This window comes from Haliotis asinina, chromosome 10, assembly GCF_037392515.1.
Source record: "Haliotis asinina isolate JCU_RB_2024 chromosome 10, JCU_Hal_asi_v2, whole genome shotgun sequence".
Lineage (NCBI taxonomy): Eukaryota > Metazoa > Mollusca > Gastropoda > Lepetellida > Haliotidae > Haliotis > Haliotis asinina.
The window spans coordinates 8,222,739-8,294,827 of record NC_090289.1 but is presented as its reverse complement, the minus strand read 5'-3'; the positions used below and the strand labels follow the sequence as shown (position 1 = coordinate 8,294,827).

Below are 72,089 nucleotides of genomic sequence, written 5' to 3'. Positions count from 1 at the left end.
AATCACTCACTTAGGTCCTTCCAAATTCGATACAAATGTGTTTGTATTCAGCACTACAGCGATGTACTTGTAAAGGATAACCTAATTTACTGACCAACACAAAGGCTACAGGACAAATCAGTGTCAGCACGAGTCACCCCAACAAAGCAGTCGGTATTAACGTGGTTAGTATTGAGTCCAGCTAAAGATTCACCATGATGCCATCTCATGAATCGACAAGAAAACAAATTGAGGCCTGGGAACAGGAAAGGAAATCTGTGTTTATGGTGTCTTTGTAGGACACGCTTTTCCCGCATACGCCAGAGAACAAACAAGGGTCAGTTCATTTCCGTCATTCACTCCATGGCCGTTATCGTCACCACTGAGAACTGAGTCAAGGATCTATTGGACACGAATCTGGTGTCTCTACACATTGCTGAAGTTTGGTTGGACACCGTTCCACAACGACATGTGAGGCATTCAACCAAGTAAGTGAGTTCTCTAGCGTCTAGGTACCCGTATCACTACTCTAACTGCAAGGATTTGTTCGTTGCGTTGTTGTTTGGGACACAAAATCAGCGAGTTTGAACACCGGATCCTGATCTTGCGACAACCGTGTGATGGTGAAGTTCAATTCTAATCTTGATCTTCACTAAATTAAACACTCGAGGAGAAAGGCCTTGGACGTACATGTAAACGTTTCATGGTTACTTACTACCAATATCTCCATGTAGATAAATGTGTAATGGGTTATGCGCCAAATTGTACTACAAAGAAACTGTGTCAGCAGTCAGTGTTGCGTATATGCCCAGTTTATCGTTCATCCAACTATACTACCACTGCATGTGCTACCAAATTCGCTGCTCTGTAGTTGTTAGTTTTGTTCCATTTGTCAAAACATTATAAGAGCAGGACATGCAGCAACGCATACGTTTTCTTGTCTTTGCAGTGTGATTCACTTGACATCGATGAATTTCGGATGAAAATTATTCAAAGTCAAAACATCTATGAAGCAACATATAGTCCAATATGGGCCACAGTTAAAATCGCTGAGCCACAAAGTGGAATATGCTAACACAATCACTCAAGATACGGTCAGACCCTTTCCTGCTCGGAGAAACAGCGGGTTTTCCCAGTACGTTGTAAATGTTTATGAAGGGTATTCCAATATTGACGTTAATACGACTACAAAGTAATCACCATTATCCCTGTCATTATGTGACAATCTACTTACTGTAGCATTAACCCTGTTGTCGGTTTTCAACTCCGGCCAAATATGAAAAAAACTTGGCAGAAGCCGGCTCCAAATACGTAACAGCATTTCAGCGAGTGACGGCGTCATGCGTTTACAACAAGGATTTATCTGTGGAGGATTTGAGTTTTGGTCTGTCAGCCCCGTGAGAGCGCTCAACACGCCTGCGCACAACACGGTAATAACGCTCGACTAGGTGCAATATCGCTACGTTTATCTGCTGGACAATCGAAATGGGTTCCAAGCCGTGTGTTCATCAACTTTCTCAATTTGAACATTTTGTGGATATAAAATGCCACGAAATCGTTCAAAACGCTTCTACCATTCACATATTACAAATACGCATCCCAGTGCCCTGGTACATATTGTGTATTAGTGTCACTTTAACTAAAACTAAAACCGTGCTGATATGGTTCACAATGCTTAATGTCAGCTGAATTGCACCACTTGATCTGGTTTAGGTAGAATGGATCCCATTGCAATCCTTACACGTCCATATAATATTACCGTGCTGGAATAGGCTGGAAAGGTGAAACTTCGAACTGTTTTTTACTGGTTATACCTTGTATTGACCATTCAAATGTAGAACTGAAACTCTGCTAAAGTAACATGCTCACTGGCTATTTAGACATTGGGCTTTAAAGCCCTATATGTTAAAGTGACATGATATTCACGCTTGGAATTATTGAGTTTAATTGATCGTGTGCTTAAGCTGGTTGCGTTTTCTTTTGAAATATTGAAACATATGGCCGGGGTGTGTTCTCTTCATAGGTGTTCTCACTTCAACGGTGTTCTAGTTTCAAAGGTGGTTATAGAATGCTATGTTTTATCTTTCATGTTTATCCTCTTTAACTTGAATCTACATAACATGGAAAGTTAGTCACATAATACGGTGATTTTTGTCCCATTTCTTGATTTGGTGAAAGTGCTCTTTTTCCACCTCAACAGTTTACTTTTTGACTATATCAGAAAATAGAACAACAGATAATTTATTTTTGCTTATAAAACGTGCAATGTGTTTGTGGTAAATTTCAGTGTTCATAATGAAGTTTTGCTTTCCCAACAAATAGTTATGCAAAACATCATGTGTTCTTCAGTAGAGAGACTTTGTACATTCATTGAAGCCCAATCAACTATTTCTAATGGTCCAGCCAAATGAAGAGAGACTAATGATGTGTTTTGAATTGCGGCAACAGTCTTGCACACCATGGGGCTAAGAAAAAGGTGGAATACCTCATTTGTGGCGAAGGTATTGAATCATGTCAAAGAACAGTTTCCTTTGCATACGTCTTTTTACACTGGACCTTAAGCAAGTTCATGAATGCTGAACTATAAAGTTTCCTTTTTAGCAAACGTCATTTTTACAAGAGCATGTATTAGTAAAATGATCTGAATGAATTTGACCTAGGGATAAACAGGCAAAAAGGGAAATGTAGAAATATTTCGCCCAGGTTGTTAATGACGATGGTGACAATATTAGAAATATCACTGTCATTTGTTTGATGTTGAGAATCTCATCTCTTGTCATGGTCAGTCATTATCCCTGTTGCCTTGAGGAACCGTGACTGCAGTCGAATTTATAAAAAGGTAAAGTGCCCAAAGACCCTAATCCGTCCCTTTTCATCGCATCCTCATTAATCGATAACTGTCATCGCTGATGCACATTAAGGTGCTGTACAAAAATCTTGGTGAGTTTACACTGAAAAGAAAAAAATGAAAAGAGAAATAAAATAAAATACAAATATGGCCCGTTTTTTGTCGTCAGTGAAGCTAAATCGGAAACTGTTTGTGATCATTGTTAGGATCACACAGGTATACTGGCATGTCAGTAATGAATATGTAATACAATCACCGACTGGGTTCATTTCTCTGGGATATGTAAGAAAGCAAAACACAGCTTGATGTCTCAAATATTATGTGTCATCATATGACCATTGAATGGTGATAACGACATACACCATGGGTGACAAGCGATTTGGAACCACTTAATGGTCAACACTTCATGTAAACTCTAACATACGTTGGTACATGTGGTTATAGAGCACCAGGAAGTAAAATGTATTATTAAACATCACCATTACATTGGATCTGTTACGGTTCCACAAAGGTTCATACACTTACGTTTTACTAACATCTTATCCATGCCATGACATACATGTACAAACATTGAATCTGAATATAATACACATGACAATAGTTGTAATGTATATGCATAGTCAAGTAGTGATTGTACTAATGTGTGTGAAGAATGTGCACTAAAGCATCCACTTTATGTAAAAGCAGAAAATTGTTAAAGGTGTGTCATGTAGAGACTATGAACATGGTACATATGAATATCTTGGTGATACACATATTCAGATAGTAATTATACTGAGGTATGTCATGAGAGGTTTATCATACATGTTTGGAATGTGCTTGAACAGCTGTGATCTAATGGCATCGTAAAGAACTTCCTGGAAGCTTTTCAGACTATGTAAGTGGACAAGCACATGTGAATTACACATACCAGCAGCTCAGTAATAATGATATCTTCGCACTGGATATACAACTTGGACCTTTCATGGAATCTTGCCTACAATTCCACTGTTATAATCAGTGCTGTCATTGTATTTGCTCTGTCTTAAAATTCTGTCCTTCCACTCTATGGTGCATAGCTGGTTTTTATTTAATTGCAATTTCTAATTGCAGTAAATTGTATTGATTGGTAAATCTACTTTACATTATTTGACATTTTTAGTTTAGTTTTACCTGACTTCTTTCGCGTATATCTTTTATATTCATATTTATTTCTATTAATTAATTGTTTCAATTAGGAAATCGATCAAAAACAATGTCTTGTGATTGGGATAGCATTGCTAGTGCGTAACACGTGTGTAACATAATACAGCGAGTTCATCTGAGCGTTATCATAAAACTGAGGTTGTGGCATTTTCGTTTGGATAACCTTGCTCATGATGAAAGCTTTTAATCCTTGAAGTCATGGTAATAATTATCTGGTCATGATTAAACAATGTTCATACACCATCCCATAAAGAATAAGTCAATCACACCTCCTTGTAATCTGATAATCACATCCGTATTGGACATACTGCCCATTAGTCACAGTGTATTTGAGTGCCTTCCAAGATATCACATTAATGCTGCATTGGGGAACTTTTTTCAATACTCCTTAACTTCATCCATTTAAACCTTAATTTGCTTTTAGTTCAAGATTTGGCTATCTGTGATCCAACAGTCGCCGGCATCGCCGCCCTTTAGGGGCACATACTCTCCATTGACGAGGAAGTAACATCTTTCTAGGCAGGTGCTTCCTACGTATGTGACAGAAAATACACATTGCGAGGCAGTCGCTTGGAAAACATTATCACTTTTCCACATGCTTCATCTATAGAAGACACTATTAGGCACATTTATCAGAAAATATTGGTAACACCAGCCTTTCGAGTTGTTCAAGGAATAATTGATGTGCCCAAAGGCAATACGAGAATCTATTAACAGTCATGATTCTTGAGCCTGTCTAATATTCATACTACTCTGGTATAATCTCTGTGTCTGGATCATCAAATCATAATACCGTCTTCTATCATACTTAAACAGATGTTATGTGTTATGCTATTTATGCACTAATGTGGGGTGTTATACAATGATAGCGAATGCACAACAATAACGTATTTAGTAGTTTATACAACCACTAAGTAATACCAGCTTCATGTGATGTATGTTCCTCAGGATCGTAATTATGTTTAATAGCAACATTTGTCATGATGATCAGTGGGAGATTACCACGCTGAAATGAGTTATTGATTACTTTTGTTATTGTTTTATTTGGTCCCTCTGAGACCTATGATTGTAAATAAGCAATGGGTATTAATCACGTTGCAATAGGATTATGGAGCAGATGAAAGCAGTTGGTTGGGCTTAGAAGTGATTTAACACCTCTTGTGGAACTGTTACCTTTCTATTACGCACCAGCTCGTCCTGTTTATCCACACCAAGTTGTCAAAGGTGACAAGTAACTACACACTATTTCGCAATACATAGTCTTCCCGAAACTGCTCTGACGTCACAGCTGAGGGAACATCAACATAGATGTTGCTCAAATTTAGCATATCAAACACGACTTTAGTAGAGAAGGGCATTCCATGTTTATATTTGAATATGACTTTCACTTTTCATACGAGTAGCAAATATTTACCAAATCTTCAGCGATATTCTTTGTCAACATAAAGATTTTCATTGTTTAGAATTGTTGAGAAATATATTCAATTGCAGATGAATTGCTTATAGGTTTTCACAAGAGCAGTGTGAAAACAATTTCGCCGCCAGTCACCACCCTTTGAAATCTATGAATATACAATACTTAGAGACTAGATGTTAAAAGTATTTCTATTTGCTTCTATATTGATGACATCAACATATTGTATCATACGAAGATCAAATGTACATTATCACCTTGTGTTTTATCAATCGAAAATCGTCGCGACTGACAGACGTCGACTATTGACAACTCAGCTGAGCTCATCCTGTACTGGCTTACAATCAGTGAACCAACACTTTTAAACGTTTGATATATATAATTATCAGTGATATCAGCATGTCAAATATCCTATCGAGCGTCATCATACAGTTGTAAAAGATTGACTGTATTTTATAGCTGTCATGTTGGACTAAGTATTGACTTTTCGCAAAATATATGAAAAAGTGTTTTCTGTATTTCAAGCAGTGGGTGGGCAGGAGTGAGTGAGTGAGTGTATGAGTGGCGCTTCCCACGTTGTACACATGTGGAAATCAAACCCGGGTCTTCGGCGTAACGGATGAACGCTTCAACAACTAGACAAACCCACCGCTCCGCATTTCAAGCAAATACACGAGATATCCAGATTGATCTAGGGTTAATCTGGCAATATATGGTCATGACGATGGGCGTGTAAGGGAAGCCATATCGAAATCGAGCTATGGCCAACACCTCTGCTGAAATAGACAGACAGGCAAAAGAAACTTGGTACAATTTGATAGCTTAAAAAATAACCCTACAAGAACAAAGTGAAATTTGTTAAGCAATGACATGTTCAGTACAAAAAAAATCAGCTTTAACTGAAACTTTCACTTATTTTGGTCGACATGGGGTCTAACTCTTGTCGCCCACTGCACCCTCAGATGACGATGTCTGTCAGTCAACAGCGTTCCTCGGTACGGTCGGTAGACTGACTATGTGACCGCGAGCCGTTGCCGCTGATGACGTCACAGTCAAGAAGCCATTTCTCTTCCTGCGCAGTTGTCACCCTTGGCCTGCCTGTCCTGAGTTCATCTGGGGTCTGGTCAGTCTGTTGATAACTCCGACGAATGTGCCTGACAGTAACGACAGTACAGTGGCACGTTCTTGCAACGTCACTCGTAGTGGCGCCTATCTGCAGCATTCCGATGACTCCTTCTCGCTCTTCTGGAGTTAACCTTGGCATTGTTGGGTGTTTTCCTGTTGAAGTGCCACCTGCTTGGGTGCCTTGTACCCTTACATGCACAAGACGTGCATTTTGTTGTTTTTCGTCCAAAGTAGTAAAGAGTTTCGTTTGGGTGCCGTTGTTCGTGGTAATCAAACTCATGTTTGAGGCAGTATCGATGGAACAATTTGCATTTGATACTGATTTTATATGTTGAAATTACGAGACATTTTGCGACAGAAGTTTCTTTTGCCCGTCAGTATATGTTGTGACGGCGCCAGACAGACAGCGTCGGTTAGGTATTTGGTCACACATGCATATCCCGACATTGTTACGAAAACAAATGTACGAAATGACATAGTTATAACAGTGCTCTCGTAGGTCTGGTATATTGGAGAAAAATTCGTTTGAAAATGAAATATATATGTACGCGTGCACAGGTTTGCATTCTCATATGTGAAATTCATCCATGATATTTGGTCACCTGCCGAAATACAGTTGAGGAAATAGTTTTGACATTTTTTCCCACTATATATGCGCCATTTTTTCTTGACGTTTTAATGATAACATATTCAGATCCCAATTGAAGAATTAGATCTGGGTCAAAAATAGGTCAAGGTTATTTATCTTACCTCACACATAAATGTCGCGGTCTTATTGGCTTAGCACTCTTCTTTCATTTTCAATGCACCACGTGACATGCGATAGCATGCCAATAGCAACTCATTCGGTACTTCGTGGTAGTTACTTTTTTATCTCAAATAGCCTTAAATGACGCATGATGCACGGAAATGACTGATGTTTTGCGAATGCAAATCGATGGAAGGGAGATAACTCGAAATCCATTTTTCTTGTGTCGTCTAGTAATATCTAGTAATACGTACGAAAACACTTGACTCTCTTTCCAATAAATAAAGTTTGACAAAACGTTCAAATGTAGTCCCTGTGAATATTAAGAAGGGGAATTACACCGCGGCGTCTTTACTAAGACTATACATAGAGGATAAAACAGCACGATGCAAGATTCGAAATAGTTTGATTCACACGGGCTGGCTGAAGTGTACGTCAAACAGTTCAAAATTAACATTGAGGTGTTCGATAAGATAATGTTCCCTTCGACCTTCCAGCTGAAGAAACATAAACAAACTTCGAGGGTACCTCAACCCATGGTCCCGAGGGACCAGTGAACAACGTATTTATCTTACCGAACACCTCAATGTTAATAAGTACAAGTAAATATATTTGTCCCCGACGGACCAGTGAACAACTTACAATGTCATCATGTCATACAGACAGTATGTCATCATATTGCTACACCGTTTCTCATGCTAAATGTATACACACAGATACACAAGCATCCGTCATGTAACGGTAATTTGTAAAAAAATTATGGTCCATGCACTTACCGAAGAAGGAGATTAAATCTTTCACTCCTTTATTTAACAATACAAAATAACTAATTACCCCTCCTAAAAACTGTTTGTGACGTCGGCCTACGAGAATAACTTCATCATCTTTTCCAGGAACGGAAAGCTGTCGTCAGTTACTTGAACAAAGATCGTTGGATTTAAGGATTCACAGTAGTCCACCAAGACTACGACAACACGTGACAGTGTGAAATCAACTTTGTCATCCTTAAAAGTTCAGAATATAAAGTGGTTCGGTTACAAGTACTAGTATATGATGAGTAACGTCAGAATACGCCCATAATGATACTGATTTTAAAAAAGTCACACCCTCTGCAGAAGATCGCTACATCGTGGTCATTCATCTGTGTCATCTACATGCTTCTGCCACCGAGGACATGTTGGAGGAGGGTATCGGACCAAACAATCAGGAATCGTCTGAGAGTGGAAGGAAATTAGACCGGATCTGATCTCAATGAACCATCTGTGTGATGAACTCGATAGATGTACATATCAACGTCAGCATTCACACAGACACCAGCACAACTACGCCTTGCAAGAAACCTGAGGAGGTTGTACAAAGGAGAATCCACAGATGCAGTCAGTCTATATCAAAGATGTGTACAAGCAGTGATAACAACAGGGATAACGTCTATTACTTCCCAGACCATGTGTCCGTCACCAAGCTTTGCATCAGTCAAATGTAATGGAATGTGAACATTTAATTGTACATGCATATATAGAAGACTTTTTGAAGGTTATCCCATGAGTGTCTTTTATATTTTGAAGAAAGTATCTACATATTCCGATGGTTATTAGACAAGTTTCTGTGTATCCTGTTTCTACATGGAAAGCAATTGGTTAATTTCTTTTCAAAGACTTTTCACTTGCTTACAGTCAGATGCATGTTTGTGTGAGGGGGCGTATAAAAATGTTCAGCTGTTATCTTACAAACGAAGTACAAGTAATTATATTTGTCTCAGCAATGTCTAAAGCTCACAACCGTAAGAGAAACGAAATCTTGCGTTCTCTACAAACCTATCGTTTTTATCCAGTTTTAGTCAAGAAAGCTATTTAATCCTCACATATGGCTACCCTATTTCATGCTCTGTAATCTCACACCATGTGGAGTGAAAATTATGCCACAGTGTGTCTATTAACTTCAGCCATTTTCCGATGAGACGTCGAAAAATGTGGATATATATCTGCTCGAATCAAACTGGACGCCAGGGTCTGAAAATGAGCACAGGACCGTGGTCTTCGGCCCTAACAAGCATGTCTGCATCTTGGCCCGCATCAATCTGCAGATAATTGGTTAAAGCGTTCAAAATTGAAAACTGTTGAGATTGTGGCTTAACATTGATCGTTGCCTATTGAGTGAAGCTATTCCGGGGTTCGTGTCAAGTGTTTCCCAATTGCGACTCTCTTCACACAAACCCGGTAAAATATCACGCCCTATGCCTCCGAGTTGAGTTAATTAATCTAAACGCAGAGTTTTGTCCCTGAACAGCGAGGCATGGCAACGATAAACGATGACCAAACACTTTAAACCGTCTCAAAATAATGTCACTCAGAATCAAACGTATCGGACAGCAGTGCTGAAAGTAACATGTAATGATTTTGAGTTTCAAGGGGTGAAGAGCGATAACATTCAATGCGGTCAAAATTGATAAACAAGTTGCGACAAAAGCAGAGTTTTATACGATCATGTTTCAAAGCATACCAAGCGCCAAGGATAAACACGGTAGCTTTAATGGCCAAAGGACTTGGTTTGGATGTTGGTGTTAGATTAATGATCAACCAATTTATGTCAAAATTATTACATTTACTATTAGAACATTGATTTGAAAAACATAAATTATTATGCTCTTAACCGCGCAGTACAGGATATATATGATTCTATTACTTTATCCATTTACTTTTTTCGCTTTCGCCAGCAGATAAATAATAGTAATAGAAGAGTACGGATGGTAGCGGTTTGGACCGCTTTTGGGGCATATTTACGTCTCTAAGTTGAGGTATGCGTGGTTAAAAGTCAACATCAGTGACTAATCAGTTTCAGATGTTTGACGAAAGAAATTGCCTTTTACTAACAGGCAAAAGGGCGATGTACTTTTATGAATTTATCACTGAAAATTAAAAACGAAAAACTTCCTGGTACCCACCAGTCAGACAATATGTTCAGTTCTTTGTACCTAAAGTTCGGTGTTCTTTAAGGTGAATGAGTGAGTTGGGATTTTACGCCGTTTTTAGCAATATTCCATCAAATCACAACAGGTGACACCAGATAAGACTTCACGTACTGTACCAATGTGGTGGATCGAACCCGAGTATTCATCATGACGAGCGAGCGCTTCAACCACTAGGCTACCCCACCACCACCAACGTTCTTATTGGCAAAAATATTAATGGGTATTATGAACTCATGAATGAGTTGATAGCATTCATATAATTATGCATGGGAACAATTGATCTTTCAAGGATGAAAGAGTTTTGTCATATCATCTCATCTCGTACTGCATCGACCGTCGTCTGTCCGAGAATCTAACCCTTTGATTGAATAACGTATGTCTTTAAAATAAATTCCATACAGAATTCCAATCCCATTTCAGCAAAAACGTCTCACTCGATATTCCGCAATTATCGTATGTAACCTTTCATAACTTTACCAATAGTATGTGTTCTGTAACCTTTCATAACTTTACCAATAGTATGTGTTCTGTAACCTTTCATAACTTTACCAATAGTATGTGTTCTGTAACCTTTCATAACTTTACCAATAGTATGTGTTCTGTAACCTTTCATAACTTTACCAATAGTATGTGTTCTGTAACCTTTCATAACTTTACCAATAGTATGTGTTCTGTAACCTTTCATAACTTTACCAATAGTATGTGTTCTGTAACCTTTCAATTTCATATACTTGATTCTATTTTAAACATGGCAACAATCATTTCGTCATAAATCAGGAGCCCTACCGATGCTTATGACACTTTTTGAATACATCTTATTGAATATTCAACACATGACAATTAATGGGAGAGAGAGAGAGAGACCCCTTCGTTGTTGACAAACACAGGACAGCTTGATCGTTGGGGAAGTTTCGTGACGGTGTAAGAGTCGATGCTTGAACGATTCGAAACTTACGACGATCTAACTTCCGACATTTTACTATTAAAGTGTGCAGATGATACTGAAACTACCAAAGTCCAACAGCTTCAAAACGGTTCAAGAACGGTGGATAGTTATATCTCAGAGCTAGGACGTATGTCATAGGGCCTGTTACCTACCAGTGTGTCCACAAAATATCTTCGAAATACATGCTTTAATGCAGGCAAAAAATTGTGAGCTTGATATAATTTGTTGAATTTTCAGTGATCTTTGATCTCACAATTTGAGTCTGTTCAGCTTTAACGGTCAAACTTGGAGTTTCAAACCTTGACTAAATTCCGAAATGAAACCCGGATTTAATTATTACCTCCTCCTGCCACGGGATAGATGTGTATGACCCCTAGTGCTCTGCCAGAATTAGTTGTACACCATTGTATTACCACAATCATAGAAATAGACGCGTCAATTAAACGGCCTGTGGCGTCAGATAAATTACAAATTATGGTCATGATAGACTAGACAGATCGGTTTACGAGACTGTATTATAGAACATACTGACCTAAGCGACAAGATAATCTGTAATAATATACTGTCACACCGGTTACAATGGTCATACAAAATCATGTTGAAAGGAGTTAAATTTCCAAGGCAGATTCATACATAGGTGTGCTCACGGATATATGTTGGTTATAACATTAAATATACATAACAACCTAACAACATTCCATCATTCTGTCTTAATACTACTTAACCCAGATTCGATTTGAGGTCATTATAATGTAGTTACGTGTAATCCCTACGAGAATTATTGTTAAGCCCAAAGAACATATCCTGGGCGTAAGAGGAGACAAGATCAGGGTAAACTGATGCCGCGTCATCGTACACCGACAATGTGAATCGTTCTTCACAGAACATATTTTCGGCATAACCTGATACCCGTGAAGATTCGGGTTAGAGTTGATCTGATCTTCAGCAGCTCATTTTTTTTGTCAAAGGCGCTAAACGGCAGTTGCTGAGTCTGTAGACACATGTCATCGTATTCCAACTACGTAGAACGACGCTCATGTTATTGATCACTGAATTGTCTGGACCAGACTCGATGATTTAAAGACCGCCACCATATAGCTGAGAAATTGCTTAGTGCGGCGTAAAACTAAACTCGCTTAATGATCAGATGGTAGAGAACACATACACAACAAACCAATCAACCAAAACAAATTTCAGACGCAAGCTGCCGACTTCACCCCAGTTGTCTTAAGGTCAAATGTCATGTAGAATATTGTATGTATCTGTGGTTACTTGCCGAGTAATTCGCAAACGTGCATTTATCAAGCAGCATTTGTTTATGAGCTCATTTTCACGGGCACTGTTTATCTATGCTAATTTCCAGACGAAGAGGTCACATTGCCAACATTCCGAACGAATGAATTCATGCATGAATGAATGATATCAGTTCATCTTCTCTCAGAGGTTAAAAATACAATATTGGTCGTCACTGAAACCACAGTGAAAACTACCAAGAGAAATGTATTATACACGTTTATGCTATCCGTGGCAAGGCAATGTTTCAAACTTGTATATTTGTTGCATACCGTTCACAAACATCGATTGGTGTCTGACTGCGACGTTCATGACTAACAGCCTCAAACAAGGGCCTCAGTGGAGTTCGTTTAGCAAGGCAAACTGATAGTAAATATATTCGACAGAAAAGATTGGGTAGTTTGTTTGATGCTTTGTTAATAGGAATTATTATCAGAAAATTATAAAAAGAGAACTACGATGAGTAAGACAGTGAACGTTTACAATGTCACCGGAGTGATCTGTTCTTAGACTAATTTTTAACGTTAATATGATGACACAAACAAATGTACTTCACAGGACCGTAACGCTACATGTATGTAAGACCCTTCCTCAGACCCTGACCTGATTCAAACAATGAATAAATGCGGCAGAACAATTTCTGTAATCTTATGAGTCTATGTCACATTAAGACCAAACATTAATATTTACAATATGTTCGAGAAAAGGTGGCTTACAACGTGTCTATTATCTATTCGTCACCTGAAGAGAAGTAAACACGGAAAGCAATAGTGAGTGAGTTTAGTTATATGCCACACACAGCAATATTCAGGCTATTTGGCGGCTACCTGTAAATAATCCAGTCTGGACCAGGCAATCCAGTGATTAGCATCATGAGCATCGATCTGCGCAATTGGGATATGATGAAATGTGCCTACCAAGTCAGCGACCCTGACCACCCGATCCCATTTGTCGCCTCTTACGACAAGCATGGGCTAGTGAAGATCTGTAAACCCGGATCTTCACGGGTATGGAAGCCAAATAGTATGCTACAAGTCAAACAAATGTTCTCACCGATATCATCAATAAAACTACCTGAAAGGTTTCTGAAGCCCATCTTCGCTGAATCCGTGACCAAACAAATTTTGACCAAGAATCGATTTACGTTTTTGGAAAGAGTACAGTGGATCGTAACTCAAAAGCTATGGCATGTAGACATAAAGGGTCGTGACTGTTGGAATACTGCCCTAAGTAAAGAGTTGGTTGACTTTTAAAAGTAATCCATCACGCCATACAGTCTTATGCAGGCTTTTTCTTGTCCATCTTAATCTTTATGCACACGTCTAAATATGAACAGATGAGTGGGTTTCACGGGTTTCCCTATTTCTAGTTCAGGGGAGGGTAAAACAGTGGAAAGGGTACTGGACCGTTAATGAACGATATCAGATCAGCAAGTGAAGCTAAACGTCTAAGTCAAATACTCGAATGTGCCAAACCGGGCTGAAATTTCAATTCATATGCATAAAGAAGGAAAGAATAACTATCTCCAATATGGATATCTTCTTGTCTGACTGTCTTATCTCCCAAATTTCACATAGATCGATGTTGTCAATAAGGAAGTCCAACATTCCACATATTCTACGAACGTCTGGGCCGTGATATTCCTGGAATATTGATGAAGCAGCGCAAAACTAAGTTCACTCACTCATAGTTACCGGTGCCTTGCCAGCCATTAAACGTTTTCACGACAACGGGATGCGGATTTATTATGTGAATATTGAATATATAGCTTGTATCTCGTTCCTACATCACCGGCCCGTGAAGGTTCGGGGTAGAATAGACCTTGAGCAACCCATGCTTGTCGTTAAAGGCGACTATTCTTGTTGTAAGAGGCGACTAACGGGAACGGGTGCTCAGGCTTGCTGACTTGGTTGACACATGTCATCGGTTCCCAATTGCGCAGATCGATGCTTATGTTCTTGGTCACTGGATTGTCTGGCCTAGACTCGATTATTTACAGACCGCCGCCATAAAGCTGGAATATTGCCGAATGCGGCGTAAAACTAAACTCACTCACTCACTCCTACATTACCATTTAACAAATCTCGCCACTCACTGCTTTCTCCATTGACATTACCAGTTAGGAACAATCAAGCAGTTGTTGAATCTTTAGCATTTGCTTGCCAAACCTCTAGCAGTAATTGGATGTTCTTTGACAAAGAAAATGCATTAACTTTTTGTCCTTTCTCCCTGTGCAAACAGAAAATAGTCGATACCCAATTCCATGGCTAAAGTACCTGTTGAACAGTATAATGTTTTCAGTGGGTAACAATGCCAATTTAGGTCTTTTGTTTCGCTCTCCGACATTGATTGTACATCTGATAACCTTCGTTACAGCTTGCATAAGATATTGAGGGAACAGGTAAGTGCAACAAGACTCATTGGATTTTCATGATTTATATATTTCATGATTTTAGGTACTTTTCTTCCCGATTTCCCTAGTTCGCTAAATATTTTCCGTGAGACATTAAATATTTCGGTTTGTCAGAAAACAGTAATTACATGTACTTACGACGTGATGGTTCATTACAAAGAACTCATTGTGGCGGTGATTATATTGATATATTGTGGCCTTCATATTGATTCGGTAAATACGTGTTACAACGCTAAACCCTGCTGGGATAACTAAATTTGATACATAAATGTCATCGATTATATTTGGAAAACGTATAATGTCTTGCTTGATACTACATTCCTTCGATGAATAAATAACCACAGTTTAATACATCGTATATACGTTAGAATGTATTCTTGGTAATAAAGGAATGTTCTTCTGATAAGAAGATTTCATATATCAACGCACTGGTTGATTATACCAGGCAATACCGTTAAGGCGGGAACACCCCGCTTCTTCAGCAAACACCTACTCCTGTCAGTACCCACCCATTTAAAGTAACTATGTAGACGTTGTCTGTATCCCGTGAAAATACATTTTCATTTTCTTGGATCGGTGTTCATGCTGTCGGTTGTTTTAATATTTGAAAGCCATAGTTACATTGGTGGAACATTACTGATTGTTGTTGAAACGAAGATTCACCTATTCAGTCATTCAGTCAATTTTCAATAAACATTTACTGATGACCCATCGTCATGTAAGGTCCTTCGGTACAGGTGATAAATAACACAAACCGACTATTATGAATTATGAATACACAGTGCAATTTAGAGTGGTCAAGTATATCATAAGTTGCATTTGGGATTACACTTTCTTAGTAAAGTACAGATTCTATTTCTTTTGTTGAACCTAACAAAAGTACTCGGATCTGTACTTTACTATGACAGTGTAATCTCAAAATAATATCCTAGAAGTAGGTGTTAATAAAGTCATCCAAAGTTTGTTTGTTTGTATAAATTGAACAAACACGTTAGACGTCATGATTCCATACCATTTACACCTTAAAAAAAGCTAAAATGCAGTTTCCCCAAGTTGATGTTTTCTAAATTGCTCAGCCACTAAGTCTATCAAATGTTGAAATTGTAACACAACAATTTCAATATTCCGCGAACTGACGATCGATCGTGACACGTAAAAAGTAGTCGGAAAAAGATCTAAGATGTCACAGATATGTATAAAGCACCAGCCCCGAAGCCTCGATTATGTGATTTCTTAACAGGCAGCTACCTTGAGCTAAAAGGGTAAAATAGCGACGAAAGTTATACGAACGGATCAGCGATGACACCAGGTGTTCGCAAAAACGCAACTAAAAACAAACTGAAGCAAGCTATAAAACCTTCTATTAATTCCCATTGCAGTTGGGGCAATTTTGACGCCCTTTTTTGATCAATACATCCTTTTTTATATCACATAAGCTTGACAACTGTACGAGGTACGATGTATGGTACATCTTGCCAAATTAGACCTCCGTCTTGAAATTAGCCCAGCTTGCCGGACTCCGAGAATAAATGTAGAGCTTGCCGCAGCTTCCTGACAATTATAGTCACAGCACCCTCCTCTCAGCATCAGCTCATCGTTCTCCTTTCGGCTCAAGGATACAGGCATGCACTCCGAGGCATTTAAAAAACACGTACCTAGTCCTACCATTACTATGCGCTTGTCCCTGAATGATGCATAGACTGGTAATGTTGGCTGCGATGACACTACACTGAATTAAAAAATATAAAGCAAAGGAAATGGTTGGGGGATTAGGGCGAGAGCGAGCACAGTTCGATACACAGTTTATGGCAAAGAGACGTGGTGTTGATGAGCCTCTCATCAGTGATGTTCGGTTAGAGAGAGACGGCGGTTAGGAAAGTAGACAGACCTGACCACAAAGGGTCATCGTGGAAAGATAGAGGAGAGCCAGAGAGGGTATTCGAATGAAAGGGCGACTGGGTTACATTGTAAGAGGCAAGGAAGGAAGTCTCGCTTAGAAAAGGGAACTGGGAAAGAAAGGCTCGGTTAGAACGAGACATTTTGAAAGAAGGACGGAAATCGGGTGACCTGGGAATTCAGTTATATATTGGGTGAGGTGAATTAGGGGCTCAATTTGCGTTCAAGATTATTGGACGTACATATAGACAGCAACATCCACCTGCATGTGTGTGTAAACGTGTTCGCGTGTCGTCATTTCTAGTTCTGTGCTAGTACGCACGAAGGGTTGAAGTGTTGCTGATCAGCGTTTGCCCCCAAACACTTTTTCACACCTGCGAATAGGAAGTTCACAGGCAAAACGTGTTGTTCTTTTCACGAACACATACAGCCATTTGTCCTACAGACCAACTGGACTCTGCTTCAGAAGACAGTCAAGTCTGATGTTTTATATAATGTACTTTTGACCTGTTCAGACAGCAAGCCTAATTTGACTTGAATACCCTACTTATACAGAGTACTCCGATCTGAATATATCCCTTTAACGTCGCCTTGTTGAGTTGAGTTGGGTTTTACGGCTCATCCAGCCATATAGTGACGAGATCAAATGAACGTTGAGCGCCAGACAGGTCAACAACAAGTACCACCGTTTAAAAACTTTCAACATGACGTCTCCTGGAGATCGAACCTACCATCAATTCAATCCACCACCGCGCGGTGAAGGTACACACTACGGGACAGTAATAAAGACGAATTGTGAGAGACGAAGTGAAGGAACATGAAGGAAAGCCCAACCGTGATTCTTCCCTCCTGATATGTCTGTGATATTAACATTGTAACGGGTGATTGTGAAAAAAGACTATTCCCTGAAAATGATGTATGAATAGAAGGGGGATATAAACAAATTGTCACAGTATTCCCCCAACAGCTGAGACACGTAGTTTGCAATGACATTTTGAGTAAGAGACACATCTATGCGGTTTTGGTGATCACTGAAGTGAAAGAGCCGGAAGTAGAGGTTTCGAGAGGGAAAAAGCTTCTAAAGCCTTGCACCATGAATAAAATGAACTTCTTCTGTCTTTATTTATCATTTGGTACTGACGTAACAGTCGTAATAGAAAAAATACTTCAGGTTTCTTGTCGAACATGTTCAGGGACGAGTTTTGATTAGTTTACTCAAATCCAAATCCTTTGTATTGTGTTGAACCATGGATTCAATGTTTTTAAATTTGATAAAAGGAGCTGCAGGGAATATGCTCCACTGAACATGTGGACAGTTTTACTCTGGAAATAGAAGGCATGCCTTCATCTTAATTACCATTCCTTGAACCCGAAACGATTGATGTGTTGAAATAAATGTCATTTTTTCGTCACAGCGTTGGAACTTTGAAGTGAAATGACAGATTGAATTGTCATAAAGTAGACGTATGTATATGTGTGAACGGAAATAGGAATACTTTACAATAGTTATACTGTGGTTTTTAGGACATGCAGAACTGATCCGGTTGGGAGTTGTGTAATAAGGATATCGCGTGGTAATGGATGATGAGCTTACAAGAAGTGAATCTTGTCACAAATGTCTGTTAGAAGATGGACCCTCTCAAAACTCACGTCCTGTGCGGATATTGGATAGAGGGCGCTATCGTTAAACACATATAGATCACAGTTTGTCTGATTGGATAGGACATTTGAACTTTATCTTGGAATAAAACCCTTTACAATGCTAAGAGGAATAGTTTGGAGAACTTTCGAAAAAAAGAAGTTCATGATTTAAGTATGAATAACTGCCAAGAGACATGCGGGCTAAATGGAAACTCGATATTAGAAGTTAGAACAGTCGATTCTCTGCTCACTTCACTGCCAGGAATGACTGCACATTCAAGATGTCGTTTGATTCGAAATGTAGATGGTTTTGCTGGGAATAACACGGGGACTCGGATGAATTCAAATGTTATTGGACAAATTCAGGAATACACGGCTAAATGAGTAATTACTATGGAGATTGTCTGTTTTAAGGTCTAAACATTGATCTGCAGTTGGCATTCATTTGTGCATCGTCACGTCAAACACCTTACATCTGTACCATCCAGACAGCCCCCTTGTCTGTTTACCATACACTAAAAAGGTATATTTGTATGTTTATAATTAATCAATATTAGTTTTATGATTATACAGTTCTCGCGTTGGTAGTCCCGTGTCCCCTTCAATAGTAGACGTGCAATATCCGCCCTGTCCTGTTCAGTGGACCCTAATTTCACGAACTGTGATCCTGCACACAGATAGCCATCACCTATAGTATTGGAATATGGTCACGTACATGCTTCTGAAACTGAGAATCGTAGACACGTAAACACTTCTCACAGATATATCCTGAATATGATACAGTGTGGTATGATGAAACATAACACCTTATCAATGCCATTTGTTTGCCATCATTTAGGATTAGATTAGAGGACAACGCAATATGCCGCTACAATAATTTATGTTTCTTTTTTCCATATGGGTAAAGCAAGTAGCAGTATGTGACAAAACCTTGTCTACAGCCATAATTAAAGCAGAGCTGATTGCATAATTCCGGTGATAACTTTTGAGGAACAATCAAAATATTTTACCAAGATTTCACAAAGCGTCATACAAGTCATGTTTAGTTGTCCGCAGCATTCATGGCCTTAGAGTCTAAATGGCCTGAAATATCGCCGATGTGGCTTTACATATATCAGTTTACTCATGGCCTCAGTAAAGCCTTACAGTTTTATTTAACATGTGGACATGTTAAAATTGGATGCATCTGTGACAAAATGATGTCGGATGCAATTCCCTGTTTGGAGCATACGTTCCCCATTGTTATCAGGTGAAACAGTCGCTTAACCTTTGCATGTGTTTATGATATGACGGGTGCCACCGGTGGGGCAGGGTATACTCACCATTTCGCGAACACCCCTGCTGTCACTAATTTTCGATTGTGATTCACAAATGTATGCGAGGCCATCATAGATCGCGGTTTCAATCACTGGGTTGTCTAGTCCACACTAGAGGCCGTGCGGTACAGTTGCTTAGCCTTTGCATGTGTTTATGACGGGTGCCAGCGGTGGGGCAGGGTATGCTCACCATTTCTCGAACCCCGGTGTCATTAATTTCCGATAGTGATTCACAAATGTATGCGCGGCCATCATAGTCCGTAGTTTCAATCACTGGGTTGTCTAGTCCACGCTAGAGGCCGTACAGTACAGTTGTACTACTACTGAATACTGTCAAACAAACACATAATCGTTCTAGAGTCGGAATTGTACATCGACCCTGCTTTTAGAAGAGATTTCGTACGGATGTTGAAAGGGTTTCTATTTATGAATCATTGTCAAAGTATTGATGACACCCAGGCGTTTGCGGAATCGTGATGCACCAGGGGCTTCATAGGTTTTCTGACATCTTTTGAATTAGGCTGAGTTCCTAACAAACGTTCGTGGTTTTGTGGGGCAAGTAGGGCATTCACACACGTGAAGAACTGGTTTAACAGGCGACCAACGGGGTCGGATGGTAAAGTTCGCTGACTCGACTGACACATGTCAAGTTATCCCTAGTAGATCGATACTCATACTGTTGATCACTGGAATATTTACAAACCGCCGCCATATAACTGGAATATTGTTGAGTGTGGCGTAAAGCTAAACTCACTCACTTACTTCACAAGGCAACTGTCCCAGTAACTAATGTAAGCGAATAATACATATCAAACTAATGACAATGGCACAAACTGTGTGGTGCATCACCAGAAAGGTGAGCCGTACATATATGTTTAAGTGGACCTGTGCATATTAGTGAACCTTCATTGCAGCTGACAAGGTAAGACAGGAGTCCAGCTCCACGCCCTAGATTTTGAGCTCTTTTGTGCTAAGATAGTCATAAGTTAATGTTAATGAATGGCACTAACGACTATCCTCGCGCTAAGAGAGCTTCGAAAATCTTGGCCCAACACTGTAATTTCATATCTGAAACTGCATTCATTCATGCACTAACACAAAGATTAAAAAGCAAATGCGAATCGACATCAACGCAAAAAAGACATAAAAGATCCATGAACATGTTGATCGTGCTATACCCCGCCCACGACATGAAGCAGGAAACCCATATCACAGCATAAATAGTAACTCATGACATTGTTAGAAAAAGGTCAATACCTTGAACAATGAGAATGCGTTGACATGAATGTGCATATCCATTATGCTACCCACAGGTACATGACAGATTTTTTTACGTTTTAAAAATGGTAAAAATTAACAAACTGAATTAACACGTTCTAACTGACGATGTTGAAGCAATTTCATTGTTTTATTACCTACAATATTAAATCCTTCTGATTGAATCCTAAAAACATTTTGTCATATATTTCAAATATTATGCCATAAAACTTCTGAAAAGGGAGCGTCAAAACACTTAAATATGCATGAGATTGAGTCAGATTCTCAAGCACTACACCTAACGTACTGGCACTATTATAACTCCGTTTCGGGATTCATGTGCAAGATATAAGATGTGCAAGCGTGGACTACTTGGAAGCTGAGGGTCTCCTGTTCGAAGAATATATCCGGGGAGAGTTTTCTTCTGGTTTGTGAATGAAGACCAGCATGTGACTCATTTTCTAATCATTGTCATATTTTGAATAAAATCATAACAGAGCAGGGTCATCATTCACTGTCTCAGAACGGTTCTGGCCATCAATGTAAAAGGAAGAGACATCGCATGCGATTCAATTTCGTCTTGATTCGACTCTGCGAGCTACAACTGCCATTCATATGCAGGTGAAGAAATGGGAAAACAAGCACTGAAGTTTGTACTTAAAGTGACAGTCGACAGAAATCGTGCTGTGTGTTAGAGGATTGTAATTATTTCTGTTTCTCACCAGCTATAACCTTTGAATAAAAAAATACCATAAATGGACACATCTTGGATTTTGATTATTTCAAGGCTTCTGCAAAGACAAACAAGAGCTGACTTCGAGGACCAGTTGCAACCCTCATCGAAGCTGCTCGGTGACGCTCGATGGAACACTTTAACCAGCAGGAATCACGAAACAGAAAAAAGTACGAGCTCTTTAAATCCTTTTCAAGCAATGACAACTGACTTTTACTGATTCTTCAACCCAGAATTAACATTTTGAAACTTATTTGTTTTTTTCAAGACACAACATAACGTTTCGGGAAGTGGAAATATTAAATGCGTTACGTTATGAACGAAATACTCCCTTTCACATGTTCAGCAACAGGTCGACTGGTCGTGATGTGGTTGTGATGGTTAGATACTTCTTATATGCTGCCCTCTGTAGATTTCCCTCTCAAGTAGCGGATGCCTTGGTGGATAAATAGCAATCAGTTAGTATCGACAATACATATTATTCATATTTAAAATAGAAGATATTATTTAAGGACCAACCGTGTCTTGTCATGGGACAGCTTCAAAGACAATGCTTGATTTCATCCGAATATTTATACACAGTATTCTGATGGAAAGAAATGTGTATATTAGAATCAAGATGTATTTGACAATTATTATGAACACAATTATGAGTGAGTGAGTCAGCCGCTTTTAGCCACATTCCAGCAATATCTCGACGGGGACACCAGAAATGGGATTCGCTTACTATACCCATGTGGGGAATCAAACACGGGTCTTCAGCATGACGAGCGAATGCTTTAACCACTAGGCTACCCCATCCCCCCTACAAGATCATTAATGTCTTTGGGAACCATGATGATATTTGACTCTTTGTGGCTCTTACTGCCAAAGTAATAAGTTAATAAACCACCACAGACGTAATTAGAAAGTACAAAAATGGAAACATGTTTCCTACTTTTAGGAACCGATGATCGAAGCATATCGAAGCATATCACAATGCAATGATATGTATAAACAATACATGCCAGAGGGATCAGTTACGCACCACTGGTATTTTTTAATGCTGGCGTCGTTATCACTGTCACCCCTGAAGATATGGGTTGGAGTTGATTCTCAATAACCCATGCTTGTCGTAAGAGGCGACTAACGGGATCGATAAGATCCGGGCTTCAGGAATCCATGCTTGTCATAAGATTGTCATGCGCCAATCGATTCCCGTATTGCTGATCACTGGATTGTTTGATCCAGAATATTATTTACAAACCGCAGTCATTTTGTTCGAATATTGCTGAGTGTGGTATTAAACAACAAACCAACATTATGTCTACACTTTAAAAGTCAATGCATTGTCCTCATATTATACTGAAGTTAATTTTTATTTTTGCCTTTCTTCAGTCGCAGGACACGTGAACATAACACTAAATACTGAAAGTGTAAGGGCTTGCGCTGTTCAAGTGTAGTAATACAGGTATCAGACATGTCAAAGGTTTTACTCACCATAAAGAACCATTACGTCTAAACGGGATCAGACCATTCGTCATACGACTTTAAACGCGGTGCTCTACATGAGACTAGCCTTTGACCCTTTTCACAGAGTCGTCTAGAAATGTTGCATTCATGGTAAACGATGGAATCCTGTGTGGAGAATCTTTATCGCCCCGCGTTTGCCTCGCTGGTATTACTTAACGAAAATTCATATCAATTTCATAACAGAAAACCATCAGGTGAGTGGAATGCAATGGCACCGTCTACGTGAGAGGCCGTTCTTCATACGAGTCGATTTTGTTCTACAGCTAGATTTTCCGTTGAATATGATGTTGAACATGTATTAATACTGTTACGAACATGAAGAATCTGCAAGATTCTTATCATGCCATCGGCATTTGGAGTGCGGAACTATAGCAAGCCATCAGCTATGAATGTTGTTTATAATCCTTTTTTGTCTTTTTCCCAACGTTGAATCTCACGATATGTTGGTGCAATTTGTTTAGTACCTAACAATTACTCACTTGATATTTACAATTACTCGTTTCATTTTAAAAACGTTTGAATTTCAGAATGTATATTACTGACACCTTTTGAAACGCACTTTTTACATTTTACTCATGTTGTGGCCTTCAGTAGACAAATATGACTTAGACTTGAATATCGCCGTTACACAAAACTCAAAGAAAACGTACCACATTGTTCAGTTGATTTAAATGGTTACTACAATTATGTAACCTCATTACATTTATACACACACATATATATATAGTAGATTGTAATGGACATAGATACGTGGATGAATGGATTACTGAAAATCGGTAATGGAACCACGAAAACGGAAGGTTTGTCATGCTCAAACTGAAGCACTTTCTGCTATGTAGAAAACAACTGAAGCAACTATGTCATAAAGTATAGGTGTTTGCAAGGTAAGACTTTATCTCATTATCATTTCTTATGATGTGAAGATATATTCATTTATATGCTTTCCGATTGTCATTTAAATGAGGACACGGAATTTCGACAAGCAATGGACGCAGCACCACTGTGAAATTCTTAAAAGCCTCTTACGCGGAGAATTTCGTGGAAAATGACAAACACAAGATTCCGAAACTGGTTAAAACAGACTTTGACAATAATGTCGATGTTAGCTATTGTGAAAGGACACGATAACAGTATGAAGTCATTATGAAAATATATTAAAAGTAACAGTGTTTACTGTATAACTGTACATTGTGCAACATGTTAAGTGTTACATTTTGTCTGTTGTCTACCGTGCCGCAATACTACATCAGTGGAATACCTCATTCTCTGAGACCACAGACATAATTCAAACACTCTAAAATAATTCTTTGTTAGAGAACACGTAAACAAATAGTTGCACAGTGTCCAGACAAATGAACATTCACACAACCAAAGCGAACATCGATAACATCTGTAAAAATACATATTAAAATTACGTTGGAAGATGTGAACAGATACACAATCTTCATATACTGCAAAATGTTTATTCCTTATTGCAAACACCTGGTGTCATCACTGATTGAGAAACTTTTCCAGCTGTTTGCTATTTAACGCCTAGATGGAATCGCGGGCTAATTGAGACTGGTTAGTTACTGTCGTTGACGTTAACGACAATGTCAGCATAACCTACCTGAAAATATCAGTTACAGAATCAAATGATACAAAATCATTATTTCCTGCAATACTAGAGTAAACAGATGCCACCTTTCAGACCATGATTATCGCGGGATTAGGTTTGCGGAGACAATCACAGCTCCGAGCAGGGTGTCTAACAAACTTGGAGATCACCACTGTGGGACAAGGAAGATCAGTGGAGAATAATCACACAATTTCGACGTGATTAGAAAGAAACTCTTTCACTCCCACATCAGTCACTAATCCTGATTTGTTGTCATATGACCCTGCCAGCCGTACATTAGCTCAAACACAGATTCACGCTCCTTCAGAAAATATGACAGAATTAGTAATATGAACAAAAAGTATATTTGACAAATATCATTACAGAATTTGTTTTTGGTGAAAATCGCGATTGATTTGCGTGTGACGAAAATGGATAATGCCAACAAATCCAATACATATTTCATCAAAGAACTCAAAATTAAAAGGTCAGTGATTGGAACGTCACATGAAATTTGTGTACGTCTCATTTTGAGTATATAGGTATGAAACCAAAAAGGTATAGTACAAGAAAATGTGAAGGGTATTTAGATTTGTGAAGTAAAAAAGCAGTGCGATATTTGCAACCATGGCTGCCTGACCTTTTGCTTGCTGTTGCCTTCTTCTGAATGCACAGGAATTTCATACTCCCTTGGGTTTTACTCCGTGATTGGAGTCAAGCAGGGTTCAGCGAGGCGGAAAATGAAGCACGCCCGATGTTAGTGAACCAACTGCCCAAGAAACAATTTCAGTATCTCAACTGTCACATATCTGGCGTTACCGGAATGACATTTGATTAGTATTCATGAAGACTTTCATGACAGCTTAAACTCTTTTCATTTTAAATAGTTACAGATACACTTGCTATCAGCTGTAATTGGGAAAGTTACATGATTTTCACCTTAGGTAAGATGAACTCTTGCTATCAATCAAAGTGACGAAAGGCATGGCGTCATTTTATTAAGCTCGATGATGTTGTATGGCATGATAAATAGTTTTGCAAAAACATGTGTGGCAGTGATAACTTAAAAGATCCATTTTCACTGTAATATCTTACCGATTTATCTTCAACAAACGGTAATCAATTATTCGCTTAAAAATTGTGAGATGAAAATGGTACTGCGATGGTTTTATTTTTCATTTTTTGACGTAAATGAAAAAAATCCGTGTGTCTGCAAAGGACGTGGGAGTAGAGGTATGTATTACAAAATTATTTTTATAAAAAGTATAACACCTGTATTTCTGGAACGACACAGTAACAACCAAGTTTTGAACATGATCGTGTAAGCGAATCAGAACCAGAATCCTCCGCTGCAATCGATTTGCTCATTAAAATGCCCATTAACACTTGTGGATCTTTCATTTCATGCGATAATTTCTATTAATCGTAGCCGACTAGCAAGTACTATTTAAAGCATGACTGGTAGAGCATTTACTTAAAGTATTAGTAAAGTGAGAGCTGAGGTTGCTTTGCACACCCACCTTTTTCATTATTACCATTACACGTATCCATTTCTCGTTACTCCTCATCTGCTTATAATATCGATTTCTAACGCAGCATCCGCCAAATTTTCTCGGTGTAAGGAAATTTCAATATTCTCACCATTGTCGCCATTCTCATCGAATAGCTCCTACTCATGGTCCTAGGACGTAAACAGTCTTTCAACATAGGTGAGTAGGCGACCAATCAGGACTGAGAATTGATTGGCTTCCGGGCTGTGACGTCGGCCAATCGGGATCCTTCTGACGATATAATAACGTGTCGACTTGATGCTCGGCCCTTGATACTGCGAGACAGATTGGAAGTAGAGACATCCACCTGCAGGATCACCGGCAACATCTCACCAAACCTCGCAGAATCCATACATGTAAGTACAACATTACAGCACGCTAATTTATGTTATGTGGAATTATTTAAATATTTCGAAGTTTAACGTTTTGTACTTTGCATAAAATATGCACAAAAAGTTTTTGCTCTTCTTGGAACCCAATCCATAAATGTGATATCTGTTTTTGACAGTATATAGACGACTAGGTATTATTATAACAGGATGGAATAACTTTCTTTACGATATATTTTCTGCTCCGGTTGCTTTCACCAATTCTTCTTACGATCGTTAAAGTACGATGCCGGACTTACGCAAAAGTACTTTACGCCACTGATATTACAGTTTCATTGCTACTTGAAGACTTGTTTGCGGTAGGCTTTATTACGCAGTGCGTAAGTAATGACGAGAAAGACATCTGGCCTTCCTTGTCTTATTAACACCTAATCTTTGATGAATCCATTTTCATTTGATGTTGACATAGTCGTTGATAAGATGTCGTGTGTTATGACATACATATATTATCGCATTCACTAAATCATCAGACCATATTACCACCAATAAAGACGAATCTGCAAGGAAGGCTTCAGAAATGAGTTCCGCGTATACGACTATCAGACATGTCATGGCATCTTGTATATGGTAACTGATGGAACTATAAAATAGATATTGCAATTGTTGGCGGGATGAATGGGTATAATGTAACGAGCACACGTTGATATACTGAGATTGTAAAGTTGCGATAAAAGACAGGTAAAATACTTCTTAAATAGTGTTGTATTTCCATTACTTCTTAAATTAATAGTAATTGGGAAATTGGGTAATTGGGAATTTTAACCATGTCTTTAAAAATTCAATTCCTTTTCAAACTCAAAATGTATTGTGGATATTAACAATTCGGACATGATAATTACATAAACTAATCACCCTAAATGCAATTATTCGTCTGAATCTGTTCAACGTCTACACACTGACCTAAAACTGACGCAAGATACATCCCATACATGTTCGTATAATTTCGCATCTGATTAAAATGTTGTTGTTTCAATGTTAAGCAACAACACTGCACAAGCTTCGACCATGTCTTCTGGAAGAAAATTATTGTCAGCTGAACACAGGGATACGAGTAAAGAAAAAATTGTATAGATTCATGGTTACACAGGACAATCCGTAAGTCAGCCACATTCAATAATGTCACTTTCGATATGAACTTCTGAAAATGGTTATGACAAATGGCACTATGGTACTGGTTTTGGGAAACCAAGATCAAATTCATTAAATGGTGTTTGAATAATGGTTGCTTCTAATACTCAGCAACATGTTAAGTTTTAATTCGTGCTGATTTGTCATTTTTTCAGCTGAAATGAAGATCTTTTGCTCTTGCAATAACTGTATTCATAACTAAATTCATAACTAGTTTTCTTCAAAGGAGAAATAGAAACACACAAGGTGAAAGCATGTACGGAAGAGCATTATGTTTTGCCCACGTCTGCATGGTACTTTAACCACCTTGTGGCAATATTGTCAATAGCAGGACAACAACGCGCTTCAAACACTGTAACCATTTGTGGAATCGAACTTACCATTATCTCTAGTAATATATTATTCCATCACCGATCATGACCACAACTTGGGATAGTATCTTTTACATGTCTTCATCTTAACAATCCTATAGGAAATTCATAATCTGCGTACGTAAGATGCCATAGACGCAATCTGCGTAAAGTGATTTTCGATATTGAGAGCAGATTGCAGCAGTTCCCATTGAGCATAAATACGATCTATTATGAAAGTGTGTGGGCAAGTGCTTGGAAAGAGGTGTGGGGTTGCGTGTGTGTAGGTAATTGCTATAAAGCATCACCATTTAAAAGAAACTTGTACTGAAAATAGCATCCGAACATATATTAGTTAGTCTTGAATTAAAATTGTCCTAGGTTATACCGGAAAGAACACGTATGTCACATGCCGAAACAGGATTAATAACTCTACAAAGTTATATTATGCCATGTGAAATTACACAAGGACGTCTCCCGCCGGCCAACGTTGACAACGTAATGCGCGATGCCACATTGTTTCATTATTGTAGTAGAGGAAATTATGTTATTATCGGACATACCATCGCCTGGCGTCAGGCATAATGGCTGTATGGAGGAGTGACGTAAGGAAGGTGATACAACGTCTCATTTGCTGTAGTCGATCACACTTTCCACAATACTTCCCTCGTCTTCAGCAACATTAGACGCCACATGGGTATTGGTGTAAGCGTTCTTATTGCCTGCACTGAATATTACTCTATTCTCCAGTACACCTGATACGATTGCAGTACCAAGGGGAGTATGCATGTCATACTGTGTCCATTAAAACATCCACCTATACATGTTACACCGTTTTCTTTATGGCAATATGCTTGAATTATTTAACATGTTGCTTCTCAGATTTCATATGCTGTGAGGATGATAGACGAATAAATCTGAATTCTTTAATTCAACCAACCTGCTATTAAGTCCAGACTGTCGCATATACATCTGTTTTGGGAGCCTGTCCTTGGACTGTAATTTAACAGGTAGACCATTCCTTTCAGAATGACATATATCAGTGGTGTAGCAGCATGACACCCACCTTGTGTTCAATAGGCTTAGCATAAGAAGCATTCTGTCAATCTTTGATAAAGGTAAGGTGTGTAACTCATACATCCCGGGTTTGAATCCAATATTGGTACAATGAGCGACGTCCGATTTCTTTTGACACGGTCCTGATATTTCACGAGCTTGCTAAACAGTGAAGGCCAATACAGGAGAAAAATCAGTACACAGGCAGATGGCATTTGACTTGAACGCAAGGTGACAGAGACGATCATGTGAATAGATCACTGATAACCAGTCAGGACACCAGGTGTGAGCGAATATGATCCTCCACACATCACACACGCACGCACGGATGCGCGCACACACACACACACACACACACACACACACACACACACACACACCGGCCCTTCATATGGCTATCTTTGTTTGTGTTCACAATGTGTTCTGAGAACTCCAAATATTAATGTCATTTCCTCACATTGTCCTTGTCTCGGGATAATGTAGCACAGCACTTAAACGATATAAGAATAAGAAACAGTCATACAAACGACGTATTCTGTATCGACCCCAGACATCCCCAAAGTGGCTTGGGGGATGAAGTATTCAGTGATCCATGGTCAGAGAAAAGATGGCTGTCCAATAGGCAGTTAAAGTACAAGTCTCTTGTGTAGGACTCCATATAATCAAATATGCGTATCACACACCTAAAGTACTATCGGAAATAGAAACAAAGTGTTTTTAGGCTGTTACTCTGTATCCCTCAAATTTACACACCTGGAAATAGGATACAGCGAAGTATCATGCTTCGGCCTAACTGGGCATTTAGTGAGTTGCGTAAGAGGATATCCAGAAAAGCACGTTTACTCGTAAGATCGGGCAAAAATACGAATGACTTCTGAAAACAGTAGATCAGACAATAAATGGCAACTTCGTCTCTCAGCCAGGTGTAACAACGGACCGTCGACTCACCTGGCATGAAATGCATGCGCTTCCTACTGGCACAAGGGGTCATCTCAAAGATACTTTGTGCTTTTTCATGTGTGTTGAATTTGTCTCCCCCATTGATTAACATCTTAAGTGTCTTTCATTCACGAAGTTCGAGTTAAGATATGTAAAAGCGTATCTGCTGCCAATAGGAAAGCATCGTATTAAATGTCTCAAACTATATAGGTGGCATGACCACCCGGAGATCGACAGGACTGGATATTGTTTTATATGTTAGGACATGCCGTGTATTTCCCTACTAATATTTCCCTATGGGATTATTATAACGCAGTTAATGTCTCTATCTCCCAGCTCGACCCCAGCCATCATCAGCTTCACCTGTCCTGGTGTTTGCTTATGAGACGACCCCACTGTCTGTTTCCTTTTATAGAGATAGTGAGACTCTCTGGTTGCTACGTCCTTAGCAGAGCATAAGGCCATGCTCTTTTCCCAAAAAAGTAGATTTGGACTTATGAAAAGATACGTATTGGTCATTTCTGTACTCACATTTCCTGTCTCCCTACCACTGGGACTGTAGTAAGACGAACCTATTTAAACAGCTATTAGTCCACTTAACTTGTAGAGATAAACGTGGAAAAAGTTGTTTTTTTCTCTCTTTCCGACAGTACTATAGCACATGTAACGCCAAATAATATTTAACTGCACCTACTGCATACGTGTATATCGTTTTTCAAGACTATCAACATTACTTCGCATTTGAATAAACTATAAAAATCAACGTCACAGTGCTATTTTCAAATACGTAGTAATACAGATTCCACTGCGCACTAAACCAAGACACTAATTACCATCAAACACATAAATAAATATTACCAGAAATGAAATGAACATAATTTAGCTGCCACTGTCAGATCTAAGACATGTGAAAAATCAGAAAGTAATTAGAGGCGTTGCCCCGTCTGCCTTTAACGGTATAATTTGTCCGGTTTCATATTTAAGCTAAGCATGCTAATTATCCTGCCTGCCATAAATACAAAACTCTCTATAAATACGAAACGTGTACCTTACGCCGACATAGGATCGATTTCCTAAATATCCCAAGACAGCTGTCATTTCTTTATTCCTCACAAAATATATCATGAATGTCAATCCACAAGAACTTTATTATGAAAAAAGTTAATTTGAAAAAAATGAGAAATGGTCTCACTGAATAACATCATTAACTTGAAGTTATCAGACATACAGAGAACAATCTGAAACAAGATGGCATTACAGTTCGTGTGAGCCTAGTCACTCTTAATAAAAGAACTGAAATTTACGGAACCATATTTCAGTAAGTGCGCAGTCTGAAGGCAGCATGGTCCACCGTCTGCGGCATAGAGAGGGAATATTAGAATAGCACTGTCTTCGTGTGACCCTTTGCTATATTGCTACTTGAACCGACACCCAGACCACATCAATCTTCGGCTGCTGTGCGGTTTTGTTAGAATTTGAGACCGGCTCATAGCAAGTGATTATTTGTTATGGTTACAAGGGAATAAAGCCGTCATCCTTGACGCCTCGAACATATGATCAATTGCAGCCTTTACATTATATCACAGATGGCGTTGGATGGCAGACCTCCAACTTATAGATTATGTGTTTAGGATAGGATACCTGCCGTAAAATTATTAACTGTAATTTTAGATTTTGGTAGCTGAGATGCAATGACAAATTTCTTATGAGTATGTGGACGATTTTGCCGTTTCCCAGAGAGTGACACGTGACAGTGTCTGTTTAATATGTGAACTAGACTGTTTGCATTTGCCTAAAGGTTTGCGATCACATCTACGTGTCCTATTCCAACAATAAGATCTAGTATTTCTACGCAGTGATTCTCAGGAAATGCATATTCACCAGGTAAACAAACAATCTCTGACTAAAGTTACGTATGGGGTTTTATACGTAAATGTTGATAAATCAAAGAATCGCATACTTAAATATCACATATTAATGAATACTACTACTAATAATAATAATGCGAATTTTTGCGTCTAGAATCCAACGTGATGTTGCTGTCCGGCGTTACATCACTTCCCCTGACGAAATTCCACCTGCAAAGCTGCTACTAAGCGCAAAGCGTGACCGTATGGGTCCGTACATCCGCTTTTCAGGTACCCGTTTTAAACAGCTGGGTGGACTAAGTGCAATGTGGACGGTCATGCCACACAATATGAACAATATGAATATGACTCTCCACCAGGATTCGAACCCGGGTGTTTGGCGTGAGGTGTCAGCATGCTAACCACTACACCATGCTCTTATTCCCGATTCTTTTCACCGATATTGGGCTTGAACGTCAGATGCTGGATGGAAGTTGTCATTTCTCGACAACTTTGAGTGGCATTTTTAGTAGGTGGGAAGTACAATATAGAGAGGAACCTTTATGGATCACAACTTCTTGTATTCGTGCGTGCGACGTTTCGATACATATTCTTGTGCCGTTGTCAAACATGAATGTTTCTGCTGACAACGGTACAAGAATCTGTACCAAAACGTTGCATTCACGAGTACAAGAAGTTGTTTTTCATAAGGTTTGGTCTATATTTCTCTAGAAGGCTTAAAATGCTAATGAATGCAGACTTGCTATCGTCACTATGTGACTAGAATAATTGCCGATGTCACGTAAAACCCAGGTCGACTCGACCAAGGTTCTACAATGAGTGATTGACTATGGTTTTATACCGCTTTAGCAATAATACAGTAATATCGCTTGGCCACTAGAAATGGTCTTCAAACAAGGTAGCCATGAAGGAAATTTAACCCCTGGGTCTTCGGTGTGACCGAACCTAGTCCAGTGACCGAAAGGTTTTGTACTGTGATCTTAAATTCCGATTCTTGATTCGTCCGATTACGACCCTTGGTTTGTCGAGTGGAAAACTTCGAACGTCTGTCTTGCCTTGGTCCTTTCTCCAAGAGCACGTTCACACACCGCAATAGAATCTTACCCAGCCCATCAACACAGGCATTCTCTGTTGCGCGTAACGGAAAATCAAAATGGCAATGAACAATATGGGTTCCTTCTCCAAAGCCAATGGGAGCTGATATAATTTGACACATGTCAACATTGTTTATTCACTTGGCATTAGTCATGGTGCTGTAACCGAGGCGGGAAAGAAGTAGATTTGGTGAAACACCTAGTCCCATCACAATTCGTGACGTACGCGTGGTTACAATAGCGTCTCTGTTGATTTGAGAATATCCCCAAATGCGGATCACGTGCTTTGTGTCGAGAGTATTCATACTGGCACCTTGCCATCTGAGCAAGTGGGTGTTTTGTCAAGAGTTTGTGCTATTTTTCACTAGTTACGTAAGAGGGTGATAAATACGTACGTTTTCAAATACATAAAAACTGCCAAAATATCCACAAAATATGCCTCCCTATTGTTCCATGAGCGTTTTTTATATACACACTGGCGATTGTGATTTTTCTTCCGTGCTGTTTTAACATAGTTTATGTCCGCTAGTAGGTGAAGACAGAAAATACAATTACTTATCTTACACAAACATCTGGGATCTATTTTGCCCTTTTGGTAATTGACTTCATAAGGTTCACTGATCTATTTTTAAATCTCCGCTTCTTTTAGAATATTCATGGAATACAGCCTGAAACCTGCGCGGTATCGCTAACCACCATTTGTGCTCAATAAATAATGAGGTGATAATTAAGGTCTGTCCTCTCTCATGGTATTACATTTCGTAGACAAATATTTATAGTCACTGTTTCAAATCACAATGCTTCTTTTCTTATACGAATATGATCATTTTAATCCATAATTCCACTTTTATACTTAAACGCATCATACTATATTCATAGTTGTATATGTGATAATTATTACACCGATGCATTTATCAGTCCACAATTATCAATCAAAATTATCGAAATTGTAGGATTTACGAATAGAATCTAAGGTGTGCGAGTTGGACAGTGAGACAGACATACAAAAGAACCGTCACGATAACAAGTCGTGTTGCTGTAACTACCATTAACCGGCTCTGGGAGGAAGATTACAATCTGAATTAAAGGATTTCTACCCACTGATTGAAACACTTGACTGATCATTGACACTGTGCTTCGAAATGGCGGCCATCTTCAAACACAGCTGTTCTGTTCTATGACTTCCTGTGAGGGCTGACGTTAATGATATTAGACGTAACGCTTTTCTTTTGGAGGTCACTAGTTTGGAATCATTACGCATGCGTGTCGTTATTGTGCTCGATATTCGATGCTATTCGTCTTAGTAGGATGGGCGTTAGATATCCGCTTGCACGGTCCAGTTTAATGGTTTTTAACATACTTATTTGATGGTCAACACAATGAAAGAAGATATGACCTCCGTACTTCAATCAGTTGAATTTATTCCCTGAGGATAACAATCAAGCATCACATCACTCAGTGAGGTCATCTTCATGTTCACTATGCCAATATTTATTCAGGGAGTACGGTTATCATGTCGGACTTTCTTGAACAACTATTCAAATTGACTCTCTCAGGGTAAGTTAAACATGTCCGTAACTACGATGCTCAATCATTGCCAGTATGCATATGGAAGCATAAGGGTATTCTCTCAACATGAACACTACAGGTCCTGTAGTCTAACCATTGGCTGCTAGCACAGTATTTGTTAATCAAAGCATTTTTAGTCCCATAATGAGGAAACATCTCATTTAGCTTTCGGATCATGTTCGTGAGCAAGATGGCCGTGCTCGTGCATTTTTGCGTAATAATGTTTTCCCCAAACCGGTAAACGTCTGAGATTTGCATCACCTACGATTTTATTCCCACGCGATCATAACACATCGTGATGCAACCGAAATTTTGTTCAAAGCGGGGTGACGCCAATTCACTTTCTCAAAACAAGTTTCACATTCTACTGACCAGGTGACCTCAGTTAAAACAGAAGCACGTGACGTCATCCAGTGTTTTGACGTCATGTCAGATCCGGAGTAACGTCATGTCTTTCAATTAAAGTCTGTTTGCCGTGAATGATGAATTTCACTTTAAACGAAAAAGTAAATGAAATAAACTGAAATTGAGATTGCAAATACTCATGATTGTACCTTGCCAATTGCACACTTAAATCTCTGAATTTTGTTCAACTTAGGATAAAAGTTGTTTAACAAACGATCATAGTTTCAAATCGCTACTACTGGTTTGTATTACAGGGGAGTAAGCACTGTAGTTGGAACAATGAAACAATTGCACGTGCGGTGTATGATGAGCGTTACTTAGACCAACCCTACTCGTTCTCGGTGTTTCATTTAATGTATGTACCTTGTGTTTTGGGCAGAATCTACGCCTCGTATGATTGTCTGACCAATCGGTCGATTTCAATGTTCCCGCAATCAACGTTTCCTATATTTCCATTGTCGAAACAACTCCAGACGTGGAGATTTTGGAAGACATTTTTCACGTTTTCTTACACCTGAATAACTGACTTGATGTGCATGTGTTTGTGACGTGTATGGGAACAGTAAGCTCATCTTTTCGCCCGAACAATTGACTCGCCCATGCATGTGTTTTTGACAGTTGACATTCAGTTGCCCCTGAACACATGTTCGTGATAAAGCTGCAGTCGTACAGTGAATGTTAGTTTCAGGACAAGTTTGCTATGAATTGTGGAAATAGCTCTACCTCTTTTATTTCCCAAAGACATGATCAAGGCAATTAAACATGAGTACTCGCTGTTGACGAGCACTACCTTATCCATCTCATCTGTCTAAACGACTATTTTGGGAAATGTGCTCCTAAACGGTAAATGCTGGTAAAACATTTCAATCATTATATGAATGGTTATGTGCAAAGTTTCATGATTTAGTATACTGATCCAAACTCAAGCTGAAATGTCAATTGCATGGAAATGCAGCACTCTAAATTGAAGGATGCCAAATATTGAAACAATATTGGTAAATATGTCTAGTTCCATGGCTTTAATTAGTATCAGCACTGACAGGCCCTAGTGTTTGGGCTGAAGCATGATATCCTTGAACAAAATATGGGCACAATATTGACGTGGTCAAATGTAGGCACAACGGTACATTTTCAGTAAAAGCAAAATACGGATTTACAAATACAGTCGCCGATAACAATCTCTAATATTGTATAGAAATTACGCGACAACACGAAGCAGTGTTTGCTGTAGGGATAGATAATGGCGCACCAGAATGAGCCCTTTGCAAACACAACACTCCGAACATGTCGCACACATGCATAATTTTATTCAGTGCAAAAATTGTATTCGTAAAGTCAGATCAACATTTGAAGAAAATCCTTCAAAAATTACTCAACACAAAATATTAAAACATTAATTTGTCGTTGATGGAATGATTGAACAGTTAGTATCTTAAGTGTACGCGAGTGAGTTTGCGTAAAGCATAGGCCTCTACGAAACTCTGTTACGTGGATGAATTAGCTGATGGAGAATGTGACGTCGTCGTATGAACCCCGCGAGTATGATTCGTTTTAACAAACTAGGGATCATATTTTTTAAAGAAAAAGAAGACTTTTCTTCGCCAGCAGAAGCACCTCTTAACCTGCACATACACGTAACTGTCAAGAAAATTTAATGAAACGCAAATGAAAGTTCACCATGAAGAATGGACACGAGGCGGGCACATGTGCTTGTTAACGGTTTTAGAACCTAGATCGAGCCGTCGCTCTCACTGCAATAAAGCAATTGTTCATCTAGACATTGTTATCCTTCCCTCTAGATACGTTGCCACATAAAATATGTTTTATACGAAACGTAATGTATGTATTTTGTAGTCTATCTTTATATTTTCAGTTGCATGGTGGCCTTATCTACAAAATAACCATGGGGTTATTAATTGTGGTTAGGTTTCATGTTTCAGAACACGCATTGTTTGCACGTCCAAGAACATCTGCCGAGAAATTGAAGGGAAAGGAAACCTGAGATATCTATTTTGACGTGTACCAATATTTACATAAACCAAGTACATCCACTTATGCCGTCGGCACGTACACGGGACTGATACAGTCCATGCAAGGTGATGAAGCACATAGACGTGTTAATTGATTCCGTGTCTTCCAAAGCTACTGATCAAAGTATTCTGAAATGAAAAATGAAAGGGACGTTTCTATTTCCAATTCGGTTAACGCTCTTTCCCAGACCAGATATAATAGTGTCATGCTCTGTAATTCGACCTTCGTATCGAGTAAATGTAGAAAGATAGGTAATTTTAGGGCCGTTGCTGGACATGTATGTCATCTTTCTGTTCTCACGATAGTCTGATTCGGTCAGCGAATGCATTCATTTCTATATTGCCATGAATAAGCTATCGCCATTACAGCCCATTCTTTGTCCGTAATCATATAGCGTCACCAGCGCGACTCACGCGTGCAACACGGCAATAGAGCATGCGATAGTCGTCAACGAATAAAACAACGCCGGATGCCGTTACAGTGTGCTTCATCTCAGAACGGCTTTTGTTTGTGTGGGGGGAGGACCCTTGCTGTGCTTGGCGTCAATGGAGCACAGCTGAGGTTGTCCAATATGAGCATAGTGAATGGGAGATTGGTCTTGAATGTTTGGCCATGGCAGAACATATTCCTCAACAAGCAGCGACCGTCTCCATATGTCGCCCTGAGTGACACGAAATGACGTTAAGTGCATACTTGGTGGTTAAGGACATTGATTAACGACGGTAATTCCGGCCTCTGCATAGGTTGGGTAAATATCATCATCTTCAGTGTGATTGCATTCTGATTATCATGGCAAAAATCTTTTGTAGTTCTTCAAGAAGAGGAAGATGTTTCTTGCGGACCAACATCCTTTCACAAAGTTTTAAATAAGAGTACTTCTTTAATAAAGAATATGACAGCTACGTTTAAAGAACTTATTTATTCGAAACCCTCTGGTGAATAATTTGAGACTGAAGTTGCATTTTGGCTTATCAAATCATTCCTACGTATGTGTTATTGTTATTTATTTTTCTTTGTTTTGAACTTGTTTTGATTGTCCTAAAGCACTGTGTCGTCCTGTAAATATATCTTTCGTTCTTGGATCCTAACATGCCATAAAATGTTGGTCAGACCCATGCACGCAATTATTTCTCTGTCTACACAGGAAGTTAGAGCTTGTAGATTAACCACTCTGAAAAGACCTTATACTCGATAGAGGTTTTGCAAGCATTTGGTGGGAGACACTGGGTTGTTGTGCATGTCTTTTGCTTTTGGTTGTACCATTAATGTTCCGATCTAACGTAATGCTTCGGGACAAATCTTCCATTAGCGCAATCATATGACACACGAGATGTATGTATCACTTAAAGAAGTTCACTAGGACAGGTTGATAGCGTAGTTTAATGTCGTTCCGAAAACAAAAATGTCAGTAGTCAGCCAGAGGAACATTGAACAGAAAATGGGTTAATACGAACTATTTGATGAATAAGTAGAAGTGTACTCAGTGGAATAAGAGAATTACATGAGACTGTCTCTAGGTCAATAGTATAAACCTTCAAACCAAATCGCGAACCGCATATCGAAAAATGAATTATAGTATGGAACGCCGAGGGGACGAAATTATCAGAAGAGGCACCAATTGTGCCAATACTGGCCACTTTAATCTACTATATTTGTAGCCTGACCAACTTATGTGTATGACTGTGTATCAAGTTATATTGTTATTGCCATATTTACCATTGAGACATGCTGGCACATTTCAGCATGATTTCAATAACAATTCTCTTCCTATCCCGATGTCTAATGCAGAAAACAACCGCGTGCTTTTACAGCTGTATTCACTTGAAGCACGATTTTGGGGGTTTTTTTATTGGAATGTCGTCATTTAGGCTGAAATTGCATACATGAATGTTACAAAATGATTTTTTTCTAAAACTTCCATTATCAGAAACTAATTTATCTCAAAGAAGAGTTTTAGCTTAGTTCTTTGTCTATGAGGGTAGTCCCCGTTGAAAACTCAACTATGTAAATGTAAGAATGTAAACAAATGCGTTTCTTCTGTGTCGGTTGAAGACATAATATGGTTTCGAAGCTTCTTGACTGCGCGATCAAAGTTGGATCACAGATTTCCATGAACTCCCCTGGGGTTTGCGTGGTAGTGCTAATTTGTACAAGAAATACGTCCATTCTCCGACTGAAAATATGTCGATGAATAGTCGTGTCCCCCCAGCAATTGGTGATATCATACAATTCCAACAGTTAAACATCTTCTTGTAAAGCGGGATTTTTAAGAATGACAAATTGTAACTTAGACTCATAGTCTCCCGAAAAAGGAATTGGCAAATATTGTCAACGTTTTATTTAAAAGTTTGTGAAAACTTATTAAAAGACGTTTTCGAGGTACCACACAGCTAGAAGTGGGTTAATATCGTGCCATGAGATATGGAGTCCATGAAGCTGTGGCAGAGTTGTCGTTGTGCCTTCGAAGAAGTACGAAGAGATGTTAGTGTTGTTAGCGTAACGTTCATCGTTTAGTCACTTTGAGGGCTTTAGTTAAACAGGTGACTGAGTTGTCTTTGATCTCATCCTAAAATATCAGTGTTTTGTTCACTTACGTCACTACAGTGTATTTCCCTTTCATATCTGTTTGCAGCTACTTCGAAAAACAAAACCATCAGTTTCTTGCGCGGCCAACATGCCTGAAGAGTTTGAAAGTTTAAAACAAAAGAAATTCCATGTTGAGCAATTATTATAACAATCGTCGATTCTTAACTCTGTATTGAAGTCCTCTCTTTTGTTTTGGGGCCCCTGGTATGTTTTGTAACAGCCTAAAGCGATCATATGCCTCTCTGGCCTTGACAGCCGAAGTTAGTTCGGGAAATGTCGCACTTTTTCACAACTAAAACATATATTATCATCTTCAAAGATCAAGAAACATAACCTTACCTTAAACAGAGTATCTATCAAACCAGTCTCACTGCCAAAATTGTCACTTTTAGGAAACTTGACCGCTAATCATATATTTCGAAAGATTACAAGTTATTATTATGGGAGCAAATCGCCATTACGATGTGTCGACTGTCACACTGCGGTGTCATCACCGCCTGAAAATCATGTTTAATGGTTCAAATGGAGCCATGCAGAAATATCGATAATCTGAATGGTGTAAATGGATTTGATATTTGATACCAATAATCTTGAATAGGGAGACGCGATAATGCATTTTGCTACCCGATCTAAATCAGATAACCCATCAATCAGAGCCAGTGTTAACTAGGAGTGCTTTAATGGGACTTTTAAACCGAAACGGACATGTTAGTTAGAATGTGTAACATCTTCTTTCAAAATTAACGCTCATCGAAAATCATGATCTTCCACAACTCTAAGGGTCGATTCACCGCGTGTAATTATCAGACATTCGATTGTCAGATCATCAAACAATATGTTACTATGAACACATATTTTGAATGAAGGAGACATTAAGCTATTGATCGAACTGGTTTGGGATTTTCGAGACCAAGCTTCGCGAAGCGATCTTAGTCTTGCTACAGTCTTAAATCACTGAACTGTTTGCTGCAGATTTAAATATTTACAGACCGTGTCATGTAGTTGGAATACTACAGTGCTCGCCGGTTAACAGAAAATCATATGTCTGACATCATTAATGACGAGACATGTTTTACTTAGGTTTATAGTCAAAGGTACCAGACTCAGTTAAAACACTCCTTGTATGTTATGAATATATATGGTTATATAGAAGACTGATTTCACCACAAATTGCTGAATTCGGGTATTTTCACCTATTTTTATCATTTACTGAACTTATGACAATAGTCTTTTCAACGTTACTTGTTTGTTTTTATATCAGTTCATGTGTAAACAGTACCTTTTAACAGTATTTTATAAAACTTAGTTAAGAACAGTTGCCTGAAGAAAGTCGTATTTACGTTTGTGTGTCTGAACTTTTGATGGTTAGTACATTATGAAGCTGATTGTATATTGTGTATAACTGGGACCATGCGAACACAGTTAAGAAGAAAACTAGCGCTGAATTAAGGGAATTATCTTTTCGAAAAGGATAACAGAGTCAAAGAAACAGAGACTAAGCTGCGGAACCGTTATCTTCCATTGTCTTTTTGGCACTAGTATACAGACTAACAGAGCATGACACAATCATAACGGTACATCACTCATTGTGACGCAAGTGACATTAGGTCACAGTCGGATCTAATCAGAGTCGATATATACAGCGAAGTCTGCTGCAAATATGCATTTCCAAGACCATTTTCATTAATTGGCTTATAAGTATTATTATTTGACAATACCTAATAGCTGTGATTATGAAATAGGGTCTTAAAGTTTTAGCTTCCGCTTAATCATGTCGTCGTCAATTAAAAGGATTCACACGGATGGATTTAGATGTATTGAAGCTGGTATGGATGATTTCAATATATATAATTTTTATTCATCGTTTACCTTTTGGAGTAATGTGTTATCATTCTGTTCCTCTGACAAAACGGGCCGGGTAAAATGAACGTATACACATATATTCGATTGAGGCCAAACTGCCACAAAGATGAAATGATTATTCAAGGGTGATATACTAGTACTTTGGAACTTACGTTTTTATACACTTCAGTGACCTTGTTTATCCAAATAACGTTCTGACCACGTTTCTATTTGGGCTGCCACATCAAATTGTATTGTTACTGCTGATGGACAGTTTAGTTGTAATCTGTTTCAGTAACGAATTTGTTTCACTTTTAACGTATATCTGTTACTTTGGTCATTACAGTATTTTGTAATATTCCATTCTTTTTGTGTGCTTGTCCTTCAAAAAGTACGTGTAGAGCAAAGGAACCTTCGAGAAACGTAACACTCTTTTGCCTCATGGTCATAGAGATTTGACCGTTCTCTGCAATGGAATCAGCGGGGAACCAATTACAGACAGTAAACGATCCATACCTCTAGCATGGCACCGCTTTAACGACGATGAGGCACTTTTTATTCGGGAATTGTGTTTTAGCATGTATGTTTTTCTCTGATAACCTCATTGCAAGATTGCACAATCAATTTATAGGCAAGTCTCCAAGAGGACGTGCGATTGCAATGTAACAGGCAGCTAATTATGAGTATAGAGTGACCATTAGCAACATAAACTCATATATATGAGATAAATGCAGGGTTATATGAAGGGAAGACACAGTGGCAAAGAAGAGTGTGAATAACTCATGTGGTTTCATCCAAATCTTAGTGTTTAAGAACAACTAGGAAAACGGTGGGGTGACAGAAGTGCCTCAAGTACGTCTTTATGTATCAAATATTTATAAGTTTGCTAATTATCGTTGGGTAACCGTATCTAACATATTCGGACTCTTATACTTAAAAACAGTTGGTTTGTCTGAACTAAAAACGTATCACTGTTTGTCACGTGATCTGTGCAAGTGACAATATGATTGAGTGTTCAATAAATAGCTAAACTTGTCTGTAAAGACATATTCACTACAGTGTATGCACAGTTATTGAATTGTCGTGTGCTGGGATGTGTCTGATTATGCATAGGGACTATTTAGCTATACGGTCTTTAAGAATGTTGACACCTTCATATGGGCTTATATTAACTGCTCGGTCTTCCACTGGAACTAATACAAGTTGTGTTTCTGTGGAGGGAGAGACCCCAGTGTTTATGGATTCGCATCTATGATTCGCCTGATTATGTTGGTCCGTTTTTACCAAACTATGTCTGACACTTGCCGGACCGGACTTTTCTCCTCCACAAAGCTGACACGTTGTGAAAACGCTTTAGAGCAAACATATTCACTTTCTGGTGATCCAGTTGTCTACACCCGCCATTTCGTTCATTCGATTATTTGTCTTTGCTTGACATCACCCTGGAGTGTTATCCTACTTTGTAACGCTGGCATGTCATCATACCCCAGCTGCGTAGACCAATGCTCATGCTGTTCATCACTGTATTGTCTGGTCCATGCACGATTATTTACAGACATATAGCTGGATTATTGCTGAATGCGACGTTAAACAACAAGCCAACCTACCAATAACGCGAATGCGCCAACCAAATGTCATAAAGAGTTAAATATTGAGTTGAATCCCAAATCTTTTACTTAACGTTGATTTTACATCCATGATTGTCTGTACACTTATTCCAGGGGATTTCACCATCCCTTTTGAATTTTTTATTAGCTTCCAAATAACGATTTCATGCCCGAGGATTGCAATCTCAAAAAAGGTAGTATCTTCAGTTTGTCTGTGTTCTTGTCTTCTTTGTGGTTAATGGAACTGCGACGAAACAGCAGTATCTACTTGAATTAGCCAAAGAGCCAAATGTGGCTTGTTTGTGTCTACCAGGACTAGACGATCTAACTATTATCTCAGAGTAGATGACTCGCCATGCGTTTAGTCAGCTCAAACATTTCGTGCGTAGGAGACATCGGTTGTCGTTTATTGCCCAACTTGAAATGAGTCGCTGTCGCATTCCTGTCCAAACACAACATGGCAGTATTCTTGTATTGGGGACCAATCATTTTTCTGTTCATGATATTGTTGGAAGCATTATACTATTGATGGAAAGAATCTCCCGAAACAAGATTTCGTCATGAACAGAAAAGAAACGGATAAGCATTTAAAAATAGAAGAGTCTGACCAGGTTTGTCTTGAAACCTAAGCACAGATATATACTTTGATGTTTCTTTACTGACAAATATACTTAAATTTCTACATACACAGGTTGATGGTGCAGGTTCCTTAAAATTATGAGGGCTGAACATTCTTGAAGTTTCTTGAAGGATAGTTAAAGACTTCATATAATGGTTAACTTTTATTAGTAAATGAGAATTCATTACGGCGGTACACAACGTACAAACAAAGAGTGACATAAAATACATGAGAGATAGAGCTCAGATCAAACATCAAAGGCGTGGAATAACGTATCATATTTTTTATGTAAACGTTCTACAAGAAATCCCCTCTTTCCAGGTATTTATCAAAGTAGAAAACTGTCTCTCAGGTGCAGTAAAATAACAAAAGACGGATAATGTCATGGGTTAATGGACCTGAAAATCTCAAGAACACTCTTCCGGAAAGGACATATTGATATGCTGTAATTTCACTAAAGGTTTGACAGATTTAGACTAGGAATGATACATAGCGTCCCTTAACCGCGTAGGACGAATGCAAACAATAGAGGTAACACTTAAGCTGTCAGCACGGCTGCCTTGTTTATAGAGGAAACAGTCCATCTGAACAAATTGCATCTGTAGGGTACGTCACTAGTTGTGCTTTGTATGGGAGGAAAATACAAGAACGCTTTTCTTCCATAGGCATGCTGTAACTACCATAACTATCACATTTCACGTACAGAAAATTAACGTGTTTTGTTTTTTGTTTGTTGGGTTTTTTGTTTTTGTTTTGTTGTTGTTGTTTTGTTTTGTTGTGTTTTTTAAATCTGACGGAGAGAGTATATGTATCCGATCATTTTTGGGCTAGGTGTAAGTGGCTAGACTCGGAGACACGAGGCAGTCATTTATCCAGATGGATGGTCTTCACATTTATGAATCTCCCGGCTAGACCGTTGGACCAGCCCGTTTTGTTCCATTATCAACAGAGTTCAACCTGGGAATTGTCCTCATCAGCTTAATGGGAAAATACACAGTTTTATTGTGTAACTGAAATGTTATAAAAATGATCATGTGGACATTACTTCTTTTTGGCACCAGGTATCAGAATAAAATATTCTCAGTTTGTGATCACATGATATCAATATTTAAATACGAGAAAATCAATGCTTTGATAACTGATATTGCATACACACTACATACAGTTTGTGCTATAGTATGAGGTGACCGCGTTACACCAGATTCAACGGGCTCTGCTGTTATGGATGGATTCATGTTATGGATCATACATTCCTGTGGGTCGTTTACTGCATAAGGAGACAACGACAGATCAGAGTGAGAGACTGTAAGTTCAAGCCGCTTGTAGCAAAGTTACATTATTATTGTAACTTGGGCTTTATGCTTTGTAACCGTGAAAAGAACTGAAACTGTACCAAAACTTTCCCTTGCTGCTCAGAAACTGTCAAATCCCATTTCAAACTGCCAATGTATGAAAATGTAGGTGCCAGGATCTGATGTTGAGTCCATCAGCAGGACTGTGCCTGGATTAACAAACCCATCTTTGCTGCATTTCTTCAGTACACTCAAATAATGGATATTTAAGATGTCTCAGATCCACCCATTAAAGTATGGTCAAAGCACTGAATATTACTTCAGTCAACGAATCTCATACTCAGTTTTATTTTCAACTCTTTCTGGAAGTATACATAACGAGCTGCTTGTCAGACCCTGGATGGTCACGAGCAATATTACAATGTCTTACCGAGCACACATGTGAGCTTGGTGGAAAGGCATATTTCGAAAGACGTCACTCGCCAACGGTCACACCTAATGTGCTGTATGTTGTTCAGAGAGCGTCAGTTTTCAAAGACCTGGAAACTTGACTTGATGTATGACCTGTACGATAAACAAAGGACCACTGCCTCTGTGTTTCCCCTACATGCAGATGACTGAATTTCACAACCCTGCTTGCTCTCTCAGTTATAGCTATAGCACTAAGGGACGTAAGCATATGTGTTGTGTCATCTTGTCTGGTCTCATCTTAAACCTGAAGCAAAGGCATATCCGCCCGATAAATATGATAAATATGTATAAGGCGTCTAATTTTTGAAATAACACAGAAACATGCTTTTCTGGAAGCATGTGATTGCAAGAGATTATATTAGTTTCTTCACAACGCCGTTTCTTACAGACATATGCCAGTTGCGGGTCATGAATGTTTTTGATATAATAACTTGTTTAGTATGCTTGTGTTCTAACCGGATCATAGATCTAAAGAAATCTGTTTCATACCAACGTATGTCTGCACGCAACAAAAATGTCTGAGCAAAGACAAGGCTCAACTTCAAATAGTCGTGTCACTTTATCATCTTCTAACATGTTACCTCACAAGAGGAATGCATATTTATTACCTCAGCCCTTAGAGGCTGTGATCACAGTAACCCATTGAATGAACACAACGCCACGTAATCCAAATCAATTTTTGTCTCATTGGGAAGAATTTAGACACATAGAGCGTCAATCACATAGTGTAAATATATCCCTTGTGTGTCTTGCACACAATATCCAGACCTTTGTTTGTCACTCGACTAACCACTGAAGCTATGCATGGATCCAGGTGAGCTATTATTCCGAGTCATTCGGTCTGCTACGTCTTTCTCAGTCTAAAGCAATCAGTGCTAATTACCATCAGTCCCAGCAGGCTTTGCGATCTAACCGCTCAATAGAGGGCGCATTAGTGTCTGCGCTATATTTTCCGCTGAGCATTAATGTCAGAACGGATTATATTGGGGACCGTTTGTGGGGCATGCAACTCATATTATTCGAATAGGCCCAGTTTGGACTACAATTGAGAATTTCAATTTAGACTGTCGTGTTGTGATAATGTACTTTAATACCTGCTTAAAGTGTCTCAATATTGAAATAATATGCTTTAATATTGTGACACTTTCAAGTGCACCACAAATGAACGTTCTTTGTGGAACTCAGATTGTACTCCCCTTTATGGTATTTGAAGTAGCAATCTCAACATTAATCAAGTTGAAATTCGAGCAAATTCAAAATAAATGATGTCAGAAACGACGCGATTGGTTGGAGACTTATCTGTTGGAAAAAAGCAAATGCATTTATTGTTGCATTATGATATTTACTCAAGGTTTGAACGTCGTCAATGAAATCATATGCCAGCTATCATTGATTCAGCGTCTGAATTCATTCCTAAGGTGAGAACTGAGTGGAAGTTGGGTTATAACAGAAACGTTTGGTGATAGTAAAGTGTTGTTTAATAGCTTGTCTGACGAGACTTGTGTCATCGTGCCCTGACAACGCGTGTTCATATCATCACTCACAGATTTGTCTGCTCCAGGTTCGATTGTTTCAATGCAACCGTCCGTTAACTGGAACATTGCTGACAAACATAGTTATTCAACAGTTATTCAATATTTCTATGATCAAGTAACTGTATTTGTCTCCGTTCAGATGGTATTCATAATTTAGAGGAAAAACATTATATTAAGCCTGGATTTCACTGGCAAGCCTTCTAGTATTCTTTCAGTTTTCATTGTTTTCAGTTCGTTAAGAAGGTCATATATGCAACATATATTTGCACAAGTGAAAAAACAACATTCATTCACTGTAAAAACATCATATTGCCATCTCGTATAACGTCCACAGTGACATATAAGGTCTGTACATAAATGTATTACTTATAACTATATGTTATCACTTATTTTCCTCAGATAATGGTCTCGTGTGCTAGGATTAGGGTGATTTTTCCATCTAATGGTTATAACATAAAATAGCTTAAGTGACCGTTGCAACAAGATGCATTCCAAATATAAAACATTAATGTAATTCCGGTACAGAGGGAAGCAAATAAAGTTATAGCTTGTCGAGACACGAACCGGAAATGCCGAATTGGAAAGCGATAGAATTATGTGACGGAAACACCCGACACTCTCTGTTCGTGAAACGTCGTTATTACACCAGACATGTGTTGCATGCACATCCTCCTTGGAGCAGAGGCTAAGAGCGCAGACATTGTGAGTTTATTTACAGGACGTGATTCCAATTAAGATTGATCCCGAATCTTAATGCAGTCTGCCAGTGATAGAAGCTGGCTATGTCTGGTGATTAATGTCCTTAAATGTTGAGTTCAAGGCAAATATTCAACATCTATAACCACTCTGTCGAACAAATGCCGAGGCTTTTCTGCATCAGAACAGGGATGAAAGGTCAGCAAAGATGGACGGTCCATGTGGTCATATATGCTCAACATGCCTCGACAACTGGATAGCCTCATGCCCAATATACATTTCATGAATGACAGTTACCTATCGACCCTACTCAGCTTAATCACGCGGGGGAAGATTCTGTTATAATTTTCCCCACTGTATCCATTGTGGTATAGTGGGAAGACTGGTGCTTAAGAACATGTCTGATTCAATACGACCTACAGTGATAAGCCACACAGAATATGGGTCCTCTGTACCAGATTACCAGATTGATTAATATGGCAAGAGCTCCACAAAGGACGTTATTCCTTGTTGAATTCTATTCTTGCAATGGACGTCAAAAGTATTCTCTATTTGTCGCACGGATTAAGTCTGTCAAAGATTATGATCAAGATATTATTTGTATTTCATTTCCCTTTTCTAACTTTAGAAGTTTAATTTTCTTCCTGGAGGTAATTAATCCCCGTTTCTATTTACACGTTGCTTTCAACTAACTCTACAAATCATTAACATAGCGGATAAAACAAATAAAAAGCAAATCAGAATAATGAAACGTATTTCTGATCTGACAAAGTGAGGGGAGTTATACTTAGTAAAAGTTTATGTTTATGTTTAATAGACGTCATTCAATCGTATTTGCATTTTATATTATAATACATTAACATGAATGGTTTTCCCGTTAAGCTAGTTTAAAACTTATGGATAAGACAGTTTTATGCTCGACTTATTATTGGCTTCATGTTACTTCAGTGTGCATGTACATGTCATAGGAGGGAATATGAACATCATCAGTTCAGAAACATTCAGACGGAAAGTGTATTCTTACTACACTGTTAGCATTAAGGACAAAGTATCAAGCGCAAAATATAACATGTTGACCACAATCTGCAATGACGTCACAATGTCAATCTCTTTAGAAGTTCTTGCATCACTAATTCTGGTACAGCGTATTGAGAAATAAGTCTTTTTACAAAGAGATCAATATTAGTTTGTTTAGCCCGATTATCTCATTATTGTACGTTTTATATTTGTGTTTTCTTCGGCAAAGTCATATATTTCAAAACAATATCCTTATTGCGTCAATTTGCGTCAATTTCTTTCCAAATAACTGTAGTGTTTATATAATGGTCATGTCTGATTTGGCTATGAATACAACCACGTGCACGTCTACTTATGAAATACTTGTCCGCGTTCTCACTGGGATTAACACAATAGTACATCCAAAGGTTTTTGTCAAAATACATTAGTCACCCTTACATTCAACTTCCCCAATATGCATTTATTGAACGCTCTTTACTTTGGTAGCAGATGAAAGGTGACTTTCAAAACGTCCGGCACATTCTTTCCGTGTTTAGTTTCTGATAAGTAAACATTGTGGTACCGTTGCACGTTCCTTTACAATTGGTTTAATCAACACATGTCATTGTTTCAGATTTCAGATTTATTAAGTTCTATTAATATCACCTTGAGATGATAGGCGATATACGCCTCTTAACAATGTGGCCCGGTCAGTAAATCTGGTTGAAGTGGCCAGACGGTTCACCTCCACTTTCCTAAAATTTGTTAAAAGAAACACATTCAGCCAGGCGTGGAACAGTAGATAGACTAGTGAGTGAGTGAGTTGAGTTTTACGCCGCACTTAGCAATATTCCAGGTGTACGGCGGAGGTCTGTAAATAATCGAGTCTTGACCAGACAATCCAGAGATCAACCGCATGAGCAAATGGGAACCGAAGACATGTGCCAACCAAGTCAGCGAGCCTGACCACCCGATCCTGTTAGTCGCCTCTTACGACAAGCATAGTCGCCTTTTGTAGCAAGCATGGATTGCGGAAAGCCTATTCTACCCCGGACCTTCACGGGTCGTAGATGGACTATCTGGGATATTCCATATTAACTGGGATATTCCACATTTAAACATGGTTGACAATATAGTCAGTTTATCGTTTGTTTAAGGCCTACTCTCTCGCTGTCGGTCACCAATCGACTAGCTACTGGTGACGTAGCCTGCCTTTTTATATTTTGCCATAATCATGATTTAAGTGCTGTAAGGGCATACAAAATACATCTGTTGTAGGGCATTAAAGTACGTGATATGTAGGTACACGTGAATTTAACCCAAAAATATGTGAAATATATATTTTTTTCCAAAGACGTGACATGTATACAACTCTAAAACCCTAATACATTCATTTGCTAATAAAATAATATCTATCATGTACCATGTTTTCTAAAAGCTTGGTAATATAATTGATTTATAAACATGTCTTATCCAACACCTGCCCAACTATCTAGACATCTGTCACCTGTTGTACACAACTACCAATGTTTGGAACTTTGGGAACACTGTCCAATGAAATGCAATTTGCTGAACAACGCTGTCGTTATATGTTATCCTACATCGTTTACACATCCTCTAAACTAGAGGACTATGATACACGTCAAATTGGTGAGTCCAGTCAAATCATTGCGTTACAATGAAAGCAAATAAAGGATAGTGGTTCACATGTTTGTTTGATATGTTTCAACACAACCACCATGGACAGCAGTCAGATTGGTCTGTGCAGTCAAATCATTGCGTTACAATGAACGCAAATAAAGGATAGTGGTTCACATGTGTGTTTGACATGTTTCAACATAACCACCATGGACAGCAATCAGATTGGTCAGTGCAGTCAAATCATTGTGTTACAATGCACACAAATGTAGGATAGTGGTTCACATGTGTGTTTGACATGTTTCAACATAACCACCATGGACAGCAGTCAGATTGGTCAGTGCAGTCAAATCATTGTGTTACAATGCACACAAATGTAGGATAGTGGTTCACATGTTTGTTTGACTTGTTTCAGCACCACCACCATGGACAGCAGTCAGATCCTATCCATCCTCATGCTTGTTTTCGCAATGGTGCTCACTGGAATGGCTCTGGGAACCAAAGAAGAACAAGGTACAATGTCAATGTTTTTAAGTGCTTCCCTACCTCCAGTACATAAGACGCATTTGATATTAAATCTTGATTTCATAAAATATTATCCCAACACAATTAATAAACCGTTAACTTTTGTTGAAAGATATCATCGCCACGAACAAATTTCAATACAATTGTATGTAAACTTGCAAAGCATGTGTTTATGTTTTAGTCGTCAAAGTCTATAATTTTTAACATGAAATTAATCGATTCGATGCAAAGCAAAGTACACGTCAAAGTGCGTCTTATATTTTCTGTTATTTACCCCATGTATATATTTAATAGTTTGGCGACACATATATATTGAACATCTGTATCGTGCTTTGATGGCGACATCAATTGCATGAAATTCCAATGGAAAAAGGACACATTTTGACTTCTTAAAAACATGATATCCATACACAGATTATAGAACGAATACCACAAATTATTGACTTGCATATCATTTGAAATAAATATGAAGCTATTCTCTTCTATCTGCAGTCAGTGTCAGTAATCACTGCTATTTATTACCACCATTCCAAGTTCAGTAGAGATGTGTTACAGCCAAAGTCACCCCTAGCAGCTTCCCAGCACGTTATCCGTTAAATTAATTTAGTGACTCGCATTAGTTTAGATTCATTGATTTTAAATTTGTTTTGAAGTTTTGAGTTCATCATCAGTACATATAATCGTGTTGAAAGGATCATGATTGTTCATTTTTATGTTTTGTAGTCCAACGTTCAGTTCTCTTCCTTTGCTCCCCACCCCATATTGACTTTTCTTTCGAAGATAGTCCTGTTATGTTCGTCTTATTGAATTATCCCTTATATTTTCATGCAGATCAGGGTTAGATTTGATCTACAGTAACCCATGCTTGTCGTAAGGAACGACTAACGGGCTCAGGTGGTCTGGCGTGGTTGACACGTGTCATCGTACCCAGATTGTGTAAATCGATGCTCATGCTGTTGATCACTGGATTGTTTGGTCCACAATCGATTATTAACAGATCGCCGCCTCATAGCAGAAATATTGCTGAATGCGACCTTAAAAAAACATCAAACCAACAAAATTACAAACGGCGGGATACATTGTACACATGCGCTGCGCATGTATTGTAAAATGCAACGTTTGCCTGCCTCAATGTAAACAATGGGATTGCGTAAATCTTACCTTGAACCATACTGGAAGCACACACAACAAGGTACCTAGGGACTACAAATCATTTGGTCCAGTGTAAACGTAATTTAGTCTGTTTCTGCTTTGCTTCCTATTATGTCCTGAATCAGTTCCCTTGCCTAAGACTAAACCAGTCTTCTGTAAAATTCCGTTTAGGCATTGGTAGACTGGTAATCCCTTTAAAAAACCTGCATTTTAATTGACTCACTTGGTCATTTCACTCACAGGATATAACATCAAATGTTTTTGCGACAAGGTAATAGTTTTTTTACTCCATTAACTTTTTCCTTGGATGTCTTGATTGAATCTTTCCAAACCTAATGAGAAAACGTGGAATGATCGTAAGGCCCAGGCTTAACCTAAAAACATCTCGTTCGTTCCTTAAAAGATAATAAGATTCATTCGATCATACCTGCAGTTTGGATCAAAATCTAATCAAGTTTGAAATAATAACTTCATTTGAAATGTTTAGGTTGAATACGTTTATAGAGCGTCGGGGAGGACCAGTGTGTCCTGTTTTCGTTCACCATGCCGGTTTGATTTCCCACGAGTACAAACTAGGTGGTGTGAGTGTAACCGATTGAAGTGAACAAGGTCATCAAACCTTGTCATCAAAAGTAGAACACACACAGACTAAATCATGACATGCCTAATTGGTTCCATATTGTTGATCACTGGATTGCCTGGCCCAGACTTGATTATAGACAGACCGTCGCCATGTGGCAGGAATATTACTGAGTGCGGCGTAAAACTAAACTCACTCACCTTCTCGAACAGCTGGTGTTGTACTTATTTTCAGTGATTATTTCGTGCAGGAATTTTCATTGGTACTGTGCGTGCTTCACCCAATGAAGTCTTCTTTGGCAGGTCATCAAGTCTTATTGTTCTCTGGAGTTAAGGTTTCATGTTCTACGTCGGTTGGAACATTCGAGGTGCAAAGAATCACGTTCTATTTGTCCCGATAGAATTCAGGGAGTGAGTTCCGTAACCTCTGGAAGATCGTTAAACACATTCACGAGGGACAGATAAATCGGCGTTCCGATTTGATTTACGGCATAGCAGATATTACCTGTTCTAAGAAAAGTAGGAAAATGTGACTTTCCCATTATGAACTGAGTAGAATAGATCAAGTCGACCTCAATTATTCGCAGCCATTCATTTAAGGGAAAACGTATTGCTAAGACCGCTTTCGCTGGCAATACTGAACTAACTACTGCTTTACAAGTATTAGATGAGGCACGACCTGACAAATGACCCCAATCTGCATATATGGGAACGCCCTCCAGAACATTCCATTTTAAACAAGAGTAAACAGGTTGTCTAAATATTAAAAAGTTCACAAACACGTTCACTGCGCTGGTTCATCTAATACTTGTCAAGCAGTAGTCAAACAACAGTAAGCAAACTTTGCACTGCTCTTTGACAATTACTGAAAACATAAATTCGCCATTATCCACATCCACGACCTAAAACTATTCTGTGGAATATGGCAGATTACAACTTTGAGAACCTACAGCGTGAAGCGATTGAATCCCATCTATTTACGCTGTTTTGCATGAAGTCGTCCATAAGTAAATAATGGTGAACTGGCGTAGAACGATATCCACATCAGTAAACAACGTTCCGTGATGTCTTCAGATACTGGTCAATCTTTGTGACTTCAAGCAAAAGCGGAGAACCCCTGTCTTGTCCGGCCAACAATAAAATAGACTTTCAAATCAATTTCTTACGGACTAAATCGTAAATATTTCTCCTTCTTTAGCTAAGGTACTGATGGTTTGTCTCTCTACACATTTATCTGGATAGTGGGTCTCGTTTTCGGTTATTTATGAAGGGTCACGTCTCTGAGAGCTCATTAATTCAAAATGGCGTCTTTTAATCTTACCTTTCAGGAGATATTTCCATGGACAAGCATACGCCGGTTCTTTGACAAAGATTTTCGAATGAGTAATGCTTGATAAAAAAATGTTCATGCATGAAAACACCGGCATTAATGCTTCACAACAGAAATCATTAGGTACACGTTCATGTTTAAACCTCTTTCCTCATTTCAGGTTAAATCGTTTACAAGCACCTGACAACCCATGCGATCTCAACACTGCAAAACGTTAGAAGTTAGAACCATAAAGCTATCATGATATATTGAACAACAAAGTCAATACTGGTTGGCGTGATTGTTATTCGCTGTGTTGACACAGTCATTTCCAAGAAATGAAAACATTAGATGTTCAGACATTCCATAGTCTTAATTTCATATTGGTCCCCCATCACTATGAATAAGACATTTAGGAGCTTTGCCACAAACGATATACCCCCGCTGTGGATACTCAAACAACAAAACTAATTGCTTTTACCCTCCCACTCTCCCGTTTCTTAATCGAAACTGATTTTTCACTCAATATACCTCCTATTGTGTTAATATGGACCATTTAGTCTGCAATTAGGCATGAACTTTCCATCGAGACGAAATTTCTTTTCAACCAAGGCGCGCAAGGTGTACTCTGGCGGTAAAACGTTCCAACCCAAATATCAATTACCCCTAGTAGCTGGAATCTGAAGGGGTAGACACACTCAGCAGGGGGAAGTAGGGGAAGAGAACCTGAACCTAGTGGTATTTGATGTACCGTCCCCAACAGCCATACTCCTTGCAGTCCTTCCGTCCGCATTAAATTCTAATATTGATTTATTTTGGAATGTAAACTGATGATTAATCTATGGATGAATGGCGAAAATTCAAAATCTGACGTTACTGGTTAACTATTTAACTATTGGTTAACTATCTTATAAACGCTTAGTTCAAAGACATAAATTCGTCATCTATCATCAATGTACATGTAACGTCATTTTCTAAAACCCTATATAAAAATATTGCATGATACCTTTATGATTCAAGGACCATGTGATTGCTAGTGGTATGGTGTTATTTGTCACTCCAGCTTCAAACCCACACAGGCACAATATAAACCTTTTTTCCAGAGGACAGATTAAAGACAAAAGCTGCCGTAAGTTCAATTTACAGTAAGAGTTCACATGGAATTAAGCCCAAACTAAACACCAAGAGAGTTCCGGCTAGCCATTACAGGAAGTCACGTGGGCGAGATTCACGCTTACATAAACGAGAAGCATTCACGTCGAAAGATGGACACACCGAAAGCTGTCGGCCATTAGACACGGAGACGGATTATGAATACTCTCGAGATTTGGATACTGCAAAAACGCCGGTGGTAAAATTGGGCGGTGGGATTCTGATCAGAGTAATTGCAGGAACTATCTATGTATGTTTCACAAACGAAAACCCTGACACAGTAACATTTTCTACGCGAAGTGAAGATGGCGGAAATGGGCTGCCACGCATGCCATCACGGTTAGACTTCTGGGTTCAAGGTCCATCTGGTCGAACTGGAAGACAATCTCCCATGCTTACAAAACTTGGCAGGGATGTCGGTGAAAGACGCTGAAGAAACCAATGAACCATTACGGGTTATTCCCTGATATTCGCTTAGTTTGGAGGCATCGAACAACATTAGATGTGCATGTGATATAATGGTTTGGTCCGTAGAGGGCCTCCTATAAATTGCAGACGGTCTTCCGATTCTGTATGATAGTCTCTGAGATATGACACGAAAACACGAACAGATGTAAATATTTAAGACTGATGAATGTAGTACTCTTCCCATACAAAACATGTGAGCCTAACTATACAATTATTTTCATCAACTTCAGTGTTAGTACGAGAACATATGATTAGATATATGTTATTGTTACCCTCATCCTGAATATGATTAATCCCCCATAATACATGTTTTGAAGGAGAGGGGTTGCTTAATCCTACAAGAAAGCAGATATGAAGTTATGAAGGAAACACTTACGATACAGTGTATTGTATAGGGTGGTATTATATTTATATTGTTATGTTCATACACATCGTTTGACTGAATGTCATATATAGCACCACCACATGTAAGGTTATATGATGTCATCGATTAAATAAAAATAAGCATATCTAAGGAGTATTAATGTTTGTTTGTGAAAAGGAGGAACACATTTATATTGGGTGCTAATATAGCTGCATAACACATTTCCTATCCAATTATCGCATATCATCATGTGAAATGAATACATAATTGGCGACACGTTTCATATTCACACTCTCCAGATTCAACTAAATTAAGTAGGCAGGATCTGTTAATGCATTTCCGTCACGTTTAAGAATCATATACAGTTTCATGCCTGACACAGATATAATGATGTTATATTCAGTTGTAATGGATATTCCCTTTGCTTCAAACTGAAGATTTCAGTTTACCGTTCGTATCATGGATGAGGTAAGTGATGTTCGTGAGTCTTACGTTATGCATACTGACTACACATAAAGGCAAGAATTTTATGGATGTCAACTTCTTTATACGGGATACGACGTTTCCTAGTAAGAATAAACTTCGAAATGTCGTGTTCCTCACAATAGAGAAGCTGAAATCCATAAAAGCCTTGCCTTTATGTGTACCACTTCTAAATGCCATTCCAAGACTCTATACTGACCATACTGACTTCACACACTTCACACCCTTTACCTCCTCTCAGTGTAGACCACCCAATGTTGTAGTACTGCCAGTGTTGTGACTGTGTCTTTCCACTGTGTACTGGTTCTTTCTTTCAGCTGTATACTCCTCATTCTGGTTGTCAAGTCACAAGTATTATTTTTCGAAGTATATGTACTAATCTTTCTAAAATGATATTTTTTAAAAGTATATCATTTATGCCATCCTAAAAACATGCTACTCTGTTCGACGTTAGCTGGTCACAGAACGATTACAGTATGTATATGTGTCTATCTATATGTTATGCATGTGACAACGTGAGATTTATCACGAAGTATTAAATTTCAAAATGTATTGATCTTTGGAGCACTTGATTAGATTCATATTACATCAGTACGATATTTTCTGTGAAGATATATATCATCAGATAAACTAATATCAGATAAACTAATATATGGTGATTTGTTTAGTGTTACCGCCCCTGAAGGCGTAGATCGTCGATCCCAAGGCTGATGACCCTGTTCTCTGGTCCCTTCTCGATTTTTTACAAGCCTTATAGCTGGAATAATGCTGGATTGAGAAGTGCTTCTTCGAGCAACAAACAAAGAAACAGACGGAAGCTTCAAGTAACTCGGATAAGGATATACCGACCAGGTTTAAACTTGTTGCTATTTTATTCATTACAGATTCTGAGGCAGCGGTAGCAGCTCCAAGTGAACATCATAAACGATCGGTGGACTTCCCATTGTCACAGGATCTCCTTGACGACGATGCATACGACATGGACAAACGTGGCAGCCTGTTCCGGTTTGGTAAGCGCGGCGGTCTCTTTCGGTTCGGCAAGCGCGGTACCCTTTTCCGGTTTGGAAAGCGAGGCAGCACTCTGTTCAGATTTGGGCGCGGCGGAAGTGATGATTTGTGGGTGCCAGTCAACGAGGACGGACAGGACGCTAAAAGAAACTTCCACTGGGGCAGGGAGACAGAAGAGTGATTCAACTTTGACGTTGTGCTGGTTGGCCAATATGGACTGTATCATAGAACTAATAACTGCTGCTGGAAGCTAGCTACTTGACAGCATTCTACTGACTCAGTGATGTCGAGGACTTGATGAAAATAACATTCTTAAGAAGAGAACAAATCAGACATTTCTATGAGTGACCTAATACTGCAAAATGAACACTATATAACGTTTCTGTTTTCCAATACTTGATCTTAGTTAAATTAAGATGGTTAATAACACATGACTGGTCATCGGAGTGCCGTTGACCAGCAGTGAGTCCTACGGTAGGGCTAAAGTAGTGATCCTATTGGTATTGTAATGCAGTAACATACCAGCAATACTTCATGAGTAATAACAGGCCGGGAAGAATGGAAATGAAACAAGTTTCATTTCTGCATTATTGCCCTACTATGTATACTTCAAAGCAATTTTCTCTTTTAGACTCTGTAATATATGATGATTGTGACTGCCAGGAATAAAGCGGTGTTACTTTTGATGACTTTTGTTTTACTTTTATGCTCGTCTACAGATCAAACGTGGCAACTAACAGGATCGGATGGTCAGTCTCGCTTACTTGGTTGACACATGTCTTCGGTTCCCAAATGCACAGGTCGATGCTCATGCTGTGGATCACTGGATTGTCTGGTCCAAATTCGATTATTCACAGACGGCCGCCTTGTAGCTGGAATATTGCTGAGTGCGGCGTACAACTAAATCACTCTCTGTGGGACAAAAGAAAGCACGCGTGCATGTTAAATGGTCTAAAAGTGAGGCAAAAATATATTTCATATGGACTTACAACATGTGTTAAAATCATTTCACCGTATGCACTTTTGCCCAGTGGTGTAATGGTTGTAAACTAAGGCAATCTAAAGCTTGCCCTCTCAATAAGGTTTCTGTTTACGTTATGAAAACATACATAATAGTAGTCTAAAGACAATCCTTACTGTCGCATGTTCTAAATCTGAGAACGCACAATATTGGTTTTCGTTATTAGTAAGTACAGTAATAATACTTAGTACTGGCTCTGACTTAACACATATATTGATCTGTATCAAATCCTGACCATATTGTGAAAATCACTGACATAAACGATTATTTTATGACACCGGTAGGGAGACACGTGCACAAGATAAACAAACACATGAACTGCAGATGAAGGCTTAATCATTGCTTGTCTGTTTCACAGATTGCAGGTGAAAGCATGTGGCATTTCAAAATAATGTGTATTACGTATGACTAAGGATTTCAGGGGTATAGGTAAGAACCGAAATCAGCTGATATCGTACATTCATCCTTAAAATCGACGTTACTAATGCCATGCCATATAGAAGAAATATTGACTTGTTGACAAAGCACAATAGAGCCTAAAACGACACAACGCCTTCAATGAATTAATAGCAGAAAGATTTGATAAAGCAGATATTTATTTTTCAGATTTCCCTAGTCGCATGTTATTTCTTCAGTCGACAAACAGTGATCGCTTCATCAAGGACCTTTGTAACTGATGTCCCTCTAAGACATTAAGTTTATGGGACATTAACTGGACTCTGTCATGTTGATTGAAATGCTTACAATTTTCACCGGATCTCCGTTCAAACAACTCAAAGCAATCCGATTTTCCTTTCAAGTGATATCTGTAAATCTCTTGTTACGTGCACTGTATCAATGAACGGGACGCCAGGAGTGAGTGGATACGGTAACGCATTTGTTGCATATTGAAAGCAACACTCGATTACCTGATTTGGGATTTCTGAACTGCTTATATTCATTGTCTTCATAGTCGTATTGATTAGCCATCAGCATTTAAATGCGCTAACGCCAAGCATAAATCTTATGGGCAAACTGGAAGAACTGGCCTCATGTAAACTGTCTGGATCGTCACAATCTGGAACCAGACAGTTTTCATACAACAGAGACATAAAATAAATACTCTACCAAGGTATTTTTCTCATAAATAAGGGTTTTCATCATTTGTGTACCAGCATATGCCCAAACAAATGCAAGATAGTGCATTGTATGTTTCACTGATTGTATATGGTTTTACACCGCCTTTAGCAATGTTCCAGCAATATCACGGCGGGGGACACCAGAAAATCACACATAGTATCCATGTGAGGAATCGAACCCGAGTTGTCACCGTGACGAGCGAAACTTTAACCACTAGGTTACCTCACTGCCCTGAACATTGTGTGTGACAAGTACTTACATAAGTGTCATCACTATTTGTCTTTTACGATCAGTGACATTTTTGCGCGAGATAATCAATCCTTTTCTATGGCGTTAACGGTTTATATTAAAGCCCAAATGCAACCCTAAAAATAATAAACACAATCATCATTTATTCGTAACATATAATATTCATTGCTGATTATGTGACCATCCCGCTTCCAGTTGTGCCAACCAATTCACTTGGCATGAACTATGTGCGCAGCGCAGCACAGCTGTTGAAACCATTTTCCCCTGGCTCAGTGAATCGTTTGAACCCCGATTTCGCGGAGCTTCTTTCGTCAGGTTATTTTCCAATTTAATAAGTTGAATATGCATTTTTTCATAATTTGGTACTGTTAGTCTAAACCAGAGGGTAACCGGTTGTGTTTTGCATGTAAACTTTGAGTAAATGTTTAAAAGTCCATGATGAGTAAGATTTCACAGCAATATCACTGCAGGGGACAGCGGAAATGGACTTCACACATTGTACCCATGTGGGAAATCAAACCCGGGCCTTCGGTCTGACGAGCGAACGCTTTAACCACTAGGCTACCCCCACCGCCTCAGCCTATGATGTTACTGGGAATGGTAAGTGATGAATAGTGGTTCAGTACCACTGAATGGTGTGTGAAGGCCATGATAATATCTGGCCTCACGTAAACGGTTACCTATGTTTCTAAAAACCTTTACTACGACAGGCAGTGGAATAGTGATTTTGAAAGGCAAAACTGCGTGGCATCCGATCCGGTGATAACAGCTGCAAGCACGCCAGAGTTGGATAGGCTGGGAGTACATTTTCTCAGATCGGACAAAAAGCTTTGCATCAGCTTGAGACATTTCAACATTCTAACCGGAAAACTCAAGGACGGAAATTCATCGATTTTTGACAGAAGTCATACCCAATGAGTTAAATCTTTGCCTCTTTTTCAAAGTGTCTGAGGTGTGTGCATTTCCTTTTCATAATGAGATCGCATCGAAACTCTTAGTAGTCTGGGATTAACCCTATTTGATCAAATGTCATGTGTGCGCACATCAGAGAGACATCACGCAGGCCTGCCGTAGATGGTTTCATGTCAGTGAAAGAGTTAATTGCCTATTGATCATGAACTGACATTCACACGATGTACAAGTCACGATGTTAAGAGAAGCACCTTCTCAAGCGCATCGAATCAACACATTTAGTTGTTAATGTTCACCAGCTCTCTTCTCTTTTTAAATCATGCTGTATATACGGAGAGTGAAGAAAAGTCTAATATCTCCCAGTCATCGGAAGTATAAAAATCGGTTCATACCGAGAATGTGGGGTTTTATAAAACGTCCAAGAATGTGTGTTGTGTTTGAAGGTGAACTGGATGAGGATGTCATAAATTTGCTTCATCGGAGCTTTCATGTGAATACACAATGCCATTTAGAAAGTGGTCAAACATAAAAGCATGGAAGCCGGGGTGACCGTGTGGGTCTCGTCGCTGAACGTTAGGAGTGTGTGCTGGCGATTAGGTGCCTAACCCAGAGAGTGTGGATTTGCATTCCGGATTTGACTCAACCCGACATAAGAAGTAGAATGTATGTGTTTTCTGAGAAAGCGTTAACATATAATTAGGACGCTAATAGCATCAACTGAAGACTCCGGACGCTTATGTTCATGATATATTGCTCGTCACTTTAAAGCAGCCAGTTGCATCATGTTATTATATATCTGCAATATCAACCTGGAAAGGAAAATGTGATGAATTACTCCAGCCATTTTTTTCGATGATTGTTCGTCGGTAATGAAGCAGTCATCAGTTGTGAGATTTCAACCGATTCCCAATACTTTTATATTGTATTAAGAGCAATCATACGTAGGGAAGGGATATGTTAAGATCTTATGATCCCAAATGCTACGTCCTTGGTTCAGCTTTTACGTGAGATTCAACCTTTCCCCATTATGAATTTCATAAAATAAAACATCATTAACATAAAAATAAACATCATTGATATGATGGAAATACTGTTTAACGTGGCGCCAATACAAACTATCCAAATCTACTCCCTCCCTCGATATTACATATGTTTCAAAGTAGAATAACCTCCAGCTCTTGAAACAGTCTGGAATAGTCTCACAATATCCATGATTCTTCTCAATAATGGCTTTGGTGCCTGTCAAGCAACCGTCAGACATGTGAAACAAGCGGTCTGGACGTTCTGACACAGACACTCCATGGAATCACCCTTTTGTCTTTGCAGTGTGTCTCAACACGCCATTCCGCCAGCTGGTGTTCCAGACTTTCACATCCAACGTAAGCAAGCATACACAACAATAATTAATTCTTTTACAAAATTAGGAAAGCTAGACTTTATGCTGTATCTTATGATGCAGCTCATATCTTCTAAACTATCACTCTCAAGTTTGGGGCCTTAATTTAGTCTCGTTGTAATATGCGTCAGACGTGAGAAATTGAGCTATTTATAATTTTCACTGATTTATTGGTACTCGTTAATTAATCTAATCTTATGCACCTTGAAAATGGTTTTAGCAGATATTCAAATATTGTGCCAACGACTTGAATCAAAGGTGTCGGGACTGCAAATTTGCCCGACACTACATCTAATCCCCAATTAAAGTTCCTCAACGTGAAGATTTATGACAGTTTGAAATCTGACAAAAACTTTCAGTTAATGTGATGTCATCATGGCCGTCTTTGTGACTGACCTATCCATGACACGTTCTGAATTATTTATGGTATGGCACCACCAAAAGAGTAGCACACGCGCTCTAGTCACACAAACCTCACACATTTCTCACACTAACTGAGATTAAATCAAGAGATTATATTTTAATCAACTGTGCAACTATAATTAACACTCATTTTCCCCATGAATTAGGAATGCGCTTACCAAACCCACATTAGTCTCTTTAGGCAATGTGAGATATGTGGAATGCATGTAACAGGTCTACATATTTCTAATTTATGTGGAGAAATCATACATCGTACTCCTTTACCTTCTTTATATGAAGAAACACGGGAACGTTGAAGGGGGTATATGAAGACATATCAGTATAGCTGTGATGTGGACTTTGCTTTTGATAAATTAATGTGGAAAGTTAAAGGATGGGAGACCGTCATGAAATACAATTTCTGAAGCTGAAACATCTCAAATGAAACTCTTTGTTTGAGGGTTTTGAGGGTTACTCTCCTTCTTTTCCCCTTTTGCCCAATCAACTGTACCAACGGAATAATATAGAACGAACACTGCATAACACGGTTTCATTGTTTATGCGAGCGTTCAGTTCTGAATTTCCTGACTATTTTCTATTATGTGCTGATTGTTATCCACTGTAAAGGTAACTGGGTATATGTTGCATTTAACCCACACCCTAAGTGTGTATAGGTAAACGCTATCGAAACTGATCCCTGGTTAGAGACCAAAGGAACCTGATGGAGATTCATGCTCCGCCTCCTCCTCCTCCTCCTCCTCCTACTACTACTACTACTACTACTACTACTACGACGACGACGACGACGACGACGACGTTCACCACTACCACCACTACCACTACCACTACCACCACTACCACTACCACTACCACTACCACTACCACTACTACCACTACCACTACCACTACTACCACTACCACTACCACTACTACCACTACCACTACCACTACCACTATCACTACCACTACCACTACTACCACTACCACTACTACCACTACTACCACTACCACTACCACCACTACTACTACTACTACGCGAGTTTTGTTTCCATTTCAAACTATTAGTTTTCAGTTAAAGAGAGTTTATTTCGATTTGTTTCGGTTGATTTTCGTTCTGTTTTGGTGAATATGAGTTCAGATTTGACGATTTGTTCACCCTCTGTATGGTAGTAGGCCTGACAAGGCAACCCCATCGCGTAGTGGTAGTGGTAGTGGTAGTGGTAGTGGTAGTGGTAGTGGTAGTGTAGTGGTAGTGTTAGTGGTAGTGTAGTGGTAGTGGTAGTGGTAGTGGTAGTGTTAGTGGTAGTGTTAGTGGTAGTGTTAGTGGTAGTGTTAGTGGTAGTGTTAGTGGTAGTGGTAGTGGTAGTGGTAGTGGTAGTGGTAGTGTAGTGGTAGTGTTAGTGGTAGTGGTAGTGGTAGTGGTAGTGGTAGTGGTAGTGGTAGTAGTACGTGGGAATTCTGGCAACCTAATCATTTCGTAAGTTGCCACTAAATGGATCGTTAGTCCAGTTCGTTGTTGAAGGTGTTCCCGTATACATCTACGACGTGGATCGTTGCTCACTAAATGAATCACCAGTTACTTACGAAATCAATCACTAGAGAGACAGGTTTAGACTTAGTTGCGTACAATCAGTAACGACGTCCATGAAGACGGATTGTTACCTATTGTTACCTATTGTTACCTATACCTCATACGTATGAAAACATATTTATGCTATTGCGCCGAAATATTGATCATACTGTCAAATTACTTTCCAACAATTCATGTGTCTGCTGCTGTACGTACTTGATATTTTATGTTCTTGTTATTTTGGTCTGGCAGCCATATTAGATTCAAGGTTTTCAGAAAGCATTTCACTTCGTTTTGGGTTCATGTTTTCAAAATCTTACTCCTCTACGGAATCGACGAAAAAAAGAAGTTTCAAATTTTCAGAGAATCGTCTTCAAAAATGATCTATCATTCAAGCCGTATTTTTTCCTTCGCTGTGGTGATATTCGATTTTGCTTCGGTCGATTTACTTGTCCCACATTTCACTCTATGAAACCTTTTTTCTTCCTATAGACTATTGGAAGATCGTTTTGCATGAAGTTACGTTTATGAGCAAATACGCTTTTGTGTATTTGCGTATGGTATTGTGTGACTGCGTGCCCGTACTTGTGTCCGAATGCCAGATTACCTGAGGACGTAAATACATTTGTTTCAACGAGCTACTTCTGTCAGTTACACTAAAGTGCAACTGGATAGTAAATTTATGAAGCATCTCCTATCTCTACACCAGTCCTACAGCAGTTCTACTAACCATTCCTACACCAGTTTCTACACCAGGTTCTACATTAGTCCCACCATTTCTACATCCGTTCCTACACCAGTCTCACCATTCCTACATCAAGTCATACACCAGTCCCACCATCCCTGTCAGTTCCTACATCAACCCTACCATTCCCACATCAGTTCCTACACCAGTCCCACCATTCCTACATCAAGTCATACACCAGTCCCACCATTCCTACATCAAGTCATACACCAGTCCCACCATTCCTACATCAAGTCAAACACCAGTCGTATCAATCCTACATCAAGTCATACACCAGTCGTATCAGTCCTACATCAAGTCAAACACCAGCCGTACCAGACCTACATGAAGTCATACACCAGTCGTACCAGTCCTACATCAAGTCAAACACCGGTCGTACCAGACCTACATCAAGTCATACACCAGTCGTACCAGTTCTACATCAATTCATACACCAGTCCCACCATTCCTACATCAAGTCAAACACCAGTCGTACCAGTTCTACGTCAAGTCATACACCAGTCGTACCAGTCCTACATCAATTCATACACCAGTCCCACCATTCCTACATCAAGTCATACACCAGTCGTACCAGTCCTACATCAAGTCAAACACCGGTCGTACCAGACCTACATCAAGTCATACACCAGTCGTACCAGTTCTACATCAATTCATACACCAGTCCCACCATTCCTATATCAATTCATACACCAGTCCCACCATTCCTATATCAAGTCAAACACCAGTCGTACCAGTCCTACATCAAGTCAAACACCAGCCGTACCAGACCTACATGAAGTCATACACCAGTCGTACCAGTCCTACATCAAGTCAAACACCGGTCGTACCAGACCTACATCAAGTCATACACCAGTCGTACCAGTTCTACATCAATTCATACACCAGTCCCACCATTCCTATATCAATTCATACACCAGTCCCACCATTCCTATATCAATTCATACACCAGTCCCACCATTCCTATATCAATTCATACACCAGTCCTACCATTCCTATATCAATTCATACACCAGTCCTACCTTTCCTACATCGTCTTACACCAGTCTTACCATTCCTCTCAGTTCCTACATCAGCCCTACCATTCCTTTGTCAATTCCTTCATCAAGTCTTATACCATTCCTACATAATGTCTTACACCATAGTAGGTTCATAATGGATACTTCAACCATGACAAATTTATCATCGTAATGGTTTGGACAAAATGTGATATTGTCACGTCTTTTCCTAACCATTTCGAAGCGCAACGAAAGTTAGTTTATAACAATGTTCCATGACAAATATTTCTAAGATTTATGCCTTGGTAAGGAAGTACAATGAGATTCAAAATGAGGCCCTGAGGACGAAATTGTCTGGATAGTGCTCGATAATAAAGATATGTTTTCCTGAGTTGAACGTTCCATAATTCATGCCCGTCATTCGACGTGAATGATTCACACCTTTCAAAAATACTACGACTCTCGTTTCATTAAATATCAAATCGTACTCGTTTAAAACCGCGACAAGAAAGAAAACCAGGATTTGAAGAAAACACAAACACCTCTCAGTTCTTCAGTCTCATATGCATTTGGCCGAGTGGTTAAATGACATTATTCTCTGATACCACACTTGCTGTCTGTTCTACACTATGTATCACATCAGTCTGCGTTCCCACATCGATGGAATATATTTTACCTTTACTTCCAACACGCATCAGTGTCAGTGTCGACCGTAACACCAACACGTAATGTTATTCCAGCCACATTGCAATGATAACTATTGGATTCCGTCAAGTCCTTGAGCGTCACCACACAATCCCACCTGGTATGAAAAGCAATGGTCTGGCATCATGGCACCACTGTGCTGTTCCGTTGTTGTTTTACGTCGCACTCACCATTATTCTAGCTATATGACGATCGACTGTAAGTAGTCGAGTCTGGAACAGACAATCCAGTGATAGCCATTCTAAGCATCTATCAACGTTGTTTCGACAATGACCCCGTTGGTCGCCTCTTACGCCAGTCACGGGTTGCTGAAGACCGATATTAACCCAGATCGTCACAGAGATACAACTGCAAACAATGTAATATGCAATGCATGATACTTTTTATAACGCAAGATACCTTTTCTTCTACATTGATGCAACGTTTCAGTAATGGTTTCCATACCTTTTGCAAAGATTTTAAGAAGAAGTAATAAAATATTATTTCATCCGAATCAGTATTCAGCATTCCAACTTTAAAACATTTGGTGGTGGACATGTGGCAGACATTTCCAAATTTGACAAAACGGTGACAATAGGTTGGCCAGATGCTATTTTCCAGATGAGACTTGTACATTACGTTGTAATGATTGTCCAGGTGAATGCTTAACTTGCCTTTACATGTGTTCGTGACAAATGTCGCATGGGGAACAGGACAGGAACACATTTCGCTAACGCGTTTCGCTATCGATAATTTATAGTTCTTCGGCAACAAATGGTCAGCATATAGTCGGACCTATACCCTTCAGCCAATATTATGATAATTCAAAAGGTTGTGTTACTGATATCTGACACGATGTATATCATAATACCTCACATTCATATTTAAGAGGTATGAAATGGATAATCGAGTGTATGAGAAATATGGCCTTTTATGCATGTTATATATGCCAAGTTCATGGATGGGGACAGTGGCAATTTCATGGCCATACAAACATCAGTTGGACCTATACTGTTGCCCAACTCGTTGAAATGCTGTCAGCAAAATGTCACATGCGAAATGAATAAATGCAACCAGTCATTTCATCTGTCACATAATCGCCATATATCCGACTTCAGGCAACCCGGAAAGGGACAAAATGTTTTCATTATTTTTTCTACCTTCTTACAAGCTCCGGTACTTTTTAGTGAAACAAAGTTTTAGGAAAATTCTTTGGCAATACATCGCGCATTTCGGTGTTTTATCACTTTCAGGTATCATTCGTGAACATGATACTACTTTGGTTTTGCCAGATACCGAATTACCTCAACCAGAACATGCATTGCAATTGCTAGTCACTCATTCAGGCCATTTGTCTGACGTTCAAAAGGTTTGATTGTTGTTGATTCTTGGATCTTAGCTACCATTAATCTGTCAATGTGCTGTCGTTGTCGCGCTCGTGGGGACGGGTTTAAGTGAGTACAGAGAGTGTTTTCTTGTAGTTCGGAAGACCCCGCAATTTGCCCCGCCACAGGCGTGCCTATTTCGTGATTGATTCCATTGGTATTTAGAGAGCATCATGATTGAACATTTAACCGGTTATCTTATTTGTACAGAATTTGTCGTTTTTTTTAATGGACATGGGTAAATGATGTGTCTCTTTTACACTAGAAATGCAGTGTGTTACATCGAAATGCATGAGGTAAACTATTCCGTGTCTTTTATTTCCGATGGCCTTTATTTCGAGACATTCCTATGTATTGTTGTCTTTGATTATGCGTGTTGTTGTATTTGATTATGTATGTTTTGTTTGATTATGTGTGCTGTTGTATTTGATTATGTGTGTTGTTGTATTTGATTATGTGTGTTGTTGTATTTGATTATGTATTGTTGTGTTTGATTATGCATGTTGTTGTATTTGATTATGCATGTTGTTGTATTTGATTATGTGTGTTGTTGTATTTGATTATGTATGTTTTGTTTGATTATGCATGTTGTTGTATTTGATTATGTGTGTTGTTGTATTTGATTATGTGTGTTGTTGTATTTGATTAATATGTATTGTTGTGTTTGATTATGCATGTTTTTGTGTTTGATTTATATGTTGTTGTGTTTCATTATGCATGTTGTTGTATTTGATTATGTATGTTGTATTTGATTATGCATGTTGTGTTTCATTATACACGTTGCTATGTTTGATTATGTATGTTGCTATGTTTGATTAGATATGTTGTTGTGCTTGATTATGTGTGTCGTGTTACGAGTGTGTATTTTCTGTATATTTTGTTATTAATTAAGCAATCATTATTATTTGGTCACAACATTTAGTGTTTTGAATAATAATTATGATGGGTCACATTTCGTTTAATAGATGGTCAGCACTTTTAGGATTCTGGTTTTCTGCTCTTAGTTTTCTATGTGTTCACTTCCGGGAGACTTATTCGAGGGCATTCTACAGTGTTGACGATGGTCGTATTTTGTATTTTGTATTCACTTGTATTGAATTTATAATCAGCATTGTGGAATTGACTTGTGACCTTGTATACCTTGCTCTCGTTCCATAATAATACATAATTTGAACGTTTATGACTTGTCTTTGTTCTGTTTTGCTGGTTCACAAGGGGATTTCCTACATCGTTTGTCACAGTAAATTCTTAACCGTAACAGTTGCAGTGTTTGATTATGCAGCATTCCCGTGACTGATTTTTATTTTTGTTAAAACTGTATTTTTTTACTCTGATTTCTAAAAATCCATGATTCTCGAACACATTGCTACATTAGGCAATTGAAATGCATGGTGACTCAAACATAGCCCATGTTCCCCGACTCTTAAACAGCCAAATAACATGTATATTTTTAACTATATTTTGTGCCACCCAGTTCCAATAACTCTAAAGTTTCAAATGACGACAAACACATGAATATTATGTTTCCAAAACATAAACTGAAAGACCTAATATTGTTAAATAAGGATGAATGCTTGCTATAAAACAAATTAGAAAAAAGAGCATAGAAGTACGCCAGAACTTAAGAAACCGTTGGAATACTGAAAATTTGGAAAACTGAAACTTTCTGTTAAAACGAGTAAAACGTCAATTAATACGTGGTATTTTAGCACGGTTAATGTTTTCGTCTACAAACTACACAGGAGTAAGGCTATCTTAGGTATTTGCTTTTTGTGTCTTTTTGTAATGTTAAGAAGCCATCACAGGTGCGGTTGCGTGGGCGCCATTGAAGTTTGATGAATTCGTTTTCTTCTATTAATTTTTTTCACTGCGTATGTCTCAATAATGAACACCAAAGGCTTAACTCAGTCGCTTGTATCGCCTTATACATCGTTATTTGTCCCTGTGACCTTGTTATCGGTGTGAAATCCTTGATGTTCAATCCCAGGTCATGGCAGGAGATCTTTTCAATTTTCGAAAAGCGGGTTATCAAACGTTTGATGTATCGAGCACATTTCGTTTGATTACAGTCCTAATCTTTGAATTTGGAATCGGAAAAAAAATCAATGCCATTGATTAACTTTCTACTTTTTTAAAGTTTACTTTGGGAAAGTGGTCTCACAAATCTTCATTGATTTCGATTTACAAACGAACAGACGAACAGTTTAACATGGGAAAAGATGTATCCAAAACAACAACAAAAAAACTCTACCAAAAGATTACTAGCAATGATAATCAGTAGTTTATGGACCTGAAGAACACGAAAATGTTCTCTTTCTTTAATCTCAGGAGTCCGTCTCCATTTTGTTATTGTTTCTCATGCTTTGTTTTGTACGGAAGCGCTGAAGGGACATGAGTATGAGAATTTTTTTAATATATATTTCGTGCGCACGAGATACTAAAATGTGCGCACGATATAATATAGCGTGCGCACGATTTACGAAAACGTGCGCACGATATAATATAGCGTGCGCACGATATACCAAAGCGTGCGCACGATATGATAAAGCGTGCGCACGATATAATAAAGCGTGCGCACGATATAATAAAGCGTGCGCACTATATAACATAGCGTGCGCACAAAATGAAAGGAGACACGTATTTTTAAATGTTAAATCGTGCGCACACTATACTATACCGTGCGCACGCTATAGTATCTCGTGCGCACGATTTAACATTTAAAAATACGTGTCTCCTTTCATTTTGTGCGCACGCTATGTTATATAGTGCGCACGCTTTATTATATCGTGCGCACGCTTTATCATATCGTGCGCACGCTTTGGTATATCGTGCGCACGCTATATTATATCGTGCGCACGTTTTCGTATAACGTGCGCACGCTTTCGTAAATCGTGCGCACGCTATATTATATCGTGCGCACATTTTAGTATCTCGTGCGCACGAAATATGTATTAAAAAAATTCTCATACTCATGTCCCTTCAGCGCTTCCGTAGTTTTGGGATTGCACTTTTATATATTTTTTATTTTATTTTCTTTATTTATTTTAGAATGTTTTTATTTATTTTTTCACCTAACGGTACTTTTAGCAATACTCCAGCAATATGAGCGCGGGGACACAAAGATTGGGTTTGACACATCGTTCCTGCAAGGGAAGCGAACCGGGGGAACACTTTGACCACTAAGTCATCCCATCGCCCCTTATGTGAATGAAACCCAACGGCTCTTGATAGTTGACAGGCCAACCTTTTGTAACATCAGATGTTCATATGGTTTTACTATCAAAGGTGACATATAGAACAAGTGTACAAGTCAGTCCTCAATGATGTATGCAAAAGTAAAGTCTCGCTTGTCAAGAGAGGGCGTCAACACAGAGGAATATTTTTCCAGAAATCCAACCCGATTCATTACTCGTAACAATGGGTGGTGGCGTCATGTCCTCTTGCCTCTCAGATGGCTGATTAATAAGAGTATTCTAGTCCCAGCATCTATGGAATGAGCTGTAGATATAGCTAGTCGGAACTCGGAAAGAAAATTCGCCCCCGGATGAGCCCTGATGAAGAGTAATCTTGCACATGTTAATATCATATCCTTTGTGACTGTTTGATAGTTGCCCTTGGCTTTCATTGTCTGGGAAATGTCTGTTGGTGATATCATCAATAGAACCTGCGAAAATAGTTATTTCTGAGACCAAGTCAACTTAAGACGTGCGTATATTTACATGTCATAATTAGTCATCCTTATGTCAGTCACGTATGTGTCCGTGGGCTGTTAATGAATTAGTTCAGCATTAAATGTGGTAGAACAAGACTCACAGCATGTAGGAAAAACGTCACGGGGAGAAAGACACGGATAACCAGTCACGGATAAAAATCACAGGAACAAAGTTACAATACAATGAGATATATCAGAGAGTTGTATAATAGTCGAAAACGCTATTTGGCTGTTTTTAATTAAACCAAATGCTCAGTATATACTTTGATTATGGGTGGTTTCTCAAATGCTATGAAAGTCCTATGACCACAGTTAGCCATAATCTCG

The 72,089-nt window shown here is 38.8% G+C and overlaps 1 protein-coding gene across 1 annotated transcript; it reads left to right on the top strand.

Annotated features, from left to right (window-relative positions):
* The first annotated feature begins 26,658 nt into the window (after positions 1–26,658).
* Positions 26,659–58,255, top strand: LOC137298345 (uncharacterized). Its single transcript, XM_067830562.1, has 3 exons — positions 26,659–26,777; positions 50,948–51,045; positions 57,449–58,255. Exons 2-3 carry the CDS (start codon positions 50,958–50,960, stop codon positions 57,751–57,753), a joined length of 393 nt encoding a protein of 130 aa, XP_067686663.1. The 5' UTR covers positions 26,659–26,777; positions 50,948–50,957; the 3' UTR covers positions 57,754–58,255.
* The last annotated feature ends 13,834 nt before the right edge of the window (positions 58,256–72,089 follow it).

What these genes read in the sequence shown, in the direction of transcription:
- LOC137298345 (XM_067830562.1), top strand. Translation starts at nt 50,958, where the DNA reads ATGGACAGCAGTCAGATCCTATCCATCCTCATGCTTGTTTTCGCAATG. An exon ending in GGGAACCAAAGAAGAACAAG is followed by an intron (nt 51,046 to 57,448) that starts GTACAATGTCAA and finishes TATTCATTACAG; the next exon opens with ATTCTGAGGCAGCGGTAGCA.